This window comes from Euleptes europaea, chromosome 7, assembly GCF_029931775.1.
Source record: "Euleptes europaea isolate rEulEur1 chromosome 7, rEulEur1.hap1, whole genome shotgun sequence".
NCBI classification, from domain to species: domain Eukaryota; kingdom Metazoa; phylum Chordata; class Lepidosauria; order Squamata; family Sphaerodactylidae; genus Euleptes; species Euleptes europaea.
In genome coordinates this window covers 20,722,656-20,785,956 of record NC_079318.1, presented here as the reverse complement: position 1 = coordinate 20,785,956, position 63,301 = coordinate 20,722,656, and the positions used below count along the sequence as shown (strand labels likewise).

Sequence of the window (63,301 nt, the reverse complement as noted above, 5' to 3'; positions counted from 1 at the left end):
CCCAAATATTTTTCGTTCAGTCATGATACTAACTGGGGAGACGGCACTTGGGTTTCCAGGGGAAGTCTACTAAACTGAGAACAATCGTCAGCCCCAAAATTAATAATTTTGATTTATATCAACTCTCCTGATCAAAGCTAGAGAAACATTTCAGATACTTAGGCACCAAACCCAAATTTTTAATAGCTTGGTATTTGTTTTCTTGGGACCTTCATATTAGCCAGGATCCAAAGAGCTACTCTAGGTATGCCCAGAGGCTTTGGCACACCCAATGGGACAGGTTTTTTAGGTACATGTTCCCCCTTGCTTCCAGTTGCCAGGCACTGGAGATAGAATGGACGATACTAACTATTTTAAAACTCATTAGGCATGCCATCGCCCAAAGCGGTACGATCAAAATGAGAAGCCAATATGAAAACAGCCCTGTTGGATGAGAGCACATGTTTATCTAATCCAGCATTCCAGTATCAACGGTGGCTGGCCAGATGCCTGCAGGGAACTCACAAGAATGGGTATGAACATAACAGAGCATCGCCACAACCACCACCCCGCTCAGTTATGTAGCATTGAGAAATATATTGCTTCTGAATGGGGATATCCCATATGGCTAACAGTTAAATTGTGGAACTCCCTGCCCCAGGATGTCGTGATGTCTGCCACCTTGGAAGGCTTTAAGAGGGGAGTGGACATGTTCATGGAGAATAGGGCTATCCATGGCTAATAGTCAAAATGAATACTAGTCATGATTCACACGTATTCTCTCCAGTATCAGAGGAGCATGTCTAATACATTAGGAGCTGTGAAACACAGGCAGGATGGTGCTGCTGCAGTCGTCTTGTTTATGAGCTTCCTAGAGGCACCTGGTTGGCCACTGTGTGAACAGACTGCTGGGCTTGGTGGGCGTTGGTCTGATCCAGCATGGCTTTTCTTATGTTCGTATGACCTAGCCTCCACACATTCCCACAATATGGGCTCAAGTATGAAAGTACTACAACTGTAAGATAATACCCCATCCTACCCTTTTTTGTGCCAAATCACATATTCTATCACGCCCCTCTAGCATCTGCTGTCTCCTCAAAGCTCAAATGCATGTTTGCTTTCATAAATATGCATTTGGAACCCTGCAGGGAGAAAAGCCACATGGAGTTGTGATTTAGAGTGTGGAAAAACAGCAGGCCGAAAATAGCACACAGGCACACACTGCCTCTATACTCCAAATTCCCTCCTCTTGCTTTTCCTTTTTTTTAAAAAAAACTCTGTTGGGAATCTCTTATACACATTTATGTGCAATAGATAATTAGGCCCTGAGAGAAAAAGCCATTGGTTCAAATCATAACACATGAAGTTGATTTCAACATTAGGGAAAACTTCCTAATTATAAGAGTATTTAAACAAAAGAAAGTATGATGTTCCTCCTCAAGTGATAACAAAATGGAATAAGTCTGGGGATAACAAATCTTGCCTCAGGATTACACTCAACTCTTGCAGAAGTGGCAGAGATTGTATAATGTCAATGAATGGCAGGCCAAGTATCAGCTTTAGATCAAGCATCCAAGAAACAACACAAAGAATAAGATGTGGCAAATATTATACAAGGAATGGCCAAAGGAGGATGTCATGCGGAGAGGCTCTGATCACTATGGAGACAGGAAAGTAAATAGAGTTAGGAAGGGGTCAGTTGGAAGACACCCTGGACAGGGGACTATGCAGGCAAGAACTGGAACCCAGTGAACGAATTAACACAGAGAAGGAGGAGGAGGAGGAGAGTTGGTTTTTATATGCCGACTTTCTATACCACTTAAAGAATCAAACCGGCTTACAATAGCCTTCCCTTCCCCTCCCCACAACAGACACCCTGTGAGGTAGGTGGGGCTGAAAGAGCTCTAAGAGAGCTGTGACTAGCCCAAAGTCACCCAGCAGGCTTCATGTGTAGGAGAGGGGAAACCAACCTGGATCACCAGATTAGCAACCACCGCTCATGTGGAGGAGTGGGGAATCAAACCTGGGTCTCCAGTTCAGAATCCACCTCTCCAAACCACCGCTCTTGACCTCTACACCACACTGGCTCTCACAGTAAGAGCAGAAACTGAGAGACTGAGCCATAAGGAAGCTGGCTGGAGAAGGCTGAGCAGTAGCAAGTGAGCATTTGAAGACAGACTGATGTAGAAAACTTTAAAATGTGTCAGAAGAACCAATTCGAAGCTAAGGTACATTAAGATGGATCAATTCCCCTCTGTATGTGTGTGAGAGTTCATATTTTGAGTTCACATTGTTTGAGCGTTACATAAGTAAATTGATATGAAAACTGAATTGATAATCAGTTGATATGTTTATCCAGTCTTTCACTAAGTCCTTTAATATCTCTAAAGAAATAAAATTCCCATCTGTTGTTATAAGACAATATATGCACACTGAGATCATGAATCCCTTGCTGGAGGGGTTTGGATACCCACCTACAAAAGCAGAGAATTCCAAGACTTCAGAAAAATATTACAGTGTAAATGGGCCTCCTTGATTTTCTGCATCAACCTGGCCCAGGCTAGCCTGATCTCATCAGATCTCAGAAGCTAAGCAGGGTCAGCCCTGGTTAGTATTTGGATGGGAGACCACCAAGGAATACCAGGGTTGCTGTGCAGAGGAAGGCACTGGCAAACCACCTCTGTTAGTCTCTTGCCATGAAAACCCCAAAAGGGGTCACCATAAGTCGGCTGCGACTTGAAGGCACTTTACACACACACACTGTTCAGTCCATTGCTCTTCCACACAGTAAACAGAAAACAGTATATTTGTCTTTCTGTATTTCTTTTCATTGCAAACATGCAAAAGTCCCCATCTTTGGAGGTCTTTAAGCAGAGGCTAGATTCCCATCTATCGGGAGTGCTTTGATTGTGGGATCCTGCATGGTGGAGGGAGGGTTGGGGTCACTGGGGATGTGGGGGGAGGTCGTTGTTAATTTCCTGCATTGTGCAGGGGGTTGGACTAGATGACCCTAGTGGTCCCTTCCAACTCTATGATTCTATGATCTGATTCACCATTTTGTTGCAGGGGGAACAGAAAATCAGAGAAAGAAAACAAGCATTTAAAATGTGGTCATCCACAGTGTAATAACAGGACGTCTCAGATAGGAACTACTTTGAATGATGTATACACATGCACAAAGAACAACTCTCAGAAGATGAAATGGGTCACTTTTGATCAAGGATGAGTCCCCCCCCTCTTCTCGAATCTTTTATTCGAACCCGTCCAGAAGAATACTTGGTTTCCTGACGGCCATTAGCATACACGGTCTTTATAGTGCCATCAGTGTACTCTCTTCTCTTGAATTCTGCAGTCTGAATCTCCTTTTGTCCATTACTGAACAAGATGGTTTTAGCTCCATTCCTGTAAAGGAATAAATAAACCAAGCCTCAAAGAACTCAAGGCCAGAGGTGCTTCATTCATGCTGACAAAGTTCCCAGCAGCAAGTACTTTACATATAAGAGCCATGGCGTTAGAACAGCCCACTTGTTCATGGAGAAGCACACTGTCCTGACTTTGGCAGTGCTTAGATTTGAATGCTTGAAAATGGCCCTTCGAACCTATAAGAACAATGTATAGTCTGAAGCAGGTATTCACAAACATTGTCACAGTAAGGGCAAATACAGATTATTGCCCGACTTTAGCAGTTGCTTTTCTCTGCTTCAGCAAAGAAGAAGAGTTGGTTTTTATATGCTGACTTTCTCTACCACTTAAGGAAGAATCAAACCGGCTTACCATCACCTTCTTTTCCCCTCCCCACAACTGACACCCTGTGAGGTAGGTGAGGCTGAGAGAGTGGGACTAGCCCAAGGTCACCCAGCTGGCTTCATGTGTAGGAGGGGGGAAACAAATCCAGTTCACCAGATTAGCGTCCACCGCTCATGTGGAGGAATGGGGAATCAAACCCTGTTCTTCAGATCCACCGCTCCAAACCACTGCTCTTAACCACTACACCACGCTAGTCTCAGGTCATCTGTGAGTTATTCCAGAAAGAAAAAGGAATTTGCTGCTTAATTTTTTCACAATTTGTTACCCCAAATGCCGAGCTAGGAAATACATTGACCGTTTAACATCTGTTGTCCCTCAGCACCAACAATCAACATAACATACGAAACTCATGGACTGCACTGATAGAAAACACTGGCAATCTACTTTCTGGCCCAGTCAGGATAAGCATGTCACGGTCACCATAGGACATATGTGGAAAAACAGCACATAAAATAATGGAATGCAGCGGACTGACCACAACAGATTGCCCACCAAAAAGAGTGGATAAATTGAGGCATTTCCAGATTAATATGAAACTAGCCATGGTCAGGGACTCATGCCATCAAACTGTGGGTGACTTATGGCCACCTCATAGAGTTTTCAAGGGAAGGGATGAACAGAGGTGGTTTGCCATCGCTTACCTGTGCATAGCAACCCTGGATTTACTTTGCTGATCTCCCATCCAAGTACTAACCAGGGTTGACCATACTTAGCTTTTAAGATCTGATGAGATTGCTAGCCAGGGCCATCAAGGTGTGTTAGTGACTGATAAGGTATGCCAAAACCAACTCTTTTGTCAAATAGTGCCCCTTCCCTGATGCTTGATTCATATTCCTTTCATTACTTACTTTTCTACTTTGACAACTGTGCCATCAGGGAAAACAGTTTCTTCAATACCTCCATCATATAGTCGTTTAATAGTCTGGTCAGGAAACACAATTTCCTTGGTACCATCTGGATGGTGTTTTTCTGAGAAAAAGAAAATTGTGTCAGAAATATGGGTGGCCATGCCTTTCCAGTCTTGGCACAGCAGAATTGTACAGTCTGGCTGTTTGAGGAATAAGTTTACACTTAGGCTTGTTACTCAGAGAAGAAATAGATGTTCTTTATTGTGAGAGGACTCCATACTAGGTAAGATAGCTAGCTAGAAGCCTTTACTCTGCCTAAGTGATCCATGTGACAGTCACCTCCAGGCTGGATTACTGTAACTCACTCTATGTAGGGCTGCCCTTGAGACTGATCCAAAAACTCCAGTTGGTACAGAATGCCGCAGGAAGGCTTCTTACAGGGACTCCGCTGCTGGCACACATTAAGCCAGTGCTCCGTCATCTGCACTGGCTCAGTTGGAACATTGGATCAGATTCAAGGTGCTGGTTTTGACCTTTAAAGCCTTATACGGTCTGGGACCTTTGTATCTGCAGGACCGCCTCTCCTGGTATGCCCCCTGAAGAACACTACATTCTGCAAATAACAACCTCCTGGTGATCCCCGGGCCAAAGAGTGTCTGGCTGGCCTCAACCAGAGCCAGGGCCTTTTCTGCCCTGGTTCCTGTCTGGTGGAATAGTCTCTCTAATGAGACTAGGACCCGGTGGGACCTTAAGGAGTTCTGCGGGGCCTGCAGGACAGAGCTATTCCACCAGGCCTATGGTTGAGGCCAGCTACGGTTTCGCCATCAATGCTGCACTCCTTATTCACATACCCCTCCAACTCCCATCTGAACTTATTACTATGTGGGAGGACCTGACTGCCCACAGGCCCTGCTGTGGCTTTTATGCTATAGTGGGAGTGTCATCCAATACAAGTATTGTTGATGCTTTTATTAATTATGCTTACAGGGCCAGTTTTTACTTATAAGCGTTGTTTTAACATGGTTTTATTGCAATGTTATGGTAATTTGATTGTTTTGTTGAAATCAGTGATGTGTGAGCTGCCCTGAGGCTGGCTTTGCTGGGGAGGGCGGGATATAAGATATTTTTAAAAAGTTAGGATGGAGAGAGATTGTAGAAAGCATGTCCAGCCCTCATGGTGAAGAGAGAGAGACACAGAGAGAGAGAGAGAAAATGACCAGAAGGAAGGAACCCCTGAGAGTAGCATTCTGGGTAAAAAAGGGACAGCAGGAGGAGTGGACTAAGGAAAGGTCAGAGAGAACCCCCTCTACCCCTATACTAACTCTACCCCTACACTACCCCTATACTAAGGGACAGCAGGAGGAGTGGACTAAGGAAAGGTCAGAGAGAACCCCCTCTACCCCTACAGCTATCACTGTCCTCCCCTGAGACTTCAAAGCCTGTGCTAACATTAAGCAGCGCTGCACAGTCCATTTCTTCCAACACTCAGATTACATATTATTTCCAACCTGCAAGTGCCTTCCATGAAGGAATTTTGGCATGTTTGAAATAGCCCTAAGTGTATTCTGGATTGCAGCAATAAACTCCCCAATTCAGGTCCGATATTTTAGTTACCTGCTTTCCTAAATACAATGTCGTTGAAGATCTAAACATGTATTATTTTTTTAATGGTATAGTTCAGTAGAAATACAAATTAACTTAGAATTAGGAAATTTGAACAAAGGACCCGATTCATCCACTGTGTGACACTGCGTTAGTATGTAGTGTGTAAAATGTCTTAAACAAGGACGTTTGTGTGTGTAAAGTGCCATCAAGTCACATCTGCCTTCTGCTGACCCCAGCAAGGGGCCTTCAAGGCAAGTTTGAAGCAGAGGTGGTTTGCCATTGCCTTCCTCTGCACAGCCTTCCTTGGCGGTCTCCCTTCCAAGTTCCAACCTCACTTAGCTTCAGAGATCTGACAAGATCAGGTTACATCATGCTGCCTTTCCTCCCTAAAGAAGGATAGAGACATGCAAATTCCTTTATTTGCTGCTTATGTTCTGCTGAAAATATATACCCCTCTTGGAATGCCGCTTTTACGAGGAACTTCTATCACATTATATCTCTCCCCTTTTAACACATAAATCTAATGTCTCAGTGTCTGACATAGTGCCTTTTTTACTAAGTGACAGGGATCCCAAGGCTACATTGTCAGTGGCCAGATTTATTTCAGTCCTTATATCCCTCAAACATTAGATATATGCTGCTCAAGATCAATGGATCAAGGAGCTACTAAGGGATAAAGGAAAGGAAAATATATACAGTTCTTGTCTGGGGGGGAGGAGTTTATAAGATTCTGCATCTGTTAGGCTATATAAATCCCAGGTGATAACTTTGGGGGGGGGGAATCATTTTTTAAGATCATTGCAGCATCACATACCAATCTGGTGATTAGGAAACTGTAGTATCTCCATGCCATTTGGATAAGTGATGTGAGTCGTCTGGGCATCTGCATAATAGTAAATCTGCAGAGGGGGGAAGATGAAGCCTTCTTGAGTGCTGACCATTTTTTTAAAAGCAACTTGCATTAAAAAATTAAGTCACGGCACAGTATTTCTTACAATGACATTTGTGACACAAATAAATGTTTCAGTTCTTTCCCCTTTGCTTGCCACCTGGAAATAAGAACCTCTGAAATATGTTTGCGGGATCAAAATATTGAACATGCAGGATGCAGTTGCCTAGCTGTGTTTCATGCTGTTGACTTCTCACTCATGAGGTAAATAGTTATGTGTTTATCAGTCAGCACTGTCAATCTAAAATCTGCTTTGACAAGAGCATAACTTCTCAGCTATCACAATATTATCCTGCCCTGCCCTCAAGGAGTTTGCTGTTCTCCCTTCCTCCAATTTATTCTCTTTTCTATCTCAACAACATTCACATACAGCATAAACAATGTGATTGTGGCTCAAATGAGCTTTTTAGTGCCAGGTGTGAAAATGACTATGTTTGTGGGAACAGGGCAATGTGTAAGCAGGGCCAGTGTCAGGGGTTGGGATCGTCACCCACCCACAGGGGCCCAAATGCTGACCAGTGAAGCCGCATCATCCTGCTTCTCCAGGCCAACTGGAGGCCAACATGAGGCCAACTTTCTCCTTGTCTTTGCTACAAAAATGACAGGTGTTTCTGGTTCCAATGCTGTTTAAAGCGCTCTGCAAAGCAAAAATTAAATAGAAATGCACATACCACTCTCTGATCTGGCAGGGTCTTCTTAATGTCTCCATTGAAAAAAGTAAGAAGAGTGGTCCTTTTATCAGCACTTATCTCCTTTTTCGTGCCATTGCGGAAAGTCATAATTCTGCGTCCATCAGCAAACAGCTGTTCCACCTTTAAAACGAAGACCAAATGTGTAAGACTATATCTTCTCTGTCTCGTACTCAAATGCACATATACACAGCCCGCAGTTGCAAACCAACTACACTGTAGAGATTGGATTGAAATAGATTCTAATTCCATTCCTTCTAAAGTAACTAATGAACACTGTAAAGTGCTCAGAATGTAGGGAGAGGCATTAATGCATCACCACAGTGCATCATGTTCCACTAAAAATATTTCTTACACAGGTCCCACAAGCAGGTGTTTAAGAAGGGACTTTAAATCAGCTTAAATCCAAGTACACCAGCTTTAGGTTAGCTCTAGAAGGGCATTACTGCACTATGCTTAAACAGGTTTGAGAGTTGTTCCATCTCCACAGGAAAGACTGGAAACAATAACTGTGTGCAGACAGCTAGGGGTCTCTAAAGCCTAATTCTCAGTACCCTTGCCAAATCACAATTCCAGGAATTCTTTTTATTATCACAATAGTTAAAACAAATATAGGTTTGTCATTGTGAATGGACACAACATGGAGTGGCCAGCCACTAGCCATGGAGGACAATAATTAACACTTTCTGACAAAGTGCAAGTAACACCCAATAGGCTGCCAAGACCAGAAGTGACATTGATGCAGTTACAACACATATAAACAGCGCTTGGGAGTGGGCAGAGTCAGTGGAGAGTGGTGAGGATCTAGTGAGAGGACAGAGGCTACTAAGGCCTCCTGGTAAAGCAGGACCAAGAAGCTTTCTTGGGCCTTGAACTTGCCAATGGCTAATGCCTTCCAAAATTCAATCATGCCTAGAGTGGGCGCACTACCTAAACTGTGATATGTAGGGTTGCCAGGTCTCTCTTTGCCGCTGGTGGGAGGCTTTTGGGGCGGAGCCTGAGGAGGGTGGAGTTTGAAGAGGGGAGGGACCGTAGGGTTGCCAACCTCTAGGTATTAGCTGGAAATCTCCTGCTATTACAACTGATCTCCAGTCGACAGAGATCAGTTCACCTGGAGAAAATGACCGCTTTGGCAATTGGACTCTATGGCATTGAAGTCCCTCCCCTCCACAAACCCCACCCTCCTCAGGCTCCGCCCCAAAAACCTCCCGCCGGTGGCAAAGAGGGACCTGGCAATCCTAAGGGACCTCCATGCCATAGAGTCCAATTGCCAAAGCAGCCATTTTCTCCAGGTGAGTTGATTTCTATCAGCTGGAGATCAGTTGTAATAGCAGGAGATCTCTAGCTAGTACCTGGAGGTTGGCAACCCTCGTGATATTAGAAAGCAAGACTGCTCCTTCCTTTGGGACTTGTTCTGGAAGACAGTAACGAAGGAGACCCTAGAGGGTAATCTCAGGGACTTAGGGCACCCAGCAGGATGAAGGTCAAAGGGTTTGCCTTCTGAGGGACGGCCATGGCTGGGAAGCCCCACAGTGGTTTAAATATGACTTAAATCACAATTCTTTTTTTTACTTACTCCTTATTATGCCTATACTGTCCCCCTTCATTCCTATGCTGCTCTTTGCCCATCTGCAATACAGGTGCACAACAATCAACACAGGATTACTGAATTTGATTGCAGGTAGGTACCCCAGACTGCCATTTTAAAGAGTGCCTGCTTGCAAGCAGACTTGCTTGCAGGATAGGCCCTCCAGACCTTTCAAGGGGGGGTGGAATTCTATTCTCAGTGTGAGCCAAAGCCACTGTTCAAAACTATGGTGATTGTGTTTGTGTACAATAATACACGGTCTGTTTCTGCACATATTTTTCAGGATAGGGATCAGTAGGCAAGAAAGGGGGAGTTACTGCCCTAAGGGGGGGGGGGATCATTGATTTCAAATGATGTGCAAATAGCAGCCTCATGATGTGTTTTAAAAGCTTCCAAGCAAGGGGACACCCTGCTGCCACTCACTTATGCTGATTTAAGGTCTGTGACTGGCACAAATTACATTAAAAATTCTATCCCACAAGTCAGCATAATCTGCATCTCCCCTGGAAGCTTCCAATTCTCTGTGGAAGACTCCAAATTGCGCTTTCATGAATAACCATATGGCAGGGACATATGTTTTATTTTCACACAACGTGTCCCATTGCATGCATGCCAGCTCCAAAAGAAGTTAGCTTCACTTCACACAGAGAGCTCCTGGGAAATCATCCAAGACCTCTCAATGAGCAGATGGGGAACACATCCTGGTGAACATTTTCTGCAGCTGAGGAGTGTGTCACACAAAACCAGCTGTCTAGAACTCCAGCCCATCATCTTGCTAAGACAGTGTCTGAATGGTAGGCTCTCCAGTTTGGACTGCAGTTATCAGGCATGCAGAATTAGAATTACCCAGAGCTAACCATATATTACAGAGTGCTGATGCACTATTGAGCATGTCCTTCTATACTGTAATTTTTATACAATACCCCATATACCAAGAATGGGACCCGACAGGGAAAGAGAAAAGATTGAAAAGCTCCTACAAGGTGATAACCCCTTTATTACCTCTCAGGTCGCAAAATTTTGTACAGCAGCAATGAAAATACGTCGTCATAGAGTATTCTCTTAGTCCAAACGGTAGAGGTAATCTGGTTGATATTTTAAGTGAATTAAGACGGGCTGTAAATTGTTGTCTGTAATTTTATCTGGCTATGAATAAACAATCTGAATCTGAATCTGAGTGCTAATGCCTTTTTAAAAAGAAGCTTCCCTTCCATAGAAGCATCTACCACGTAACTTGTGCTTTGGTCCTGAAAGTGATTATGGATGGAACTAGCTGCCTGTCAGTATGTTGTTTCTTCCATATAACCAATATCTTTGAACTTCTTACTTCTGAAGTCTGAAAACTAGATCTCAGTAAATTCTGTCAGTCCTCTTGCAACTGGCTGATCAGCCAGATATTTTGTGATATAAGATTTGGGAAAGCAGAGGAGTCATAACCTTTCTGACTATCATTGGACTAGTTGCTCAAAATCAGTTTCCAGAAAAAAAGATCAGGTCGGCTGCGACTTGAAGGCACTTCACACACACACACAAAAGTGATTTCAAGAGAACTGGGGCGGAGGGGGGGAGAGAGAAGAGGTGAAAACTGAAGACACAAATATGAATGCAGAAATCAGGAGATATACCTATGTATTATGAGGCCAGAAAGTCTATGGGATCACCATAAATCAGCTGTGTCTTGATGGCACACACACAGGGCCAGAATGGGGGGTGGGGAGAGGAACCCACGAAATCTATGCAATAGCCAAGGAAACATGGGATCTTTATTGTCCAGAATCTTTCAGACTAGTTTTATATTAATTTTAGGAATATTTATGACTGATTTTTGTGATGTTTTGTCATTTTAAGTATTGTAATTTTAGCCATATTTTGTCTACGTGCTCTACTATTTATGAACTAATTCTGCAATCCTGTTTTATTTGATGGTCTATGACCGTATAATAATAATTGATTGAACTGGGGAAAAAACCCATGTGGAAAGCCCCTTTTCTAAATGACACCCTACTGATATGAATTCGTTCAGCGGTTTCAAACATCTTTTGATGAAAACAGCATATTTCCTTACTAGCAGTGTCATCTATCAAGTGATATGATGGTTAAATAAAATACAGTTAGTGACTCCCAGAATAAGATTTACTTCTAATGCCAAAAAGCCTGTTGGATCTTGGGTCGCTGCAGATGTTCTGTAGCTGTGTACCAAGAACAGAATTTGATATTCTGGGGCTCAATTGTTAGTGTTTTTTAAAAAGCATTTACTAAGCCCTAGTAGTTGTATGATAGTGGCAGGAAAACTGGCTCATTTGTGGTAAATGCTCAAAACCAGGATTAAGTCCAGGGGGAAAGTATGAGAGAAAGGGCTACACAAGTACACCTATTTCCACCCCACCTTCCTCATCAAGATAGGAGACTCCACGGTTGCTTTAGCACAATAAAGAAGTCAGACTGTGTTTTGATTCTCAGTGCTTTATGTCCACATAATCCAAGTTATGACTTTTCCATTTTTATATTTGTCTAAAATTATTTTACCTTTCCATCTGGATACTCTATTTTTTCTTTCACATCCTCATCCTTCTTACTTTCCACATATAGTGGTGGTTTTCTAGACAGGATTGACTTTGGAGAGGAATTCTACAAACACATATTAACAACCAAGGGTTAATTTATTTACATATACTTTTTGGTAAAAAGTGGCATCTCTTACGAAACATAAATGAGAGAGGAAGAATGAAATGGTTTATTCTAGAACAAGGTAGGGTACATTTTTTTTACATGTTTAAAAATGTCTGTGCTCTGTTTCTAGTGGTTTTGCCATAAAAATGAAAAATACAAAATAAATGAAAATGAAATAAATGATGTCTAACTGGGGAAAAGAGCCCCGTGGCGCAGAGTGATAAGCTGCAGTACTGCAGTCCAAGCTCTGCTCACGACCTGAGTTCGATCCCGACGGGAGTCAGTTGCAAGTAGCCGGCTCAAGGTTGACTCAGCCTTCCATCCTTCCGAGGTCGATAAAATGACTACCCAGCTTGCTGGGGGTAAAGGGAAGATGACTGGGGAAGGCACTGGCAAACTGGTGAACAAAGTCTGCCTAGTAAACGTCGGGATGTGACGTCACCCCATGGGTCAGGAATGACCCGGTGCTTGCACAGGGGACCTTTACCTTTATCTGGGAAAAGGCATAAATAGGAAGGGTCAACCTCTTTCTCAGTACCATGCCTGGTTTAGAGGTAAGAAAAGCACTGGCTAATAGAAATGCAAATCATTTCAGCACATGGTTGAATGACTGAAAACTCTACTGAAACAGAGAGGTAAAAGGAAATGCATAATATTAGGAAACCAAACCTTTGCTTCATCATTCTCAAACATAGGAAAACTTTCTGCAGGTGTTTTCCTACCACTGGGGGTGATGCTATTTCTTCTGGAATTAGCTGCACAGGACACTTGCTCAGAGGACTTCACCAACCTGTGAGCATTGTTAAGGCTAACATCTTCTTTCACCTGCAGAAATATTGAACAGCGAAGGGAAATTTCTTAAAACATGCTTGGAAAAAAAATGGAAGGTAGTATAGGATGAACTCTGATTTTTTAGGGTGGGTTAGGTGGTACTGTTAGTGTTACAGGTATTTTTAATTCACGGTTTTTCACCGTTATGAATACAATCCGATACACTTTTGTAGCCCCTTTGAACCTTTGAGGATAGGGGAGAGGCAGGATACAAATATTTTAACTATGCCAACAAAGCAAACTATATTTAAAGACATCATACTACTGTTTTCATTTGAAAATTTAAACAAGTTAAACTGTGTTTCCCCTTTTTCTCCAGGAGACTTTTTTGGACTCTGCTTTTTATCATGCTTTTTTCTGCATAAAAGTTGTTGCTTCAGATTTGTGTATAAACACACCTGTATTTCCTCATTACTCCAGGATGCAGAGCTTAAAACATCATCATTCTGGTTATTTAAAAAAGCTGCCTCTTCTGAACTACCTGAAGAGTGTGCACCTATGGAGATTTAATATATACATTATAAACAATTAGTGTCTATATTTTGATTCAATTCAATAACCTTTAATAGACATAGCACAAAAGACAGCTCATACAGATTCTCACGATCGAAAACATATCACACAAATCCCTGATGAACAAACCAGGGCCCCTACAGAGTATACAATACAATGAAATATATAAAATATACCATATTTTGGGATTAAACAAAAGGTTAAAGGATTAAAATAATCTAACCAGCCAGCCAGACTGTGATATGATAAACAATGATAATCATGATCATTGACCAGTCTCTAGTTAAACCACATCACAGCAGCATAGGGCTGCCAACTCCCAGGTAGTAGCAGGAGATCTCCTGCTAATTCAACTGATCTTCAGCCGATAGAGATCAGATCACCTGGAGAAATATGGCCGCTTTGGCAATTGGACTCTATGGCATTGAAGTCCCTCCCCTCCCCAAACCCCGCCCTCCTCAGGCTCCGCCCCAAAAATCTCCTGCCAGTGGTGAAGAGGGACCTGGCAACCCTACAGCAGCAACTTGAAATATTAGGCAAGCTTCAAAGATCCCCATCTCAGTAACATTACTAAATTTTTTGCAACCGAGGCAGTTGTTTCAGGCTTGACAACAGACAGTAGAGAAGTTAACATTCGGCTTTTATTATTGATTAAATCAGTATCAAGCAAATCTAACAGAAAGTCATTACAAAGGCCCTAGTGTCTCTATATTAAAGAACTGATTATTCAAGGCCTGTTTCTGACACCCAACATATTGTTTCTGTCATTGGTCAGCCAAAGTTATGTGCCTGAGCAACAAGAAAAATTATTTGCTCTCTAGTTATACGATCTGAAGTGAAACCAGAGTATGCTCTCTAGTTAGAAGATACTACTATTCCAATGTATTTTACCTTTAATATTTGAAGATGAACTACTGTCCTTAATCACACTCAGGGGAGATCCAGTTACTGATTTTCTTCCATAATTCTTTTGCTGATTTTGAGCCAAATGAGGTAATGCCTTCAACAGAGGGGAGAAATTAAAAAGAGTATACAGTTCTCTTACTCTGTCACTTGAATGGTTAGACAGAAAGGGACTTGTATACTTCACCCAAAGAAACATATTGCTCTTAATAGCTCTATTTCAAGCGTGTTCCATTATACAGACAACATGAACCATTTAGAAGATAAAAGGCAGACATCTAACTAAAAGGGCCTAAAATGCTTCTAAAATTGACTCTCAAAAAGTTTGTGTGGAATTTAGGACATGAAATGAATGACAAAGGAAACAAACACATGAAGGTCCAGATGGCAGGTGGATGTAAACATGCACTACTGTCTACTCAATCTCCACTGAACTAGGATGAAGAGAAAGGGGTAGGCTTTGTAATACATGAATCAGCCCTGATTCAAATTTTTGTTTCTCTCTCTTCCTCTGTTTTTATGCATCTACAGAATAACTTGTTCGGGGAAGATATGTAAACTCTGTCTACACCTTGCACCAATCCCCAATGCAACTGTCCTCTTTAGGACCTAGGTTCACAATATACTTTTCCTAGTTCCATCCCTCAATTGGCCCTGGGTCCTGCCAAGCAGATGTGATTTGGGAGTTCTCACCTGGAACTTGTATTCTCAGGCACGCGGGGGATCAATTCAGATCAGGACCATGGCAAGTGAGAAGAGGGGGATTAAGCCTTCCCCCACACACACCATTTCCTGACTTGAAATTGTTGTAATATACAATGGTGGTACAAACAAAAGAAGCATCATCTGCAGGTAAGGTTGCCAACCTCCAGGTAGTCCCTGCAAATATAAAGGCTCAGTGCTGTAAGGATGATTGGAGCAACCCAAGACAGCACTATAGTGCTGTCTTGGGTTGCTCCAACCTCCAGGTAGTGGCTGGAGATCTCCTGCTATTACAACTGATCTCCAGCCGATAGAGATCAGTTCACCTGAAGAAAATGGCTGCTTTGGCAATTGGACTCTGTGGCATTGAAGTCCCTCCCATCCCCCAAACCCCACCTTCCTCAGGCTCTGCCCCAAAAATCTCCCGCTGGTGGCGAAGAGGGACCTGGCAACCCTATCTGGAGGGGCAGCAAATAGGAAAGCTAGTTTGTTAAGGATATGGGGGGACACCCTTTAATCTACTAAATGGTGTTTGTGTGTCCCCAGAATGCAACTCTCAAAATTGCTTTCTGCTTCTCTCTTACTTCCTGCCAGCCATTTAGGTAGAATGCTTAGCTCTCCCTCTAGTACAGTAGCTTCCCTAAATAATATTTTTCTTTAATTGGCTACACCTCAAAGTGTGGTTCTTCATAAATGAAATCTCACTCTGCTAACAAAAATGGCCCTGGGTAGCCATGATTTTCCACACTGGGGGAAATTCTATACTGATGACTACATGCAAAGTGCCCCCAGCAGGGCAAAGGCAAAGTGGTGAAGGTTTAAGTCTCTTCTTTCCATGCACTGCAGTTATAATCCAAGTCTGCCCCCATGTGTCAGAAAATCTAAATTTCAGCTGGGAACTCCCAGATCATATTTGCTTTACCAGACTTGAGGCAAGATCCAAGAACAGCATATCATATATTTAGCCCTTTAGGCATGAACGTGTAAAAATTAGTCACTTGGCCTTTGTTAGCTCTTGCTTTAATGTCTCAGTCTGCTCTCAGACACCCCTTGCGTTTTGTTGGGTCTTAGATAGCGAGATTCCTTACATGTCAGACAGTCAAAGGGTTAATTAGCCAAATGGTCAGGAAGAGCAGATCGCCATTGCTTCCATGTCATATGGTCACGTAGGCAAAGTAATCTGCATTTTACTGCTTTGGTATATCCTTTGTTTGAAAGAGAAACTGTAGCTCAGTTACTTGTAAGTTACCAACCTGCAAGCATGGAGGAGCACATTCTCCTTGTGAGAATGGCTACTCGTGAGTAAGCGTAGTAACTGCTAAAGGAGTTTAGCAAGTCTAGGAAACTTAGAGATGTAGGATGTTTATTGTTTAATCCATGAGATTAGTTAGTAAAGAATTGATTTGATTAAGAAAACGACTCTGTGGTATTTTTGTGTGTGATTAACCTTTATTATCAATAAGCCAAAACCAAGATTCATCGCCCTGAATGGTAGCAGATTAATTAAGTGAGTTTCAGATCCTAACAAGTGGTATCAGAGTGGATGGTTTATTCTTGGCTATTGATATAAAGTCACACAGAACAATTTTTGATTTTTGAATCGTGTCCCATCGGGGAACTGAGGAATACAAAGGACCTTACAGACGCCTGAGGGAATTCCTGTAAAGAAGCCGAGCAGCCGAGTCTGTGGGGACGACAGGAAAACTCAACCCTCACGCCTGTGAACTGGAGGAGGAGAGCGACAAGCTGCAAGAATGGGAGAGGACGCGAACCGGGCAGCCACGCCAGTAACATCGAGCACAAACGCAGGAGCCGTGAGTGTAAATGGGAAAGGGATCCAATCAGTAATAATTCCCCACATAAGTCAGTCATCCTTCCCAATATGGAAAAGATCTGTCGAATTAGCATTTAAGGCACTGGGGATTAAACACGTACTAAATGAAGATCCCCCAGATGAGACTGACAGAGATAAGTTTAATGCCTTTGATAAAGCTGATGCCCAGGGGATGTGCCTTCTGGTGGGAGCAATATCACCAACAGAATCATCCATCATTTTAAATAGTAATTCAACGAAAGATATGATGAAAGCACTCAATGAAAAGTATGGTGTTTTATCCAGAGGTCAGAGGATGAGCCTCAAGGCGAATCTACTCTCATATAAGATGCCTGAAAATGTAACTCTCTTACAACATTTAAAGCATATGCAAGATTTGGAATCAGAGGTGAAATTTGCAGGAGGGGAAGTGAGCTCAGAAGATTTTTTAACAATATTCATTGCCAGTCTCCACCCACGCTTTAATGCAGAGAAGCGAAACCTGCTAGCCAGAGAGGATTTAACCCTTAATAAGCTGATCACAGCCTTGAAAGAATTTGAAACAGACAGAGCACGCGAAAATGAACTGTCTAATGGAATACAGGTATTGCATGTGCATGAGAAAAAGTTCCAATGTTTCACCTGTCGAAAATTTGGCCATAAATCGTATCAATGCAAGCAGAGGGAATCAAAAGGGGGAAAACCCCCATCTCCGGGGGGAAAGCCCGCGAATTTTAGACAAAGACCAGATTCAGCCACAACAGGAAGTCAAGGCTATAGCAAACCCAAGAGACCAGATCAGATCGCTACGCTTTTGCTAAAAGATCAATCAACTCACATTTTACCAATAAAAGATGACCCAAAGCGTGTACAAAAATTGCTTTTAGATTCAGGGTCAAGTAACCATACATGTGGGATCATGGAAGCCTTTGATTATTTGGAACCATGCGCTGAAACATTCATAATGGCCAATGGGGAGAGACAAATATGCACCCAGAAAGGACAAATTTCTGTTTCTATCCAGTCTCTCTGTGGAAATGTAATGGGCTTAAGATTACAGAATGTGCTTTATATGCAAAAATCTGAACATTGTTTACTGTCTGTGAAAAGGCTAGCAAATGCTAAGTTCCAAGTGACAATAAATGAGAACGGTTGCTATTTGTTTGATTCTCAAGCAAGGGAATATGAAGTTTTGTCAGAAGGTTCTCATTACTACTTGGAGAACGTTGCAGACCAGATTGTGGATTATACTGAGGACAGTGTTAATTCTGATGAACTGTATCAGTGTGAGAAAGACAATGGACTTTGTGCAAAGGAAAATGCTGTTATTGATGAAAAGGAATGCTTTGTTGACTGCAACAAGGAGATTAAAGGTTTAAATACTGAGAATTGCAAACATGAGGATTGCGTGTATTTCTGGCATTTGAAATTGAAACACAGAAATATGGAGTCTGTGAGGCAGCAACTACATGAGTTTGGCTTGCCAGTAAAGGACTGTGTGAAGAGTTATAAGCAATGTGAAATTTGTATTGAAGCATCAGAGCATGTGCAGAGTGATTCAACAGAACCTCTAGCGCCATCTACTGATGAAGGAAATGCTAGCATCTCGGGAGACAAAAGGGGAAAGGAAATTTCCATTGTAAACGAGATGAATGCAACTGAGAGAATGAGTGATGCAAAGGTTGGAAGAAGGGAAACCGAGCCGGTTACATCCTCAGCATGGGAGCTTAGGCCGCCTGGTGCAGCAAAGTGTCTACAGGATACAGCATCAGAAGAGGGCAGTCCTGAAGCTGATGGAGATGTAAAGGTTTCAACCACCTTAAACCATTCTGAAGTGAAAAGTAACTTCTCAAGCTGGGAGAACAAAGAGCAAAAGTTTCTCAGTGGGGAGAAGAAATCACTGCAACAACTTACAGCGATAAACATTCTTTTAAACATTGCCACTTCAAAGAAAATGACAGTGATGATGTTTACTGTTACAGATAGCCAAAAGCTTACTTCACAACTACAGAAGCAAGGCTTCAAAAGGGGAAATAAAGAGAAATGTCTACTCAGCAGAAAGGAAAATGGCCTATTGCAATACATTTTAATAATAATGGACAATGTTTTAATTTGCTGTGATACTGAGTCAAATGCAAAGAAAATTGCTGAACAACTGGAGAAATCAGCAGGATCCAAACTCTTTGAAGAAAGACACTGTTTTGATATGGAAACAGAAAGAGACAAAATACTGGAATTTCTCAAGCAAAGAAAAGTGCAAGAACGCAAGTCAAGCAAGACAAGGAAGAAATCTTCAACTCAAGATTAACTCAGTGAAAGACAAGAAACAAAAGGGACTTATTGATATGATATGATATGTTAATAAATGTGATGAATTATGTTTGCATGTCTGAATGTAACTGAACCTCGAAAAGGGGATTTGTTGGGTCTTAGATAGCGAGATTCCTTACATGTCAGACAGTCAAAGGGTTAATTAGCCAAATGGTCAGGAAGAGCAGATCGCCATTGCTTCCATGTCATATGGTCACGTAGGCAAAGTAATCTGCATTTTACTGCTTTGGTATATCCTTTGTTTGAAAGAGAAACTGTAGCTCAGTTACTTGTAAGTTACCAACCTGCAAGCATGGAGGAGCACATTCTCCTTGTGAGAATGGCTACTCGTGAGTAAGCGTAGTAACTGCTAAAGGAGTTTAGCAAGTCTAGGAAACTTAGAGATGTAGGATGTTTATTGTTTAATCCATGAGATTAGTTAGTAAAGAATTGATTTGATTAAGAAAACGACTCTGTGGTATTTTTGTGTGTGATTAACCTTTATTATCAATAAGCCAAAACCAAGATTCATCGCCCTGAATGGTAGCAGATTAATTAAGTGAGTTTCAGATCCTAACAGTTTTGTTCAGGCAAGCTAGCAGGGCTGTTGCTTTCTACCCTTCCCATCCATGCTTTCTTCAGCCATAAACATCTGGAATCCATTGCTGCAGGACACATATGGCACAGGTACCTTGGGAAGATAAGTTAATAAACCCTAAATAAGCATAGGCAAGGCTATTCAGAGACTCTGCATTACTTCAAAGGGTGGTTGATGAAGTATCCTCCGACCTGTAGGGGACACGTTTCCACTATGAAGAGATTTAGGTGGGCTCTTTTCTCTGTGTGCTCCTGTTGCAGATTTCAGTGACTCAGACCTTTGCAGTGAACTTCTTGTAGCCTAGAAAACATTAAAAGCTTGCGCTGTCATCTGGAGACCACTGCCAGGAAATAAAATGCTGTTTCACTTTCACGTGGTGGATCTGAACCTAGGTCTCCCCAGCCCAACACCAGGAGCCCTTTTTTAGTGCATCATGGTCTCACGTCCTGTTTGTATATCCTCATCCCTAAGGACCAATTCATCCAGTGGTATTTTCCTACTTACATGCATACTGATGCGACTCCTATGGTTACCTCGTGATGGTCTCTCTTCCAGTGAATTGTGGGGCGAGGCCCCTCCCAAAACAGCTTTCAAAACCTGATGAGAAAATTACAGTTAATCAACAGCGGAAAATGTTTCACGTGCAACAGAACCAGCAGCTCTTCTATGCATCTTAATTTTAAAAAAGAAAATTAAGAAGGCATACGCACCGGCCAAATTCTTACTGGGAAAAGGATGGATGAGCTTTTTGGAGACTGACTGGAATCAATCATGACAAAGAGGATCAAATAAAAGTTTGCATATCACTAATGAAGAATGGATCCAACCTGCTATTCCTCAGAGCAAGTTTCAGTGACTCCTTACAAGTGGATCTGCTAATGGGCGAAAGGCAAGGTGATTCCAGCCCTTCCTATTGAGCCAGGGCCTGATTGGTCCATTTGAAATATAGGGCAGGCCAGGAAGGTATGCAGCAAGGCAGGAAAAATTCCAGCTAAAGAAGCTATGGCACCTTCTCCAGCTTCCAAACCAGCAGCCATTTTGTGGCAGCACGCTGGCAACCCAGCTGAGTCCCTGCCTCACCAGACAAGCCCCTGAACCATGTGCCAGCTGCTCCCAACCCCTCCCCAGCACATGCCAGAAAACTGGGCTTGTAGGTAAGTCTAAGCCTTTTCTAGCCCTTCCTCACAAATGGCTGAAGCTACCCTCCACTCATCCATCTGCAGCAAAACACAATGCCTGGTCTAGGAAGCGAGAGTTTGGAATGGTAATCCTTCCCATCAGCAGATCTTTTGACTGGCGGGGTGCCTGCAACAAAGGTAAGCTACAGTCCATCAGAAACAGATGTTGGGAAGGAAGGACACAAAGGAAAAATCAAAAACAAGCAAGAGGTCATGTTAAAGTACCGGCACTTCAGCTCCTCTTTCAATAAAATCCACAGGTCCGTGACTTCTCTTGGCCTCCATCCTTCGATGCTCAGATACTCTGAGGTCAACTTGAAGCTCCAGGTTCTGCTTGGTCAGGGCTTCCACCTGACTTCTCAGCTCACCATGGGCAGCATGCCAGCGAGACTCATTTCTCCTAATCTCCTCCTGTAGCCCTGATATTTGCTGCCTTAGCATCTGTTATTGAAAAGGCAGGCATGCAAGAAGAAAAAAAACACAAGGAATCTGCACAAGATCAGTTAAATCACACGAGACCCTCTCCTGTTTCCCAGTTAGCCTCTTGTAAATTCCCTATCAGAAACTCCCTGGGATCTAATCTATTTCCAACTGTACTTCTATGAGCCAAAAGCCAGTGCTGAGCCTTATAAGAAATGTGGCAAGGGCTTGGCTTAAGCAGGCATTTCCAGGGGAAGAGACCCGTGCCTGCTCGAAAGAGAGGAACAAGCAACCCTCTTCTGTTCTTTACCATCAATAGTCTTCCGAAGATAAGCCTCTGCACAAGAGTTGAGAGAATGGGTATGCCTAAGGCAAAGGGGGTGGGGGAAAGAGAGAACTGTGTGCCAAGCTCTACATGGGCTACGAGGAGCATTTGGATTTGGGGTAGGGTTGCCAACCTCCAGGTAGTAGCTGGAGATCACCCGCTATTACAACTGATCTCCAGCCGGTAGAGATCGGTTCACCTAGAGAAATGGGCGGCTTTGGCAATTGGACTCTATGGCATTGAAGTCCCTCCCCTCACCAAACACCGCCTTCCTCAGGCTCTGCCTCAAAAAATCTCCAGGTGTTTCCCAACCCAGAGCTGGCAACCCTAATTTGGGGAATTCTTGGAAGAATCAAGGCCAGGGCAGAAGTAAAAGATAGTTGGGTTCAGGAACCTGCAAGACTGGGAAATGGAATACAATAGCAAGCACTGGTCTAAAGGAAACTGCTGGCGGCACTAAACCGCTCCTGATGGGCACCTGCCTCTCTGTAGCAGGCAGAGGTGAAGAGGACTGATGAGAGACAAGGAAGGGAAAGAGAGGAGGAGAAGTATCTGCCTATCAGATTGCTAGAGAGAAATCTCCCGATACATAACAACTAATCATCAGCCACCATCCTTATGCCTCTTGAAACTTAATGTTGCTCTCCCTAGAGCTCCCTCTCTCTTCCCACAGTTAAAAGAATTTTTTTCATAATTGGATTTTGCTTTGTCCTTACCTCTCCCCCCATTCACTGCAGATGTATATGTATGCACACCAAGGTGCCAAAACAAAATGGATAAAATAACCAAATGTATTCTATGTTTATGTTCGCAACAAGGATGGGGTGATGTAGAAGACGTCTATCTGAGATCCTGAAAAGCCACTGCCAGTCAAACTAGATATTACTGACCTAGATACACCAATGGTCTTACTCTATATAGGGCTGCTTCATGTATTCACACGTATTCATCCACCAATTCTGTGCTCTACACCCCAACCCCAAGTTCCTGGCAATAAGTACTACTGATCCTTTCAAGGATACAGCCACAGTAATAAATAATTGGTTCCTATTTGGCTGCCAGCTCTACACACTTATTTGAAAAATTAAGGTCTTTGACACTGTCACTGCACAGAATACAACTTACTTTTATTTCTGCTGATTCTTCCTCCTCTTTAACTATGTGTTTCTTAAACCCTTCGTTTTCTTTCTGCGGTTCCACTGCTTCCTCACTCTTGCCTTCTTCTAGATGATGCAACTCTTGAAGCTGGTTGGTCTCAAGCTGGTTTATTTGTCTTCTATTGGAACAGAAAATAAGTAGTGATTAAAGAATGAGAGTGCAACATGTGGAGGACATGTTTGGAAAAACTGTGGAATATCTGACAAACAGAGTTGTGTGGTAACTATAAAAGGGTAAAGGTCCCCAGTGCAAGCACCGGGTCATTCCTGACCCATGGGGTGATGACACATCCCGACGTTTCCAAGGCAGACTTTGTTTATGGGGTGGTTTGCCAGTGCCTTCCCCAGTCATCTTCCCTTTACCCCCAGCAAGCTGGGTACTCATTTAACTGACCTCGGAAGGATGGAAGGCTGTGTCAGCCTTGAGCCGGCTACCTGAAACCAACTTCCGTCGGGATCAAACTCAGGTCATGAGCAGAGCTTGGACTGCAGTACTGCAGATTACCACTCTGTACCACGGGGCTCCTATGGTAGCTATAGTACTGCTTTAAACAGCATAATCTCAATGGCAATGCTTAAAATAAAACATATGTCATTGTTACTTATCTCACAGGTGTAGGAGTTCCTATTTACCTAAGGAAAGCCATTGCTTTTGCTTGTTCCTCCTTCATCTGAGCTAGCAGAGAAGTTTCTCGATGCTGTACTTTAATGTCTGTTTCCCATTCCTCCAACTTGTCTGTGGGCCTTTTTTTAACTTCCTCTAAAAAAAAAAGTTCATGTTAATTAACTGTGATTAGCCTTTCATAGCCACGGTGTGAAAAAAACTGGTGGTAAAATTAGGTAACAAGAATATCATCTGGGTCTTTCTCCTATCCCTGGCAACAGATATGAATGCTTGGAATCTTTGAGCAGTTTCACAGAACTCTAAGGCCATTTATGCAGGGTTGATTTTGATGCTCGCTCAAAGCTGCTTTTTGAAATCCACCCTTTAAAATGATTATTCATGGTCCCGAAGCAAGAGGATAAATTCCACCCCGTCCCCCACTTGCCTGCTCCTTCGTTTCTTTGTTTGCATAGCCATTAGCAATGGTCGTTTGCATAGCTAAGCCGCGGCTATGATTTCTCATGGTTCCTTCAGTAAATGTTTCGATGCGGGGGCAGAGCAAATACCAAAGGTCACGTTAAAGGGGCTCTTAAGAAATGTGAAGCAGGTATGGGCTGGCTTTGCAATGACAGCTGGAATGATGGTTCAGCGTGAAGAAATCAAAAAAATATGCAGGGCACTTCAGCCTGGAACGCGCTGCTAATTACCAAGCATAAATGGCCTAATTGTGCCTGGAAATAAGTGCAAAACACACTTGCAGAGTACAAAGTGTGCAAATGTACATTACTAATACTATAAATATGAATTTAAAAAACTATGAAGTTGAGCAACCCAGTAAGAGAAAAATATTAAGGGATCCCATTATAACACTTCATGCATCGGACAATATGGGTTCTGTCTTATACAAACCTTTCCCACAATAAATGTGTTAATCCTTATGATGCCACAAGACTGTTGTTTTCTCTACAAGAGAAGTATTTGTGAGAATCTATCCTGTCCGGCACAAAGGCATACTTGCAGGCAGCTGCCTGAGTTCTCCCCAGAGTGCTCTAGCTCACAGTGAACAGCGCAGGAAACATCTCATGAGAACTCCGTCCCAGTGTACATCAGAAAGAGAGATATGGTGACTGCACAGCTTGTGATGGTCCCCAGATCACCACCATGTACCATATAAGGATCAACCTGAGCTGAAATCTCAAGTGCATTTGGGAGCAAGAGCCAGACAGACTGGAAGTTGCACTCGGGAGTCAAATGTCTTGCTAAGAATCAAGTAGTGAGCATCTTACGCATTGGTTACACACAGGACTTATGCCATTGCCACCTTCACTTCCTCTTCCTCATGAAGGCATAAAGAATTATATTGCTTCTAGCCTAGAACAACTTTTTACTTTGATTACTCTGTCTTTGGAATTAGTACTTGTTTAGCCGAAGCAGCTTGCCAGAAACTGGCCCTGTAGCTAACAGTTTGCTTTTTTCTCTCTTCTCCCTCGGTACATGTGATCTATAAAATAAACTACATGCATAAGTGGCCTAAGAGGCAGATGGTGTAGAGAGCTGCTTGCTGCAGCTATTATTGTAGAACAGTTTGAGGACCGTGTCTGGTATGAGCATATTACACAGGCAGTGTACATCAAGTCCTTTGTAACTGTTCAAGAGAGATTTATGAACTTTGCTTTTAACAATGACAAAGGCAGCATGGTTAGTGCTTTGGCTTGCAATAAAGTCCCAGGACAAAATAACAGTTTAGCATCCCATGTTATGGTCAAACAACAAACTTATCGCCTGAATTGGCACATCACACCAAACTGTGGTAAAATCAAAGGCTTTCTAAACATAGTCTTAGACCTAGGGCTGCCAATCTGGAGATCTCCCACTATTACAACTGATCTCCAGACGACCAAGATCAGTTAGAATCATAGAATCATAGAGTTGGGAGGGACCACCAGGGTCATCTAGACCAACCCCCTGCGCAATGCAGGTAATTCACAACTGCCTCCCCCGACACCCCCCCAGTGACCCCTACTCCATGCCCAGAAGATGGCCAAGATGCCCTCCCTCTCATGATCTGCCTAAGGTCATAGAATCAGCATTGCTGACAGATGGTCATCTAGCCTCTGCTTAAAAACCTCCAGGGAAGGAGAGCTTACCACCTCCCGAGGAAGCCCGTTCCACTGAGGAACTGCTTTAACTACTTCAACAAATTCTTATATGGGGTAAGCCAGTACTCTAAGCGGGATGGCACAGCCATTGGCTACTGTGCGGTTCCAGGAGCCTCAAACACAGATCCCTGGGGACCAGGGACCACTGAAAAAAAAATGGATGCTTTGGAGGGTGGACTCTATGGCATTATACCCTGCTGAGGTCTGTCGCCTCCACAAACCCCATCATCTGAAGGCTCCACTCCCCAAATCTCCAGGAATTTCCCAGCCCAGAGCTGGCAACCCTACTTGGATCTCTGCTCTGGAGGCAGAGAAGGGAAGAGGGAAGGAGCACATAGCCCCAAGGATTTCAAACTTATTCACATTAAAAATAGAGTTTGCATTGTTTGTGATGTGTCTGTAAATCAGAATTCAGCAATATTGGTAAGACTGTGCACAAAATCACAACTTTCCATATTACAGTAATAGTAGTAGTAGTAGTAGTAGTAGAAAAAGAAGAAGTAGTAGAAGTAAAAGTAGAAGAGTTGATTTTTATATGCCGACTTTCTCTACCACTTAAGGAAGAATCAAACCGGTTTACAATCACCTTCCCTTCTCCTCCCCACAACAGACACCCTGTGAAGTAAGTGGGGCTGAGAGAGCTGTGACTAGCCCAAGGTCACCTAGCTGGCTTCCTGTGTTGGAGCGAGGAATCAAATCCAATTCACCAGATTAGCATCAGCTGCTCATGTGGAGGAGTGGGGAATCAAACCCGGTTCTCCAGGTCAAAGTCCACTGCTTCAAATCACCGCTCTTAACCACTACAACACACTGGCTAAATGGATAACGTGCTAAGCCACCTTGACACAGTACACCTCTTGCCCAGTCAGAGACTACTGTTGGAAGAAGCTGATGGACTGCTGGTACTCAGCCACCTTGGCTTGAGCTGCTTCTGTTTCAGGGTAAGCAACAAAAAGGTATTGTCGAAGGCTTTCACGGTCAGAGTTCATTGGTTCTTGTAGGTTATCCGGGCTGTGTAACCGTGGTCTTGGAATTTTCTTTCCTGACGTTTCGCCAGCAACTGTGGCAGGCATCTTCAGAGTAGTAACACTGAAGGACAGTGTCTCTCAGTGTCAAGGGTGTAGAAAGAGTAATATATAGTCAGAAAGGGGTTGGGTTTGAGCTGAGTATTGTCCTGCAAAAGTATTGTCCTGTAAGTATCAAGATAATGTGCTAATGAGGGTATGGTATGTTAATATGGAACCATTGTATCCTGAAGTGATCTGTTAATGTGTGTAATCCAAAACTAATCTGTATGGCTATTGTTGAATGTTGTCTTTGTCTGGAGGTTTTTCAGGGCAGGAAGCCAAGCCTTATTCATTCTTAAACTCTCCTCTTTTCTGTTAAAGTTGTGCTGATGTTTGTGAATTTCAATGGCTTCTCTGTGCAATCTGACAAAATAGTTGGTAGAATTGTCCAGTCTTTCAGTGTCTTGGAATAAGACCCTGTGTCCTGTTTGTGTCAGTCCATGTTCAGCCACTGCTGATTTCTCAGGTTGGCCAAGTCTGCAGTATCTTTCATGTTCTTTTATCCTTGTTTGTATGCTGCGTTTTGTGGTCCCGATGTAAACTTCTCCACAGCTGCAAGGTATACGATATACTCCTGCAGAGGTGAGGGGGTCTCTTTTGTCTTTTGCTGATCGTAGCATTTGTTGTATTTTCTTGGTGGGTTTAAACACTGTTTGTAGGTTATGTTTTTTCAAAAGTTTCTCCATCCTATCAGTGACTCCTTTAATAAATGGCAAGAATACCTTTCCTATGGGAGACTGTTTTTCTTGAGTTTTCTGATTTTTGTTTGGTTCAATGGCCCTTCTGATTTCATTCTTGGAGTAGCCGTTTGCTAGCAGTGCGTGATTTAGATGGTTAGTTTCTTCCTTGAGAAACTGTGGTTCACAGATCCGTCTTGCACGGTCCATTAATGTTTTGATTATTCCTCTTTTCTGTCGGGGGTGGTGGTTGGAGTTTTTGTGTAAGTAGCGATCTGTGTGAGTTGGTTTCCGGTAGACCTTGTGACCTAACTGAAGGTTTGATTTACGGATGACAAGGGTATCAAGAAATGGGAGTTTACCCTCAATTTCCTTTTCCATGGTAAACTGAATGTTTGGATGGATATTATTAAGATGGTTTAGAAAGTCCATTAATTTTTCTTCACCATGGCTCCAAATGGTAAATGTATCATCTACGAACCTGAACCAGACTGTAGGTTTGTAAGGTGCTGATTCTAATGCTGTCTTTTCAAAATATTCCATGTAAAAGTTTGCTATTACTGGACTGAGTGGACTTCCCATAGCTACTCCATCAATCTGTTCATAAAATTCTTGATCCCATAGGAAATAACTTGTTGTCAAACAATGGTGAAATAAGGCTGTTATATCTTCTGGAAAAATCTGGTTAATCAATGAGATTGTGTCTTTAACTGGAACCTTGGTAAAGAGGGATACAACATCAAAACTGATTAATATATCCTTTGGATTGAGTCTTAACGGACTGATTTTGTTGATGAAGTGAGTTGAATCTTTGATGTAAGAAGTGGTTTTTCCAATGTGGTCCTGTAGGAGGGTGGTCAAATATTTAGCTAATTCATATGTTGGGGAACCAATGGCACTCACGATGGGTCGGAGTGGAACGGAATCCTTATGAATTTTAGGTAGTCCATATAATCGTGGTGGTTGTGCTTCAGTCTTGCATAGTTTTCTGTGTGTGTCGGGATGAAGAGTGGAATTCTTGATCAGAATGCTAGTTTTCCTGGTAATTTTGCAAGTTGGATCTCGTTTTAGTTTTTTGTATGTGGCAGGGTCCAGAAGTTCCTCAATCTTCTTTTTGTATTCTTCTGTTTTCATGATCACTGTGGCATTGCCTTTGTCAGCTGGTAGAATAATGATTTCTGGATCTGCATTGAGGGTCTTGATGGCGTTTCTCTCCTTGCGTGTTATATTGCTAGCAGGGGGCTTTGCTTTTCGTAGAATTCTACGAAAAGCAAAGCCCCCTGCTAGCAATATAACACGCAAGGAGAGAAACGCCATCAAGACCCTCAATGCAGATCCAGAAATCATTATTCTACCAGCTGACAAAGGCAATGCCACAGTGATCATGAAAACAGAAGAATACAAAAAGAAGATTGAGGAACTTCTGGACCCTGCCACATACAAAAAACTAAAACGAGATCCAACTTGCAAAATTACCAGGAAAACTAGCATTCTGATCAAGAATTCCACTCTTCATCCCGACACACACAGAAAACTATGCAAGACTGAAGCACAACCACCACGATTATATGGACTACCTAAAATTCATAAGGATTCCGTTCCACTCCGACCCATCGTGAGTGCCATTGGTTCCCCAACATATGAATTAGCTAAATATTTGACCACCCTCCTACAGGACCACATTGGAAAAACCACTTCTTACATCAAAGATTCAACTCACTTCATCAACAAAATCAGTCCGTTAAGACTCAATCCAAAGGATATATTAATCAGTTTTGATGTTGTATCCCTCTTTACCAAGGTTCCAGTTAAAGACACAATCTCATTGATTAACCAGATTTTTCCAGAAGATATAACAGCCTTATTTCACCATTGTTTGACAACAAGTTATTTCCTATGGGATCAAGAATTTTATGAACAGATTGATGGAGTAGCTATGGGAAGTCCACTCAGTCCAGTAATAGCAAACTTTTACATGGAATATTTTGAAAAGACAGCATTAGAATCAGCACCTTACAAACCTACAGTCTGGTTCAGGTTCGTAGATGATACATTTACCATTTGGAGCCATGGTGAAGAAAAATTAATGGACTTTCTAAACCATCTTAATAATATCCATCCAAACATTCAGTTTACCATGGAAAAGGAAATTGAGGGTAAACTCCCATTTCTTGATACCCTTGTCATCCGTAAATCAAACCTTCAGTTAGGTCACAAGGTCTACCGGAAACCAACTCACACAGATCGCTACTTACACAAAAACTCCAACCACCACCCCCGACAGAAAAGAGGAATAATCAAAACATTAATGGACCGTGCAAGACGGATCTGTGAACCACAGTTTCTCAAGGAAGAAACTAACCATCTAAATCACGCACTGCTAGCAAACGGCTACTCCAAGAATGAAATCAGAAGGGCCATTGAACCAAACAAAAATCAGAAAACTCAAGAAAAACAGTCTCCCATAGGAAAGGTATTCTTGCCATTTATTAAAGGAGTCACTGATAGGATGGAGAAACTTTTGAAAAAACATAACCTACAAACAGTGTTTAAACCCACCAAGAAAATACAACAAATGCTACGATCAGCAAAAGACAAAAGAGACCCCCTCACCTCTGCAGGAGTATATCGTATACCTTGCAGCTGTGGAGAAGTTTACATCGGGACCACAAAACGCAGCATACAAACAAGGATAAAAGAACATGAAAGATACTGCAGACTTGGCCAACCTGAGAAATCAGCAGTGGCTGAACATGGACTGACACAAACAGGACACAGGGTCTTATTCCAAGACACTGAAAGACTGGACAATTCTACCAACTATTTTGTCAGATTGCACAGAGAAGCCATTGAAATTCACAAACATCAGCACAACTTTAACAGAAAAGAGGAGAGTTTAAGAATGAATAAGGCTTGGCTTCCTGCCCTGAAAAACCTCCAGACAAAGACAACATTCAACAATAGCCATACAGATTAGTTTTGGATTACACACATTAACAGATCACTTCAGGATACAATGGTTCCATATTAACATACCATACCCTCATTAGCACATTATCTTGATACTTACAGGACAATACTTTTGCAGGACAATACTCAGCTCAAACCCAACCCCTTTCTGACTATATATTACTCTTTCTACACCCTTGACACTGAGAGACACTGTCCTTCAGTGTTACTACTCTGAAGATGCCTGCCACAGTTGCTGGCGAAACGTCAGGAAAGAAAATTCCAAGACCACGGTTACACAGCCCGGATAACCTACAAGAACCAACAAAAAGGTACTTGGGGAAATTGAAAAACAGGATATTTGTATGCATCTCCCTTGAAACTGTGTTTCCCAAAAGTGTATCCCAAAATATTTTTACACTGACCAAAAATGTCATAAATGGTAGCCCAAAATAGAAGATGCTGGGACTGACTGAATAAGGACGATTAGGAATGACAGACAAGAAGTGTTATCAAGTGAATGGACAAGGGATTAGCTTCTAATAGAGGTGAGACAGAACGCTGGGCTGACAGATTTCCATCCCCGCTTCACAGATCAAACTGTGACAAGAACATTAATCACTTCTTGCGGAATGCATAAACATATAAAAGAAAAATCACCACTGACTTGGTAATAGGCCTCACCTAGTGCAGCTTTCTCATCTTCTGCACTTGCTTTAGTCTTGAAAACAGGGAAGAGGCTGGCCACAAGATCCCTTGTCAAAGAACGAGGCTGCAAACGGCATTCCATACTGTGGCTGGCACTGCTTTCCCACCACGTCTCAGGTTCTCTCCCATCCTTTGCAGTTTTTGAGGGACGGAAAGGAGACTTCCTAAGAGGAGAGTGAGTCGTCGTATCTTTCAAGCTGCCAATTCCAGTGCTAGACTCGCTGCTGCTGCTTGTGATGAGGGAGGTTTCCTGTTGACCTGCTAGCTCCTGAACTTCAACCTTCTTGGCAGGGTGTTTTCCATCTTCAGGGCCACTGGGCTCATCAGTAGCATAGTCAGCATCAGAAAGATCCAAACTGTGATCTCTATTAGTCGCTCTGTGGGTGCCCGGCCTTACAGGGTACTGAGAGCAATGAGACTTGGGTTCATCTTCACTATCAGTAGATGTGAAGTCTGAATCACTAGAAGGGGGACTTCTTTTCCATCTGTCAGCAGCACCTGCACTGAGGTGTTGCTTCCTCTGGGAATTAGCTATTGTGGCTGCCTGTTTCCTGTTTGACTTAGAAACAACTTTTACTATTTGGTCATTGACCTTCTTAAACCCAGGGCCACTTTCTACTTTGATCTCCGACCTTTTGTCATTCACAGCTTGAGTAACCTGGAGCCTGGAGTTCTGATTTGCTAGATTCGTTTTATTTTCTTTGAAGTTCTGAAGCTTAGAGGTGTTCAGTGAAGCATCTATGGACCACCCTGTTACCTGTGATACACCAACCTCCAAATTTTCCTTATGCCAAACTGGAATTTTAGTGTCTATTGATCTATCGTTATCCCCATCTGAGTGGTCTTGGGAACCGGGACATGACATGTCAGTTTCATCAAACACTTTTGCCTTGGTTACATTTATTTGTTTGTGACATTCAGTGCAGTTAATCTGAGAACGTACATCAGGTTCTTCTTTGTTTACCGTTTCTTCACCATCATGACCACCAGTGTTACTACTTTCATTTGTTTCTCCTGGTCTTTGCTCCAGACGGTTATGTTGGCAATTTATATCCGTGGGAGTAATACAATTTGCAATTTTGCCATCCATGAACAGCATCATAGGACTACTGCCCTGTCTTTTTAGTTGTGCGTGCTTTCCCAACAATTTTTCAGTGTCGCAGTGGGCAGGCCATGCAAAGTGATTTTGGCAATCAAAGCTGACTCTTCTGAGAAGGTTGGTTTGCTCTTTGCGAAGAAGGTTCTCCTTATTTTTTTCAAGTCTTGTGCCTTCCCCACTTTTTAGGAATGACGTCCGAGCAGCTACGTCAGTATCACAGGAGTTCTAAAAGTAATGAAAATATAAATAAGCAAGGCAGAAATTCCAGAACTTTCTAAACAGAGAAATTCTGACTCCAATGTGCCTTTGATTTTAACTGGCATTTTCCCCTAAATGCTTTAAGTATCACTTCTACATTCAGATTAAAAGCCAAAACCATGATATGCCAAGTGGCTTGCCACTCTCTTTGTTAAAGAACAATGTCTCAAGTGTACATAGAGATTCCTCATTGCAGACAAGAAGAAGATGATGATGAAGAAGATGATGAAGATGATGGTGAAGAAGATGAAGATGATGATGATGAAGATGATGATGAAGAAGAGTTGGCTTTTATATGCTGACTTTCTCTACCACTTAAGGAAGATTCAAACCGGCTTACAATCACCTTCCCTTCCCCCCTAACAATCACCTTCCCTTCCCCCCCAACAGACACCCTGAGAGGTAGGTGGGGCTGAGAGAGCTCTAATAAAGCTGTGACCTGCCGAAGGTCACCCAGTTGGCTTCGTGCGTAGGAGTGGGGAAACAAATCCAGTTCACCAGATTAGCCTCCGCCGCTCATGTGGAGGAGTGGGGAATCCAACCCGGATCTCCAGATCAGACTCCACCGCTCCAAACCACTGCTCTTAACCGCTACACCACACTGGCTCTCAAACATTTCTACTCTAACAAGCATTTCTACTCTAACAAAAGAACAGACCCCTGTACACATTTTGGATCAGCCCCCATGTGTTTCACATTTGAGTGCCGTCATGTAAGGTCCTGCACTGGACTGCAACTATAATAAAGAAGATCCACTGAAATCACAGCCAGGTTATATCATTCACAGACTATTAAAACCAGAGCCAAAATTGATTTAAATAATAGGTGGAGAGCCTAGGGACTGTGCCACAAACAAACAAAAAAATCTACAGGGTATTTATTCTTTTCTTTTGATTTGCTTATTGTAGAAAGAAAGTGATGACATTGTTTTCTTTTCAGGAGTTTATTAATATTATTTGGAGGGGGTGACTATGCTGGAATTTAAACACATATATACTGTACAGTTACCACTGGAACTTCTGCTATCAATTTAGTGTCTTCTTCCCAGTGATAAGCCTCTAGAAAGGATTAGTTGGGGTGATCCAACATTAATTTACTTTGGCTCCTTACTCACCTTGAATGGAGACAACCACAGAAGACAAACGGGCAATTTTTCTTCACCTTTTTGTCTCCCAAAGTCAATAATTTTAGAATAGCAATTACCTCATTCCTGTCTGAAGGGAACTGCTTAAACAAAACTTTCTAAGAATAGAGGTAGAAGGAAGATCTTTGAAAAGACATTTTAGCACAGAAAGAAAAGGAGCAGAGTAATTACTACTGGTTCAATCCATAGTTGTAACTGTTGGAGTGAGCGACTCAGTATGCCTGGATACTAAACAAAATTTTCTAAGAATAGAGGTAGAAGGAAGATCTTTGAAAAGACATTTTAGCACAGAAAGAAAAGGAGCAGAGTGATTATTACTGGTTCAATCCATAGTTGTAACTGTTGGAGTGAGCGACTCAGTATGCCTGGATACTAGTGGGCCCTATATCACTCCAAGTGTGTATAAGTGTTAGCTCCTTGAATGGGATGTTAATCCCTTCGTCTTAACCTGGAAGTTGCCCTCTGACCCCTCTTCTCTCTGTGTGTCCTTTGCTCTTCCCATTCTCCACATGGTTTTTCATCAAATCACACACCTCTACAGGTCTTCTGTAGAAACAGTGCCACATGCTTCCATACACATGATGCTAGAACAGCTAGCCACTTGTGACAGGGAAAGTACTCTTTAGATTAGGCTTTTCTTTGTCCTTTCGACTACAATCTGAACGTGAACTGAATCTATTCGAATAAATATAAGTTTTACTTTTTGCAATATACTAATTGGAAGATTTTTATTTTTTTACTGGTTCAACATCACCCTTCTATCACTGGGCATACTGTGCTATATTAACCAAATATCCCAATAGTAACTTCTTTCAGAAAAGATAGATAAGGGTGGACATCCACACACAGAGACGGTGTAATCAAGCAAAAATCAGTTGGTTTCGTACAGAACAGTGGTTTGTGTATTTCTAAAATCTATTATTCAGAGTCCCCTCAATAGAGTGGATTGAACACAGCGTACAGTATGGTACCTTCTGCTGCTTCCCTGTTCTTTGAGAATGTACTTTAAGTTTCTCCTCAGTAAGCTCCTCAAATGTTTTCTGTCTTGCACCAATTCCAGGTCTCATAGATCTAAACAAATGAAGGCAGAGTTTAATAAAATATGTGACAATCATTTGCTTTTACAATTCGTTAGAGTTAAATCTTATGAAGTTCCCACCAAGTTTTTAAAAGACAGTGATAAAATACTGATAATGGACATCATGCATTTCTTTTATCAGCCAGTCCTGATTTCCCTAACTGTGGCATATCTAATTGCTCTTCTGTCTTATGACACTTGCATAGACTGTTCCACACAAGAGATGTTAACAACTGCTTTTAAAGTATGGCTTAGTCACCTCATTAAACCAGCATGGTGTAGTGGTTAAGAGCAGTGGTTTGGAGCAGTGGATTCTGATCTGGAGAACCGGGTTTGATTCCCACTCCTCCACATGAGCAGTGGGTGCTAATCTGGTGAACTGAATTTGTTTCCCCACTCTACACATGAAGCTAGTTGGGTGATCTTGGGCTAGTCACAGCTCTTAGAGCTCTCTCAGCCCCACCTACCTCACAGGGTGTCTGTTGTCGGGAGGGGAAGGTGATTGTAAGCTGGTTTGATTCTTCCTTAAGTGGTAAAGAAAGTCAGCATATAAAACCCAACTTCTTCTCACTTGGGTGACCTTTAGCCAACCCTACCATTTGTTGTGAATGATCTGGAAAACCTTTATGGATGCTTTGGCTTGCTTATAGGAACAACTTTTCAATCAAGTATAATTACTTATCACACTTGTTTTTGTTCTCACCTGTCATCCACATTTGTAGTGCTTGAATTTATTCTTACTCCAAAGGGAGAAAGGGATGTGTGTTCATCAATTTCTTGTTCCCCCTTCTCTTCTTTAATAGCAGGCAAGGTTTCAAGGCAAGGCTCTTAAAGGGACGTATAAAATCAATCAATAACTGTAGGAACAATCATGTAGACGCTTCTAAACATCAGCAGAGAAGCAAAGAACAAAGACATTTTCTACCTCAGCTGCTGGCGGTGGGGTCTGGTAATTCAGTCCTGGGGAACATTTCCATGTATTAAAAGAGATCAACAGAAACATTTGTTTTTTTGTCAACGTTAATACAGTTGGTTCTTGTAGGTTATCCGGGCTGTGTGACCGTGGTCTTGGTATTTTCTTTCCTGACGTCTCGCCAGCAGCTGTGGCAGGCATCTTCAGAGGAGTAACACTGAAGGACAATGTCTCTACCAAGACCACGGTCACACAGCCCGGATAACCTACAAGAACCAATGAACTCTGACCGTGAAAGCCTTCGACAATGTTAATACAGTTGTTTACAGAAACAATATCTTCTCTGTACAACTTCTTGTTCTTTTCATGAATTTAAGAAAATGAACATTTAAGAGTCACAGAAACACACTGCCCAGAACTGAGCCCATAATTACATTCCCTTGCAACATTTTTCTCTTCCTCAGCCTCTTGACTGGTAAAAAATTTTTGCGAAAGACTTAAGGCTTTGAGACAATGTTTGTTCCTATTGTGCACGACAGATTTTTTTTTTTTAACTAAAGTTTGTGATGGTATCTCAAATGTATTTTGGCCGGTTGGAATCAGTTTAATGTTATGGAGGCTCCTTGTGCTGAATCGGCAAGGGAATTCCCATGCTGAAAATAACCACTGGCATTCAGTTACAACCCTGTTCTCGAATCTAGAAGAAAACAAGGCACGGCAGGGAAACAAAGTGTGGTCGTGTCATACGTTTGGTTATACTACGTTTCTTCACAGGAGGGGCAACCACAAAAACACAGAGCAGCAGCAGTTCCATTTCTCTTAAAATGTAGTTCTACCTTGCAAAGCCATATAGAGAGACAGTCTGGTGTAGGGGTTAAGAGTGTGAGAGCCCCAGGTCTGAATCTCCACTTCTGCCACGGAAGCTCACTGGGTGACTTTGAGCCAGTCACACTCTCTCAGCCTAACCTACCTCACGGGCCATTTATGCAGGGTCATTTTTGATGCTCGCTCAAAGCTCTTTTTTAAAACGCGACCTTTAAAATGCTTAGCCACGGCCCCGACACAAAAGGAGAAATTCCACACACATCCCACTCGCCTGCTCCTTTGTTCCTTCCATTAGCCAGCTGCCATTTGCATAGCTAACACGGCAGTCATTTTGCATGCTTCCTTGAGGGGATTCTTCCGTGTGGGGGCGGAGCAAGCACAAAAGGTCGCGTTAAAGGGGCTCTTAAGAAATGCAAAGTAGGTGTGCGCCAGCTTCCCAGTCACTTCCTGAATGAAGTGTGAAAAACTAAAACAAAAAAAATATGCAGGGCCCTTCAGCCTGGAACGCGCTGCTAATTACCAAGCATAAATGGCCACAGAGTTGCAAGGATAAAATGGAGGAGCGGACAATGACGTAAGCCGCTTTGGATGCCCATTGGAGAGAAAGGTGGGGTACAAATGAATTAAATAAATAATAATTTCATCATTACAGACTGTACTTAAGCACCATACGCATAGTTTTTTGGATGCGGACCTTTGCCTCCAAGTAAGTGTGCTTGAAACTTTACTCTTGCTTTGCATTTTCAAGCCAGACTGATTTTCTTTTCCCACTCATGTCAGTCTTTGCTTGCCAAAATGACTATTCAGATTTTCTCTTTATCCCATTTGAACAAACTAACAAACAATATAGATTGTGTAGTTTATTTCCAGAAAGAAAGAAAGAATTTCTTTTGAAAATCTGGATAACCATTATGCAACATTTTTTTCCACAGTTCCAAAGGCATTTTCCCAGTCAGTTAGGAAATCAGATGAGTTCTCAAAAGAATCTAACCTGCCTTTGCTGAAAACCCACGTATTCTGTGCAGCATCCTTTAAATTAAAATATACCACAGAAGTTACTATTTTTATTACATGGATTGTGTCAACATCAAGTCTATATTTTCAAGTCTTAAGAATTCTGTTTTGGATGATACACAGAAGGGGAAGAATGGCTCAGTACACTCGAAGTTCCTTTTCCACGCTTAACCCCAACCTGTCCTGTAGTATCAGTCAAAACAAATAATGCCATAACTTCCATCAGGAAAGTAAAGCACCTCACTTAAAACTCTGAATAGATTAAAACAAAAATTGTAGTCATCAGCAAATCCACTATGCCATTAAGAAATCCACTTTGCAAAACGACCAATACCAAGGTGCTTACCTATTGCCTGTGATTCAGGGTGTTTCCTTGAAGCTTCTGAACAGCTGCCATTCGCTGAGGTTCCTGTGGCACATTGCTGTAAAGTATGTTCCATGAGTAAGGGGGTGACTGGTGAAACTCCACTATCCTGAACTGGTAAAGTGTTCTTTAAAGGGAGCTGGGCAGGAAATAAAGCAGCAGGGACTCTCGGAAGGGGTGGCATCGTAGCAAGCAGATGGGGAGAACTACCAGGGGGAACTGAAAAGCCTGCAAGAACAAACAAACCAGTACCATGAGTGTGGCAATGGGCAGCAATTCCACACTTTGCCAGAAAATAGCTGCTATACTGACAGCGAACTAAACCCAAGTACTCCCATCCATGCTGGCTGTAATCCAGAGCAGCAAGCACATGGCATCTGTACGTACACCTAAATATTCCACTTGACAGCTCCCCTGCAGAATATTCAAACTGATTTTTAAATGCAGAAGCAGTTAGCTCTTTAAATAAAATTGAGGTAGGAACTACCTGCTCACAGCAGCAATGTCCATTTAGCTCCCAGGGTCAAACAAGGTGTCTATCTCTGGTGCTTAAATACTATCATAATGCTATTCAACTTGCTTTTGAGTTTATATATGCTGAACCCATTCCATTTACATGTATCATTAATCAACAGAAAAGAATATTTTACTCATGATACCAGAATTGTTCTGCATGGAAAATCAAATGCCATTAGAAAAAAACAGCAACCTTTCATTTGATCGACTGCTTGATGGTATGCCAATAAAGGTACTGAAATCTGAAAGAAAAACAGCAACCTAACTGATCTCTCTCTTTCATAAAATCGGTCCTAAGTTCTGGCATTTCCCCCAGTACTTGCTGGCATTTTCAGAATTTGACACCCTGAGTCAAGATGGCCCAAACAACCGTGACCGTTTGATAGCCTTCAGAAATGCAGCTGAAACAACGCCAGCAGCTGGCATAAATATAAGCATTAAGCTCTAAAGAGGAAATCCCTGTAGTACCTGGGTTATAGAACGCAATAATTTTCTGCTGTTCAGTTACCAGCCTCTGCAGGTGCTCCATCTGGCGTATCATCAGCTGTTCCTGCTGCCCTGGATTCTGAAAACAGAAACAACGAATATTAGGAAGTCTTAATCAACAACACCTAGACAGGATAAATTCCTGCAGATTGAAAACAGCCAGTGTGGTATAGTGGTTAGAGTATCACACTAGGATCTGAGACACGAGGTCTCCACTAGGTCATGGAAGCTTGCATGGTGACCCTGGGCCAGTCACATACACATACACACAGCCTCAAAGTGTTGTGAGGATAAAACGGAGGAGAGAATGATGTATGCTGCTTTGTGTCCCATTGGGGAGAAAGTCAGGGTATAAATGAAATGAATAAGTCCGGGACCAATGAAATGCACGTCAGTTTCTTATGATTGTGGTCAGTCAAATCCAACTTTAGCTAATACGAGGCATGGTCCAAGCCACTGTAATTGGCCGAATATCTTGACTATTCACCGTCCACCATTCAGCTCCTTTTTCATTGTTGACAGCAGCCTGGCTACCACACTTTGGATTAGAGGATTTTTCCAGACAGTTTCAAAGACATCCCCACATGCAGAACATTACAGTAAACGAATGTGGATGTGATCAGACCATTGATCACCATGGTCAGACCACAAGTTTCTAGGCATGGCCATATTAGCAAAAGCTGATACATTGACCACTGCTCCAACATCAGACAGGAATTATACTTTGCTTTGTAGTATTTACCCTTACAGCCCCTCTGCTATACACAGATGATATCTTGTCAACTGTAATAATGCTCAGTGGGTTATACACTCATCAGAAGTGATGGATCACAATAAGTATAATATATCTAAAGAGGAGTACAAACTCACCTGTTCCCTGTTTTGACAGAATATGGCTTCCTGAGATTTCAAAGGAGGAGAAGTAGCAGTAGAAACTTGTGGAATTCCCAAAGATTCATGATTCGGACAGGCAGGAAATATTCCAGTGTGATTTGGTTGCAGTACGTGTGGAAGAAGACTAGGGCTAGCCAAGTCATGGAGTGGCTTTGTTTCCTGAAAGGTTTGTGAGTGGACTGCGTCACCTGGTAAAGCAACGTCTCCTCCCAGCATTACGTTTGCAGAAGTGTGCAAGGATGTAAACTGTCCACAGAAGGATTCATTCATGCTGTTGGCCCAGCCCAGACCTAAAGAGGATCCCACTTTGCGGTCAGTTTTGCTAGGAGAGGGCAGAGCCCACCCCAGTGAACCTTCAGCAACCCACCGAGACACACAGTCTTCATTTTTTAAAGGATCAGCTTCCATTTCTCCCCTTTCAAAATCCTTTTTAAGAATACGCAGTGAATGCAGCAGACAACAAAGAAGAAACTTTAAAACTGATATTAAGGCCCTCCATTTTGGGCTAATGGGATAAACATTTTTTTTCTGCCAAAGGGCGAGGATCTCTGTCAGAAGAATCAGAAAAATATGATTAGTCAGATAACAGCAAATGTTAGATAACCTACACACATGTACACCATTTTTGTTGCCTTAAGTGCTTTAAAGTCTTTATCATCCTCACAACAGCTCGGAAAAATTTCCTATCATCAAAGACAGAAAACTAAGGCAGAGAGATTACAACTTTCTACAGGAAATGAAATACAAGTGCTGACATACGATGGAGTAAAATCTACCCTGTATTTCTGGTCACCTCTTGGACCACAATGACAGTCACTCTCCCATCTCATGGGGAGATTGGAGTTCTTCCATTCTCTATCCTTCTGTGAAAAACAACAGAAGATAGAGAGAAAACGGAGAAGAAACCCACGAGAAGTGCAACCTTTCTCTCAGTCCTTACTAATACAATTCTGCACTTGTATTATACAGGTTGGGCCTCCCATTCCTCAATGGGCATTTCACAGACCCTTCCCCTCCTTGGACGCAGCATATTGATGGAGATACAAAGTTGTATAACACACACCACCATACTGGCTGTTGCTGCCAGAATTTTAATCAGGAAGGAATCTCACAAGACACCTTGTCTAAACCCGACCCTGTTTCAGAATAGCCTCCGCCCAGAGCAGGAATGGAAAGACGTTTGTTTTACTTTTTGATAAAGGTTTCCAAGAAACGAGATTTCACAGCTGCTTTGAGAAGTTTATCCCATTGCTGAATGACCACACATTTTTCTTATACTTTAAGCTAAATCTGAAGGGTTTCTTCTTCTTCTTCTAGCCATTGTGGATAGAATCAGCAATTATTATTTCCCACTTTCAAAAGAGAAATATCATCCACTGAAACATAGCTAATGCTTTGGTCACAGTGAATGAAAGGCAAGCGTATTTCAGCCGAAATTCTGGCATGAAAACTAGGTGGGGGAAAGTAGTATCCAAAACCGAGAAAGCTCCAACTGCCTCCTTTTAAATAAAGACCTTATGGCCATTTATTCATGGAAGGTTTTGCATTGGATTTGTCACTCTATAGATTCACATTTTCCCCATCTGAATTCTCATAACTCTGCATGGCGGCTTATTGTTGAGTTTTGAGAATATGGATGGGGAAAAAGTGCATCTAAAGAGTGGCAAATCCAGTGAAAAACCTTCCATGAATAAATGGCGTGTTCAGTTTGGAATCATGCGCCCCGCAGCATTGTGCAACAGGATCAAGGGGGCAGAATGCATAGACCCAGCAGAAAGCAGACACTTCAAGGTACTTTGTGTAAGGTTTGTTCACACGGAACGCTTCCTCAAGGCACGTTGCTGTCCCAAACACCCGACTATTTCAGCACCACTCCCTGCCTCTCCCCCGCCCCATACTACTGCTTCTATAAGGCAAGGAAGTGATCCCCCAAGCTTGCCAACTTGGATTTAGGGGCCATGCCTCCATCACGGACCTGGGTGATACAGGTCTTGGGTATTTTGAGTCGCCCTCTTCACAGCACCACTGGAAACAGGGAACAAGACGTTGATTTCCAAGGGAGATGCCGGGCAATTACAGGCACAGATTTGCAGTGTGCATGCCCTCTCCATCCCCAGTACTAAGGCCTGGAAGCCAGGTGGCACTGATCTCACAGAGATGTGTATATCCCCCCCCCCCAACTACAACCAGTAGGAGCCAAAGCAATAAGCTGGAGAGCCTCTGAAGCCAACAAGATGGGTGAGGCTTAGAAACAAGATTCCCTCCCCAGCTGCCTGCGCAGCTGACATAGAGCAGCAGAGGACTGCCAAGCATGTGTACTTCCACATATCCCATAAGGGAGCAAGGTGCCCAGGCAGTGTGGGCGTGGCGCTGGGAGGCAGGCACCTCCCCCCCCAACTAGGGTTGCCAGGTCCCTCTTCACAACCAGCGGGAGGTTTTTGGGGAGGAGCCTGAGGAGGGCGGGGTTTGGGGAGGGACTTCAATGCCATAGAGTCCAATTGCCAACGCGGCCCTTTTTCTCCAGGCGAGCTGATCTCTATCGGCCGGCGATCAGTTGTAATAGCAGGAGATCGCCTGCTGGTACCTGGAGGTTGGGGGAGAAATAGACACCACTGTACTAGTATCGGGGAAATTAGGAAATCAGTACAGGAGCGAAATCAAATTTAAAGTGCAAAAATATCTTTATATGCTACTGTGTCTAACCTTATACATCAATATTCTAAGTCACCTATAAAGTGTATACAACACGCAAATACAACAGTAAAACAAACACACAAGCAACCACCTCAAAGGTGGAGGAAGAAAGGGAACAGTTCATATATGACGTGTCTCAGAGAGTACAAACATCATTCTTCTGCGCTCTTCTCAATGCAGGCAGGTAGGGGAATATCAATATTCAATGAGGGAAAAAATTCATGGAGGTACCTGGAGGTTGGCAACCCTACCCTCGACAGCGTCGCTGCCTGCAGGTCGATTCAGGGGGTTACCGCACTTGTATCCCCACCGATGTATTAAGAGATTGAAAACGTTATAAGAAATACTGTTCGCACTTTGTTTGGCCACTTTCGCTGTGAAGACGTCTTCCAACCATTTTTTAGCCGTGGCATCCCAAAACCCTTTTAAAGCGATGTTTTTTTAATAACATTTCCAAACTCTTGATACATCGCTGGGAATACCTAGTGCGGTAACAGCCAGGTGAGTTCCGTGTGGAAAAAACGCACCAGTCCCCGCCCTTGCAGGCAGGCCACAAGCTCCCCAGCCTCTGGGATCCATGGCCTCCCCCTCTCCCCACCCAAAAAAAGCCAAAAAAGTCGGGGAAGCCCCCCCTTCCTTGCCTCCGAGGCCTGTTGTCGGGCTGCCACTGTTGGATGCAAAAGCCAGACCCTGTTCAATGGCACAGACCCACCAAGAACAGGGACGACTCAGGTTATTTTTTTAGAAGCAAGAGGGTAATTTATTTTGCTAGCAAGGAAGGTGTTTGCCTCGTGGCTAGAAAATAGAACTCTTTCAACGGGTCGCGCCTCTTTTCTCAGTTTTATACAATTCCGAAGTCTTTGTCCTCTCAGATTTCACGATGCAGTACAATCCCGTGCTGTGTCCACCCCCTGAGCTCAATTTATGATGAGCTCACCATCCTGTTTTTTTTTGTACCCTTCTGTATCAGTCTATGATGCACAGCTACACCTGTACAAAAGTTTAAACTTTTGTTAAGAGATACTGCTCTCTACTGGCTTATATAGATAACCACAGCTGACGAGTATTTTTTTTAAACTTGTACCTTTATAAAATAATATTTATGAAAATAATATTTATGAAAACATTTATAAATATTTATAAAAATAATAAATATTTATATTTATTTAATAAATATTTGTAAAAATATTATAAAATATAAATATAAATGTTTATATTATTGTCCAAATATGTATATTATTTGCCAAATATTTATTTTATTTATAAATATTTATATCATATTTATAAAATATAAATATTTATTTATAAATATAAAATATTTATAAAATATATAAATATTATATTTTATATATTACAAATATACAAATATTATAAAATATATGATTATTATAAAAATATTTATAAAAATAAAAATATGTATACAATATTTATAAAAAATATTTATAAAACATTCATAACAATAAAAATAAAAATATTTATAAAATATATAAATATTATATTTTATATATTATAAATATATAAATATTATAAAATATATGATTATTATAAAAATATTTATAAAAATATTTATAAAAATAAAAATAGAAATATTTATACAATATTTATAAAAATACTTATAAAATATTTATAACAATAAAAATAAAAATATTTATAAAATATTTATAAAAATAAAAATATTTATAAAATATATAAATATATTTTATATATTATAAATATATAATATTATAAAATATATGATTATTATAAAAATATTTATAAAAATAAAAATAGAAATATTTATACAATATTTATAAAAATATTTATAAAATATTTATAACAATAAAAATAAAAATATTTATAAAATATTTATAAAAATAAAAATATTTATAAAATATTTATAAAAATATACACATATTATAAAATAATATTTTCAAATATATTGCAATTCTACCCTTCTACCTCACCACCGTCCCGCACGGCCCGGCCACCACCAGCAGGGGGCGAGGTCGTGAACCCCAGTGGGGCTTCTCTGGAGGCCACGGCATCGGCTCCCGCCCCCCCCCCCCTCCGGCCCCTTTGGCTCCCCGAGAGGCCGCTCGGGCGGAGAGCCGGCGGGCGTTCACACGTGGCGTTGCAGACGGCGCTTCCATACTAGAGCGCCACGTTCGGGATTCCCCTGCGAGCGAGCTGGGCGGCAAAGGGCGGAACCGCGCCGTCGGTGGCCCGCGTGCCTCGACGCAACGTGTGAACGCTCCTTCATCCGGAGATGCGTGCATTGAGCAAAGGGGCCCCCCGAAAGCGCCGGCTCGGGAGGGCTGGGGGATACGGGAACCTGCCTCGAAGGGGAGGGCGAAACCCTTGCAGCCGCTGAGCCGCCCCGGTAGCTACAGCAACTGCAAACAAGCGCCCGGGGGTGGAGGGGAGGGGAGGGGAGGCGGCCCCGGGACCCCGCTTACGCCGTCCTCCGGCCGGAGAGAGCGCTGCTGGAGGGTGCCTCCGGCCGGGTCGAGGGGGCCGGGGCTTCTTCGGGCGCCGTCGGGCAGGAGGGACGCGGCGGGCGGCGGCTGGGAGGATCCCCGCCCCAGGCTGGGCGTCCAGCGGCAGCCTCTTTGGCCGGGGACCGGCCGCCCACGTGGCTGCGGGCTGGCCCGAGCCCGTGCGGTTGGACGCCCGAAGCTGCCTTATGCGGAATCGGACCCTCGGTCCATTAAAAGTCAGGATTGTGTGCTCGGACCGGCAGCGGCTCTCGGGCAGAGGTCTTTCCCAGCACCTCCTTGCCTCGTCCCTTGAACTGGAGATGCTCGGGATTGAACCTGGGACCTTCTGTATGCCAAGCAGAGGCTCCGCCACTGAGCCACAGCCCCTCTTGATGGCTCTCCAGGGTCTCAGGCAGGTCTTTCACAGCACTTTCTTGCCTCCTCCCTTGAACTGGAGATGGTGCCGGGGATTGAACCTGGGACCTTCTGCGTGCCAAGCAGAGGCTCCACCACTGAGCCACACCTCTTGATGGCTCGCCAGGGTCTCAGGCAGAGGTCTTTCACAGCACCTACTTGCCCGGCTCCTTTAACTGGAGATGCTCGGGATTGAACCTGGGACCTTCTGTATGCCAAGCAGAGGCTCCGCCACTGAGCCACAGCCCCTCTTGATGGCTCTCCAGGGTCTCAGGCAGGTCTTTCACAGCACTTTCTTGCCTCCTCCCTTGAACTGGAGATGGTGCCGGGGATTGAACCTGGGACCTTCTGCGTGCCAAGCAGAGGCTCCACCACTGAGCCACACCTCTTGATGGCTCGCCAGGGTCTCAGGCAGAGGTCTTTCACAGCACCTACTTGCCCGGCTCCTTTAACTGGAGATGCTCGGGATTGAACTTGGGACCTTCTGTATGCCAAGCAGAGGCTCCAGCACTGAGCCACAGCCCCTCTTGATGGCTCGCCAGGGTCTCAGGCAGAGGTCTTTCATAGCACCTACTTGCCCGGCTCCTTTAACTGGAGATGCTCGGGATTGAACTTGGGACCTTCTGTATGCCAAGCAGAGGCTCCAGCACTGAGCCACAGCCCCTCTTGATGGCTCTCCAGGGTCTCAGGCAGAGGTCTTTCACAGCACCTTCTTGCCTCCTCCCTTGAACTGGGGATGCCGGGGATTGAACCTGGGACCTTCTGCATGCCAAGCAGAGGCTCCGCCACTGAGCCGTAGCCCCTCTTGATGGCCCTCCAGGGTCTCAGGCAGCAGTCTTTCACAGCACCTACTTGCCTTGTCCCTTGAACTGGAGATGGCGGGGATTGAACCTGGGACCTTCTGCATGCCAAGCAGAGGCTCTACCACAGAGCCACAGCCCCTCTCCATGGCTGTCCAGGGTCTCAGGCAGAGGTCCTTCACATCACCTACTTGCCTTGTCCCTTGAACTGGAGATGCTGGGGATCGATGACTGCTAAACATGGTGAGGGAACCTGCATATTCAGAGGCAGTAAAAATCTGAAACCAATTGCTAGGAGGCTCTGTGTCCCTTTTTGCTTTGTTCTCCAGACAACTGGTTGGCTACTGCATGAAATGGGTTGCTGAACTAGCTGGACCACTTGTCTGATGCAGCCAGGCTTTTGTCCTTATATATTCATCATCATCTATAAACTAATAGTGAAGTTGGCCACATCTTAAATCCAGAGATTAGAGTGGTGAATGGGCAATACAGATCTTTTTTACAAACCTAAAATATACCCCAGGTTTGCAGAAAAATCTGAAAACAAAAAAAAGCAAGATTCCCTCAGTGGCCATTTTTAGGCAACCACAGTATTCCAGGCTGGGTTCTGTCAGTACAGGGCAGGAGGGGGCAGGATCCGTTACAGGCCCATTTTAGTCTTTGAGGAAGACTTCATTGGGATGAGGCCTGGGCTAGGGTTGCTGGGTCCAGGTTGGGAAATTCCTGGAGAATTTGTGGTTGAGTCTGAGGAGGACAGTGTGGGGACGGAGATGCTTCAGGTATAGGGTCCAACCTCCAGAGCAGCCATTTTCTCCAGGGGGACAGATCTGTCGTCTGGAGATCAATTGTAATTCTGGGAGATCTCCAGGTCTGACATATGACAAAGTTGGTGTCTGAAGTTACAAACCTGTTTACCCACCACAAATATTTGTTAATAAGGATCCAACTAAAGACAGAGGTTGCAGATCATTAAGGATCTCTTAAAGCTTTTTTCAGGCATGCGGGGTGTGGGGGGGAAATATAATAATTCTAGCCCTATATGCCTTCTCCTGGTGAAAGTGCATCCCCAGGCTCCTGTTAGCTTTGGAAGGAGGTGCCTAGGCAATATGTTTCCTATTGAAATAAGTGGAATTAACTATCAGATTAATTTGCTAACACAACGAGCTTAAATTTAATATTCAATAATTAAATTTAATATTAAAGAATCCTACTCAGGGTTTTAAAATGGCAAGCTGAATTGGACCTTGCTGGAGTTTTTTTGGGCACACACCCATGTAGTGACAGAGGTTAAAAGTAGCCACATGCATGACTGTACCAGCCGTACTTGATAGATGTTTCTTAGCAGCAAGATGCCTATGAGACATCGTGTTCACTCTCATGTCCTATTTTAGAAAGTCGTCATTCCACGAAGTCAGTTTCAACTGAAATCAGTGTGGTTAGCAGCTAAGTACAACTCATAGAACCGGGCTGTAATCAAGTCTCCTTCACTCACACTCAAGCATAGCCCGTCTCTGATCCACTACAAGGGCAGACAATGTAATATTGCTAAATAACTGAGTTACTTAACACTGTAGTGATCCAAAAGCCAAGGGGCAGTAACTTCACTCCACTTAACAAAGTTTGAAACTTTACTCCAGACTAAGAAGCCTACCTCCAGTTTTACAGCGCAATCCTAAACAGAGTTACACCCTTCTAAACCCACTCACCTCTTGACTGTAACTCAATTTAGAATTGTACAGTGAGTGGCTCATCTGGAGGAAGAGCTACTTAAGTTGGAGAAAGGCTCTTTAGACTGCAGGAAAGCTTCAAATTTCGCTGTGCAAAAGAGGTTTTTGTCTATAATTTTTTTTCCAAAATTCCAGTACCAATATAGCATTTGAATCATAATAGGTTACATATAATATTTTAATAGCTTTTTTACAATGTTTAACTCCAGTTAAAATACTGGTTAAAAAGGGGCCTAGTCTTTTAAGTCTTAACAAGCTAAAATGTCTACTGAAATGCTTCCCTGGAACAACCAAGAATATTTTATGAATCCAATCCAGTTTCAGCATCTCAGTTCCTTATGTATTGAAAAGCTTTTATTAAACTACTTATTTTAAAGGGGTCAGCAATATTGCCCTTGCTGCCTTCGTCTGGTAGTCATCACAATCTTGAACAAATTAGAATTGCAGTCCAGCTACTGTTTCAATTGTTACGTAAATACAGATATGGTGGCAGACAGAATCCTTTTTCCCTTACCCACAATAAAGTAGTACATAATTCCGAACATTGTGCTTATTACCAGACTGACAGATGCTGTTATTCAAGACTTGAACTTTGAAAAGAAAAATTCTATAAATTACCTGTTCTGGATTCCTATTTGATCACTTCACACTGCTGTCAATAAATTGCTCATAAAACCAGTATAGTATTATACTTTCTTGGATATCCCCAATACAGGAGAAAATAACTTAAATACATGAGCACTATGATAAAAATCTTTTTAATGTGTTTTTATGACTTCCAGCTGTGAAAAATCCCTGACAACCAAACATATTATGTTCAAGCACAAACTGTTAATCACAGGTAAAGCCTGCTGCAACATGGTGAAGGCTCTAATGCTTATTTATTTGTATTTGACAGTTGATTTAACCGGCATTAAAAATCCTGTTGTCAGATTATTGTATACCTGAGATAGGAAAGTGAAGCACAATTCAAATAGGAACATTGAAAACAACTAGTAAGACAGCGGGAGATCTGTAATTGAAACTCACTGTTTTTTAAAACCTAAAATCAGCCACAGAGGATCTCAAATCAAAGCCACATCGTTTTTTTTCATGTGGTAGTGCAATCCTGTACAGGGTTACTCCAGTCTACACCCAATGAAATTAATGGATTTATACTGGAGTAACAATATCAAATTGCATGTAAATCTCCCATGTTACTATTTTTTACATAGCAACCCCCCCAAAAAAAATTGTAGAGATACCACATGGTAACTGCATGTTTTACCCCAAATGGTATATTACAAATTTGGGGTGGTGAGTTAGACTGGAAAAATATCACAGAGGCCTGGGGTTACCTACCACAGAACTGCTACTCTGTTTATACTCAGCCTCCCCATGCCACTCCTGCTTTTAATTTTAAGTTGCGGGGGGGGGGGGAGAGATATCAAGTCATGCATTCCCCAAATCTCATATTGTATAGCCTTGAAGAATAAAAACAGTTTATGGCTGCTATTTAGCCATCAAGCAAGTATATAACAGAATAAGGTTATTATTGGCAAGAATTCAGATTTATAATTAATCGACTTTCATTGGTGCTGATTAATTCTGATCATTCTTCATCTTCCTCACGAGCAATGGACACACCATTTTTCTTTAAATGAGGAGAGTGCCCTGCCTCTTTTACAGATGCTGGGGTTTCACTTTTTATGGAAATTGATTCTGATTTGACTAGATCTTCCACTGAGTTCTGTGCACATATACTCTCATATTGCTATTGCTGATCAGAATCATAGACTTCATCAGGTAAGGCCACATCATCTCCTTTTCTGTGTATAGAACGTGTATGGTCTGTATGTTTAACAGATGCAGATGTTTCACTTCTGGAAGATTCTGTTTCTGGTGTGACCAGATGTTCTGGCCACAAATCAGTTGTGCTTTCAAGGTACTCTTGTAGATCGCTATCAGAGTCTTCAATGTCTAAGAAAGCTACACCATCTTCTTTTCTGTGTGGTATGCCTTTTTCCTGTTTCACTGATGGTGCAGTTCCTCTTTTAAAGGATGAAGTTCCTGGTGTGGTTAGATCATCCAATGGCTCCAAATCAGTTGTGCTTCCAAAGTACTCTTGAAGATCACTATCAGAGTCTTCGAAGTCTAAGAAAGCCACACCATCTTCTTTTCTATGGGGAATGCCCTTTGCCTGCTTCACAGATGGTGCAGTTCCCCTTTTAAAGGGTGAAGTTCCTGGTGTGGTTAGATCATCCAATGGCTCCAAATCAGTTGTGCTTCCAAAGTACTCTTGGGGATCACTATCAGAGTCGTCAATATCTAAGAAAGCTACACCGTCTTCTTTTCTGTGGGGAATGCCCTTTCCCTGCTTCACAGATGGTCCAGTTCCCCTTTTAAAGGGTGATGTTTCTGGTGTGGTTAGATCTGCCAATGGCTGCAAATCAGTTGTACTTGTAAAGTGCTCTTGGAAATCACTATCAGAGTCTTCAATGTCTAAGAAAGCTACACCATCTTCTTTTCTGTGGGGAATGCCCTTTGCCTGTTTTATAGATGCTGCAGATTCTCTTTTAAAAGATAAAGCTTCTGATATGGCCAGATCAAGATCTCCCAGTGGTGTCAAATCAGCTGTGCTCTCAAACTGATCTTCTTGATCATTGTCATAGTCTTCAATTCCTAAAAAAGCTACACCATCTTCTTTTCTGTGGGGAATTTGTTCTGCCTGTTTTATAGATGCCGAAGTCACACCTTCAAAAGGTGCGGCTTCTGATTTGGACTCATCTTCTATTGGTCTCAAGTCGGCTGTACTCTCAACTTGGTCAGACAGAACACTGTCATGTTTTTCAACATCTACAAATACCACACCACCATCTTTTCTCTCAGATGAAGCGATATCATGCTCTGTTTGTTTTATAGATGCTGAAGTCACAGATTTCAAAGATGCTGTTTCTGATTGGGACTCATCATTCATTGGTGTCAAATCAGTTGAACTCTCAGCTTGCAGAAACAGATTGCTGTCATATTTTTCAACATCTACAAAAATGACTCCATCCTCTTTTCTGTGCGGTGTAGAAGTCCCAGGTTCTGGAAAACTTACACTTTTAAAAGACGTTACTTCTGACTTGAGTATGCTTTTTAATGATTTCATACTCAGTTTTTTTGAATATTCTGATAAACTGTGTCTAGAACCTTCAAGAGAAACACGTCGTGATCCCATGAATGAGGAACTTATACTCTATAAAAATAAAATTATTACTATGAAAAGACAGTATTAGACATTGATGCAAATTGCAATTTTTTTCTATGTCTGATCTTAGGAAATCTCTTTTCCATTATGCCTGCTACTCCAACCAGATTCAATGCCCACAGAAAAACTCTGCAGTGTCTTTAAAAAGATTCAAAAGAACTTGTGTTATCTGGACATTAGAAACATAATTACATCATTAGTGGCAATTTCTGGTCTATGCACCCATATTTCCTATGTTTTATGTTTAGTACTAAATTAAAATTTATTGACCTGTTCAAGGCATGTTAGATACTTACTGAAAAATGAAGAATAAACTTTTTAAAATTTCCTTTAAGTCAAGTCACTCAAAAGACTGCTCCTACAGGCACCTAATCTGGCCACACTGATCTATGCTACAGTAAACCAAGACCCAGTTATTTTAATGTACTATCTGCAAGGCTGCCTTTGAAGACAAATGAGAAACTTCAACTAGTGCAAAATGCAGCAGTGCTGTCTGAGGCTAGCTAGTGAGAACACATTAAACCTATTTTTGAGCTCCCTGCACTGGTTGCCTATCGGTTTCCTGATCCACTTAGCTTTAAAGCCCTTCATGACCTGGGACCTGTTAACAGGGATTTGGGGGCAAAATAAGTTTTTCTCCTTGGTTAACACAATGTTTTTTGGCTAAAATCCCTGGCTGGGACTCCCTCTATTGCCTCATATTAATCTTGTTTTTTAAATCTTACATCGATTACTGTTTTGATATTTCCTACCTTGGGTCCCAACTGTGTTTGGAGAAAGATGGGTCTAGATAAATAAAATTTTAAAATGAGGAAAGGGGAGCAAAACTGATCTTCACAGGTGTACAGTATGGCCCGTGGCACAGAGTGGTAACCTCTGCTCACGACCTGAGTTCGATCCTGACAGAAGTCGGTTTCAGGTAGTCGGCTTAAGGTTGACTCAGCCTTCCATCCTTCCGAGGTCAGTAAAATGAGTACCCAGCTTGCTGGAGGTAAAGGGAGGATGACTGGGGAAAGCAATGGCAAACCACCCCGTAAAACTAAGTCTGCCTAGTAAACGTCGGGATGTTACATCACCCCATGGGTCAGGAATGACCTGGTGCTTGCACAGGGGACCTTTACCTTTACACATTATGCCAAAGTGCAGGCTCTTGCAAGGAGTCATAACATGGCATTAATGTTACCACTATACAAGGCATGACTGACAATTGACTAAAGATGGTGGAAAGTACAGAATTCATGTACATTGTTTGCAGTTATAGTTAAAAACACACATCAAACACAATAATTGAATTACTTTGTAGTCCTACCAATGTGCGTTGTGTAGTCCACACTGCAGCAATGAAGACTCAAAGCCACTTGTCCATGCACAAGTGACCTTGTGAGAACAGTAATTCTGTCAGTTCACAATTGAACATCTGCTAAGAGTATATATGAACCTATGGCTGCTTCCAAATAAAGATGGGAGAAGGGACCACTGCGGTGGAGACAGGAGTGGGGTGGAATTTTGCAGGGATACCATCTGCATGCTCCATCCCCACACTGCTCGCTCCTGTTGCCACTCTGTACCCTTTGACACGCCAGAGTGACAAGAATCTTGCTCCTCCTACAGCTGCTGCTCAGCTGTTTAAAAAGCTCTTAAAGGGTTGATGTGTGGGGGAGGGGGAGAGCTCAGCTCTGCCATTTTGAAGACAAAGTTTAGCTCCACCTCCCTACCCAGACTGGTGTCATTCGCCACAGCCACACCACCATTTCTCCTTTCAGCCAGAGCAGGGGTGTGTGTGTTGTTTTTGCTGTGGCTCCAAGAGAAAAGTAACAAACCCAGCAAAACAAAGCTTGCTGCAGTTTGGGAGGGAAGATGGAGCAAAAGCTCCCTGAGGAGGGTCACCTATATTGTTCAATCTTCAATAAATACCCAACATAATGTGTAGAGGTCAAGAACTTTAATTTGGCACTAAACAAGATATTCATATAAACATTTGATAATGGACACCTGGCTTTGGGACTGACATTTTAAATTGCTCTGGTAGATAATCTCTCTTTGTAAATGGTGAAAGCCAATGTCTCATTATTGATCCTCCTCAATCTGTTTGCACCTTTTGATTCTGTAGAACATGCAATGTTGGTGAAGCACTTGGAAAAAGAGGTGGGGCTTTCAAGGACCATTCTCTGATGGTTTCAGTTATTTCTGTCCAATCGTTCACAAAGAGAAAGACTGAGTCATCAGAAAGACTGAGTCATCTGTGCTAGTACTTTAATATGGAGTCCTCCAAGGCTCATTATTCTCACCAGTAATTTTCAATATTTATATCAAGCTGCTAACTGAAGAGTATCCAGAGTTGAATATCATCAATACACTGATGTCACCCATATACCAATCCCCCAGAAGCAGGTGTCTCAGTTCTGAAGCAATCTTGAAACTGGGGTCAAGTGGATGAAGGGGAATGAGTTGGAACTAAATATAAATAAGATGGAGGTTAATTTAGTTGGGAAAGCAGATGCTCAGGAAGGCATTGATTTACCAACTCTAGATGATGCGAAGTTATCATTAGCAAGTTAGGTAGAATCTGAGAGCATTTTTGGACTTAAACTTATCGAAGACGAAGAAGAGTTGGTTTTTATATGCCGACTTTCTCTACCACTTAAGGAAGAATCAAACTGGCTTACAATCACCTTCCCTTCCCGTTACCCTGTGAGGTAGGTAGGGCTGAGAGAGCTCTAAGAGATTGATTAGCTCAAGGTCACCCAGCTGGCTTCACGCGTAGGAGTGGGGAAACCAACCCGGTTCACCAGATTAGAGTCCGCCACTCCAAACCACTGCTCTTAACCACTACACCATGCTGGAAAAATAAATTGGAACTGTTGTAAGGAGGGTTTTATTTCATCTACACCTGATTCAGAAACTGTCCTCCTTCGTAGACTCCGCTGACCTAGCCATTCTGATCACTGTTTCTGTAACCTCTAGACTGGATTAACACAATTAATTATACACGAACATCTACCAATTTGGCTCAAGCCCTACTCATTGGAGCCAATAATTCTGCAAACTGTTCAGATGTGCCCAATTTTCAAAATTTCAGTTTTTTCACATGACTAGATAACTAGAACTCTGGAAGATACTGCCCCTTCTCCGGTTTGTGAAACAATCTAGTTCTTGAAGTGGCAAAAGAAGCCACAAACTGCAGGGACTAAGAGGTTACTACATATGCACAATCCTGCTCAGCATAGTGCTATGCTTCAGATGAATGTTGCCCCCATCCTTGTATGGCATGCTCCACCTCTGTTTTTCCTCAGATGTTTTCACTTGCTGTGTTTGAATTATGGAACCGTTTATCAATGGGAGTGGGAATCAACGGTATGACCCTCTATAAGGCCTGTAATAGCATTATGTTTCAGTAGACTTTCTTGTGAGAGGCAGATTTTAAGATAAACGTAATAACTATTTTCTGGTAGGCAATCAATTTGGTCTTACTTCTTTTGAATTTGTTACATTGTGATTTTATAGTTTTAATTGTGTCGCTTTGCCTCAGGTCATGTTTGTAAACCACCGTGGACTAAACAGAGAAATATTTTGAATAAATATATGTGTAATGAGTGATGTCATTATCTGCTAAATGGCCCAAAGTCCAGGTGTCTGTCCAAACTTTTTGCAAACTTGATACCTTTCCCATAAAGATCCCACAACAATTTTCTCTGAGCACAGAAACACATGCATGAAGGTATCCACCCACAAAAATAATAATTTAAACTAAACACTAAACGTTTCTGACCTTCAAGCAGCAAAATCCACAAGTCCTTCTCAGCAAAAGCCCCTACTACAAGAAATGTATGGCTGAAACTACATCAGAAGAATATTCACTGGTCTATATTTTCCAAATTGTAACTGGACCTTATTCACTAAATTACAACTATTATTAAATTCTACAGCGCATTACTGAGTACTAGAAATGATCAAATTGGCATCAAGGATCATCCACATAGAAGTATGCTATTTACCCCTAATGAAGAACTTGGTGATTGCCAAGGAAGTATGGTCTTTGTTACTTCACACACAGAAGCATTAAGATAGTTTTTCTTTGATTGTTGTGCTACACTTGTCAGCCAAGGAATAAAAGCAAGAATACTGGCAGCTGCAATATTGCAAATTCCAGTTACTATAAAGCCAAGGTTGTAATTTCCAAACAAGTCATACATTGCACCTGAAACAAACAAAAAAATATTTCACCTTTGTCAAAATAATAATTTTATTCTACAGCTCCCTTGATATCTTACATTATAGTGATAAATGCAAAAGTTGTGAAATTTAAAATGATAATCTCATTTTTATTTACTACAACTAAAATCTCTGGCATCCTAAAATCTGGCCTGAAAGAGCTTAGAATGTTATCTTGGAGACAAGCCACTGGCAAGCACCTCTGCCACAGTATAACTGCTACACTGTCATAGAGCAGCATCAGAGATACCGTATTTTCCAGCGTACAAGACGACTGGGCATATAAGACGACCCCCCATTTTTACAGTTAAAATATAGAGTTTGGGTTTGTCCTGAGTCCGCGGCCTAGGGCCGGCCCTCGGGACTGCACCCCAACCCTGCGGCCATCCCCAGACCTCCTGGAGCGGCCCAACCCGAGTCCGCGGCCTGGGGCCGGCCCTCGGGACTGCGCCCCAACCCCGCAACCACCCCCGGTCCTCCTGGGGCAGCTCAACCCCCGGGGAAACAACACCACTTACCGGGGCGGGAGAAAGCGGGGGCGGCCGGACAAGCTGGCAGTGTGCCGGGAGGCGGGGCTGGCAGGAGGAACAGGAGGAGGCCAGGGGCCGACCTCCCGGCATGGAAGAGTGTGTGCCGACCCGGCCCGGCCGGAGCAAATCCTGGAGGCGAGGTGGGGAGGGAGCCTCCCCGGGCAGCGGGAGCCCCGCAGCCAGAGACGCCAGCTGTAGCCAAGGCTCAGCCCCAGGCTCCGGCGGGAGGGTGGGAGCCCAAAGCGGCGGGACGTGGCTCTCGGGGGGAGTCGGCGAGGGGAGAAGGGAGCAGGGAAGAGGGGGACGGGGGTGAGAGTAAGGGCCCTCGAGAAGAGTGAGGCTAAAGGCGAGGGGAGGACTGAGCCGACGGCCCGCGGAGGGCGGGGCTAAAGGAGGGTTTGGAGGGGAGGGAAGCCCATAAAGACAGAAGCTGAAGCGGAGGCCGGGGAGGAAAGGGGGCATGTTGGGTGTGCTAGGCGGCAGCCAAAACACCCTGTGCCGGGAGAAGAGAGTGGCCACCCCAGCCCCGGCCAGCCAACCACCTGCCTGCCTTGCGCTGCCGCTGGAGCGCAGCCGAGCACTTCCCTCCGTGCACCCCGGCGCGCCTGGCTCCGACTCCGAACCGGGCAGTGAGCGCCTTCGCCGGGCTCGCCTCCCCTCCCTCCTCCGGCGGACATGGACAGAGCGGAGGCGGCTCCCCAGGCAGATTCTCCAGTCCGGCTCGGAATTCAGCATCCGGCGTATAAGACGACATCCGGCGTATAAGACGACCCCCGACTTTTGAGAAGATTTTCCTGGGTTAAAAAGTAGTCTTATACGCCAGAAAATACAGTATCTCATGGACAGACTGGGACTTAGTCAGCTGCAAGTGGGGACTGCTCCTCATGGATTGGACTCAAAGGGTTGCTACTGGAGAACAGCTGTCTTCAGTGTGGGGGTTGTCTTTTGGGGTTCCCCAGAACTCCCACTCTTTTAGCTTTCTACACAACTAACAAAACTGAATTATTTGGGAGGGCTTTTTACACAGGTATGGTAATGAAATGGCTAAGAAAGATGCGTTGGTAAAGGGACAGAGACTGTGGAAGATACTACTGTGTATAGTACATATTGTCTGTTGCTGTAGGTATGGTCCTATGTAGTTTCTGCCTCATTTAACGTGTCATATTTCAATGCTTATGCTTTGTTTCAGGTTTCTGCTTCTTTTCAGATTTCTGCAATCCAGACCCTATTGCATTGGGTATTAGATGTCCCATCCAGTTGACTTACATTGTGTAATCTGCCTTGAGCCACAGTGAGAGAAGAGGACTATAAATACTGTAAATAAGAAAATAAACAGTACCAGGCACATTTGGTGGCATTGTGGCTGATTCAATTGCAGCTGAAATGCTTTCTGTGTGCTGCAGAAGGATGCATTTGGGGATGGTAGCACTGCCAAAGCAGCAATGCCCCCACACAGCTGTGCTCTTGGCATTCTGCCCCAGACTCATGATGTGAATTGGAAATACTGCACTGCTGCAATTATCACCATCCTTCATCCCAACAACTGCATTTCTGGCAAAGCCTTAGACACATTTGTTATTTGCAGGCAGGCAGAATATATAGTTTGCCTTAATTAAGGGAAAATCAGATTGTTGTGGGCCCCTATTCAGTCTCACCCAAACTAAAGGGGGGGGGGGAATCATATAGAAATCTTGCCAACGGAAACACATAAATATACCTGAGCAGAGCAAAATGAATAAGGAGGGAGATTTTAGAATTTTAAGGAATGTATCCCCTTTTATAGCCATGGAAGCCACATTGACTGAAATCAAGGGGGGCAACTTCTTAGTAAATAGGAAGGAAATAGCTGCTCTATATGTGTTGAAAATGCTAAGTTAGAGCTTAACAGAGAATAACATATTTGCCTTGGTTAATTTACCTGCAAAAGGTGGACCAAAACAACTGATTGCATTGACGGCCATCATAAATCCCCATGCAATAGTCATTTTCTCCGGCCCCATCAAATCAAAGGTAAGAACAGGTAAGAGAACGTAGTTTCCTGCATCAAAAAACCCCCAAAGAGAGCAAATAGCAACGAGAGAGGCAAAGGTTTTGCAGTAAGGAATGATAAAGTTTACAACTCCTGAAAAACAAAACAAAGTTAAAATGTATATAGAAAATATAGACATAACCGTCCCATGAAAATGGCATATAGATCACAAAAATTCATCTAATAAGGTATTATAAGAACTGTGTGATTAGCCTCGCTTATGTACAACTTTGTTCCTCAGACAGTAGTCCCCAGAAGCAAAGTGCTAATGAAACTCAAGAGTTTGATAAGTATATGCATTATTATAAAAAGCCCTTGAGTATTCCTCAACAAGTTCTTTAAGAACCCAAACTCGGCCTCTGTACCTGCACAGCTGCTCTGTTTACTAGGTAAGTACATGAATAATGCGTTCTTATTGATTGCTCTGTATTCTGTTTACTTGGTTAGTATTTGCCCTGACCTGGATGGCCCAGGCTAGCCCCATCTCATCAGGACTCGGAAACTGAGCAGGGTCGACCGTAGTTGGTACTTGGATGAGGAGACCACCAAGGAAGGCCAATGGTTCCTACACAGAGGTAGGCAATTGCAAACCATCTCTGTTCATCTTTTGCCTTGAGAACCCTAAAGAGTCACCATAACTCATCTGCGAGTTGACAGCCTTTTCCACTACTAGGTTAGTATTTGGGGTTCGTAATATTTTCTTAACAAGCCGTAAAGAGAAAATAACCAATTAATGAAAATAACTCTAATGCCTTTCTTTTATAAAAAGCAGTTGTCTGAGCAATGTAACAGACCACATTGTAGTGGTGGCTTTTAAATTTGCCAGATTCTTCATGTTCCAGTAATTTAAAAGGGCAGGGCAGAGAGTTCCAATCTAACAGATAGCAGGCAGCTCCTTCTTTTAAAGATGAAACCTCACAGATCAGCTGTATAGTTGGGGAGACAGAATGGAGAGGAAATATCCTTTTCTCCTCTACATTCTCCTTCTGAATGGATTTTTTAAAAGGACTTTGAACATACAGCCTTGACTGTGGAGTCAGAGAGGTGTGTGGAGTACTCAGTTGTGTGTGCCATTTCCCCATATGGACAGGGATATGAGAGAAGAAGCTGGCTTCAGCACATGTGGGGCTCCAGCTGGATCATCATGGGGGTAGAGAACTTAAATCTACTTCAGTCACAATATTAGGCTGCAAATGCGCTGACATAAGCCATATCCCCGAGAGGTGCCTTTATAACACTGACTAGCCCCTTGCAATTATATTAAAGGCTTTAACAAACAAAGATTGACTGGGACATAGAAGCTTACTCTGAACGTTCCAACTCTTACCAACAGACAGTATGGATGCTTGATTGACATAAAGCCGGTTGATTTTTTCCATATCGCATATTTTTCCAAATAAAATACAACTAATCATGCTGGTTAATCCAGTCCCTACCATGATATAGGACGCATCATGTGATGAAATACCCAAATCGCCTGCAAGTTTAATCTGTAAAATGAAGTTTGGTGATTTTTATTTTTAGACTTTGCTATTTTTCACACAACTGGATGTATTTTCAAGTATAAAGTTAATATCTCAGTCAAGTGTGCTATTTACAGCTGAATTAACAAGGTCATTAATAGTGCAACTCTAAGAACTCTTTCCTGGGAATAAGCCCCACTGAATAGATTTGAGCAGACCATTTCAGGATTGCTAAAGACTGCAGCAATTCTTTGGGAGTAGTTTTTTTTTAATGTGCACTCCTACATTATCAATGTGCATGTTGATAAAACACTTCAAAAATGCACCCTTGATTTGATCATATGTATGATTGCATCAATATCCTCTTCACCTAGCAGTTTACTGATATGCACATGTACTCCTGTGCATCAGTAACACGACACACAAAAAGTTTTGATAAAACATAACATGCAATCAGTGTGAATGTGCCAGTCAGTAACACAGAGAGGGAAAGCTAGAGATGGAAATAAGCTGAGAAATAAGCTATGGCTAAACATGAAACAGAGGTAAAATGCAGTGGTAACTACAAACTTATCTTGCATAAATTACTGCTTTGATACAAAGCTTAGTCAAAAATAAAAGGGTATTCTTGAACAAACTGTCTGTCCACTCATAAATTAAGATAGATTTGAAAGCATCTGGAAATATTTGAAATCTGGGTTAAAACACTGGATAGTAATACGACAAATAAATTAGACATAAATAAGAGAGAATCAAGAGATCGGCCTAACCTGCTGGTTGAAAGGTTTTTTTGACATATTTGTATTTATTCTGTAAACATTTTTAATCCTTATGCTCAACATAAGGCTCTCCCAGCAGTGTTCAGAATTACATCCACTACTAAAGCAAACTAAAAACAATAAACTGCGAACCAAGCCATAATTCTAACTGGATTCATTATTTCGATAATCAAGACTTGCAACCTACATTCTTACCATATGCACAAAAGGTATATAGAATCCAAATTTAGCTAATCCAAGGGAACAGACCCAGACCTCAAAGACACGATCCTTCCACAGGTTTAAATCCACAATAAAACCTCTTAGAGGGGATGTCTGAAACTTCTCAACAACACTAGGATGAGCTCTATCTTTAAAAAAATAAAAGTAAACAATTACTGCTACTCTTTACATAATGTGAAAGCTAACTTTAATTAGGTCTCAATATAAGTATGCTGTAGACCTGACAAGGGATATTGGTTTAGATCCAGATTAAATTTTGTGTCAGCACACTGGAATTTTCTTGCCTTGCCCCTCCCACTGTAGCCAACTGATGTCTACAGAGCACTGCTCCTGGGGGAATGACTTAAGGGGAGTCTGCAGTGGGAAGAGGGAATATGTGGAAATTGCCTATTTACTCTGTATCCAAATCGTAACTCTAGTCACACAAGGCTCCAACAGTATTGAGCTTATGCATACATGCCTTATTTATGTGATACCTAGCCCAGTTTTGAGGGAAGCAATGGTCATATATACATAGTTGCAAACATCTTGTCCAATATGTGGAAGCAAGAGGCTGGACAAATGCATACAAAGGAAGACACTGGTCACAGGTGCAATTCCAGTCCATCTTTGCAATACCTTGTTCAGCATAAACTCTGTATACTTGGAACCTTGTATAAATAAGGAATGTCGGAACCCTGGCACAAATACTGAGCATGATCCACTTAAGCACTGTGCCAGTGATCTCAGTTGTATTCCTAGACACAATCTCCCAAGCCACAACAACTCATGCAAAGAAGTGGTACTGGAAGGTAGGAGGCCTATTCAAGGCTTAGACCAAAACATGTTACATATATGTGGGAGTCCACCAGGCTGTGGAGGAGGGATTAATATGATTGGCATGTTCTCACTAATCTAGCTCTAGAAATTACAAGACACAAGGAGCTGTCATGTTGCCTACTCAATCACTTCAGATTAATCAAAAGCAATGGGAGGTGGCTATATTTCACATCTACAGTAATGGCATCAATATATATAATTCTTAACATGTCCCCATCTGCGGATACTTACATCTATGGATTGGGGCCATGTATGAGGCTTTACATTATCACCTTAAATTCTTATGGGAAACTACAAAGAACATGAGGTAAAAATGATAGCCAAGTAATTAGCTCCCCCCATTCCACATTGTGCTATCTAGTCCTACATAACTGAAGTCCTGATGCCTTATGAGTTTCCCTGCCCTGCTTCATAGCATGGCTGTCACTAGTAGAGAAATACTCAATGACATTAGGGCACAGTGTAAATTGAACTAGATATTACAATATATCCCGGGAAGGGGAACAACACAGGTGTTGTTTACAGTGGTGGCCCTGTGTTCTTTGTAATACGCAGTTCCATCCCAATAAAATAGTCAATCTTTATATTGGTAATTCTCAGGCAATGTTACTTATATGAAAGGGGCCTTGGTCAGGTATTTACAAAATAGAATAATCAGATGAGGAGCGATTTGACCAAGTGGAGCTTTTCTTACTCTTCCATGACAATGTGAGTTTTCCAAAATTCCCTCCTCCTGCACAAGTACCTAAAGATCTTTCCTCACATTTGGCCATTCTGTGAAGTATATCTACAATAGGAAAATAACAAACGCAAGAAGATACCTAGCTTAAAAGGCCATAAGCAATTACATACGTTTTTGAAGAGGCTTGTATGCAAATGCAGCAAGGATACATATTGTTAGAACTCCACTGTACACACGCAGACTAGCTCTCCATCCAAGAGTCTGAATTAGGTATTGATGCAATAAATTCTGCACAAGAGTTCCAGTAGCCCCTCCAGCCATCACTACACCAGTTGCAAATGAGCGCTTTGTAGTAAAGTAAAGGCTTACCATTATCAGTGCTGTAAAGAACAAACAGTAACTGAAATGTGTTTCATTTCAAAATCCTTCAAGTGTAGTACTATTTTCCACTTGTGCAAGTAATTACTTGAGGAAAGCCACTGATAGGTATTGCAGTATATCTACTGACTTGCACAAGTGGGACTGCATTAGGTGAGTTTGTGCTTCCAGACATACATTGCTGAATCCAATTCTGTGGAAGAAAATAATCTACTTGTGTAGGCATTTTCAAGTTCACAATAAAGATTCTTACAGTGAGGGACAATAAACAAATCTGAGGCATGTTCTGAGACTCACTGCATTTATAACTAATACTTTCCAGCTGGGTGTGAACACACTGAAATGAAAGTAAAACCACAAAAACCACAAGACCTTACTTCCTTGCAATGGGAGGGATCTAAAGAACAGATTCCATATCAAAGTTTAAGGATTCCCTTACCAAGATAAAAGTCTTTAGCCTTACCAAGTCAGAACTCTGCACTGGTCTCCAGTACAAATAGCAACAGTTAGAAGACATTCCAAGAACCATGCTGTATGCTCAGAAGGGCTCTTGGATCCAGTCAAGAAGTTACTTTCCCAGTACTTTGTCTTAACAGGATTGTGAATTGGCTGGAAGCCTACAAGTAACCTATCTTTGTTAAATGGCTAGCAATGTCTTTGGGATCAAGCCCATCAACCAGATAGAGCTCAGATACACAAAAATTCATCCACCCTGCATTATATTAAATATTTCCAATCTGCAGACTATATCAAATTTCTTGAAATTCCTAAATATCGGAGAGCTTATACCCTCACATGTTTCCATGTTGTCCCCATCCTGTCAGTCTTCCCAGAAAGATCTGGGGAAATCTATGCTTTCCTTCTTGCACTCATCCCGGGAGATAACCATCCAGGTAGCCAATTTTTGTCTCTAGGTGATCCTACTCCATAGATGGCATCATCCCTCTTTCATAGCCTACTGTTTTGATTTAAATTTATCATCTGTTAATCTTATTTTAATTCCTTTGTCTTTTATATATATGTGGAGCTGATTTCATATCAAAATAAAGACTGGCTGACTATTAAGTGGCTTTTGTTGGCAGTAGTCCAAATGACTCACGGACCTACCTTGAGCGTCAGTGTATTTCCTTCCAGCTGAAAGCTTGTAACCAAGTGACTGGTAGAAAGCAAAGCTAACTGTCTAACCCTGTTGTGGATTGTAACTGGATACAATTGTAAATAGGG

The 63,301-nt window shown here is 42.5% G+C and overlaps 1 protein-coding gene across 1 annotated transcript; it reads right to left on the bottom strand.

Moving 5' to 3' along the window:
- Positions 1-3,185: 3,185 nt before the first annotated feature.
- On the bottom strand, positions 3,186-40,048 carry LOC130481007 (centromere protein J-like). The gene is made up of 16 exons (XM_056853645.1): positions 39,617-40,048; positions 38,729-38,825; positions 37,727-37,972; positions 35,332-35,455; positions 34,522-34,621; positions 31,026-32,373; positions 23,519-23,645; positions 22,854-23,004; positions 21,209-21,424; positions 20,310-20,402; positions 19,965-20,105; positions 11,992-12,093; positions 7,860-8,000; positions 7,054-7,138; positions 4,635-4,755; positions 3,186-3,381 (listed from the first exon to the last, which is right to left on the bottom strand). The coding sequence occupies exons 1-16, from the start codon at positions 40,046-40,048 to the stop codon at positions 3,186-3,188; spliced, it is 3,720 nt and encodes a 1,239-aa protein (XP_056709623.1).
- Positions 40,049-63,301: the final 23,253 nt, after the last annotated feature.

Coding starts and splice junctions, on each gene's coding strand:
- LOC130481007 (XM_056853645.1), bottom strand. CDS start 40,048: ATGGAAGCTGATCCTTTAAAAAATGAAGACTGTGTGTCTCGGTGGGTT. Junction 20,403..21,208: donor AAAGAGGAGCTGAAGTGCCG/GTACTTTAACAT, acceptor TTTTCTCATCAG/GTTTTGAAAGCTGTTTTGGG. Junction 7,139..7,859: donor CCCTGCCAGATCAGAGAGTG/GTATGTGCATTT, acceptor CCCCCTCTGCAG/ATTTACTATTATGCAGATGC.